Genomic DNA, 72,089 nt, shown 5'->3' on the forward strand with positions numbered 1-72,089 from the left:
TCTGTCTTCTCACTTTGCTTAACTTACTGTGTTTGGGGTCTCCTTTTTGTAGGCAGCAGGTTCGTAGTTCCTGTTGTTTTTGGTGTCTGCCCCAGTGGGTAAGGTTGGTTCAGTGGGTTGTGTAGGCTTCCTGGTAGAGGGGACTGGTGCCTGTGTTCTGATGGATGAGGCTGGATCTTGTCTTTCTGGTGGGCAGGACTGCGTCCTGTGGTGTGTTTTGGGGTGTCTGTGAAATTACTATGATTCTAGGCAGCCTCTCTGCTAATGTGTGGTGTTGTGTTCCTGTCTTGCTGGCTGTTTGGCATTGGATGTCCAGCACTGGAGCTTGCTGGCCGTTTAATGGAGCTGGGTCTTAGCGTTGAGATGGAGATCTGTGGGAGAGCTCTCACCATTTGATATTATGAGGGACCGGAAAGTCTCTGGTTGATGAATGTCCTGAACTCAGCTCTCCCACCTCAGAGGCTCAAGCCTGTCACCTGGCCAGAGCATCTAGACCCTGTCAGCCACAAGGCTGGGTCATCCTGGAGAAGATGGACTGAAGCCAGGAGAAAGCTAGAGGATGTCAGAAGATCCTAGAGGATGAAATCAGGCAAAGGATGGTGACATTCTGTACCCAGGCTCTACTTGCAAAGGGTAAAGGGGTGCCTCGGGAAGCCAAGTGTGTGCTTCTGTGGCCCCTATGTTCTTATTGATAAGCCCCTGGTAGGGACCCTGTGCAGCTGAGCTACTGAGTGCTTATCAGCAAAAACAGATGTGCATGGTGACATCCTGACACAGAGTTTCCCTTTTACTATATCAAAACGATAACTTCATTCTTTTTTTTTTAAATTTATTTATTTTATTTTATTTATTTATTTTTGGCTGCTTTGGGTCTTCATTGACTGCACATGGGCTTTCTCTAGTTGTAGTGAGCAGGGGCTGTTCTTCATTGTGGTGCACAGGCCTCTCATTGTGGTGGCTTTTCCTGTTGCAGAGCACAGGCTCCAGGTGCATGGGCTTCAGTAGTTGTGGCACACGGGCTCCATACTTGTGGCTCACAGGCTGTAGAGTGCAGGCTCAGTAGTTGTGGAGCACAGGCCTAGTTGCTCCACGGCGTGTATGATCCTCCTGGACCAGGATTCAAACCCGTGCCCCCTGCATTGGCAGGCGGATTCTTAACAACTGTGCCACCCGGGAAGTCCCAATAACTTCATTCTTGAAAACATCTTCACTGTTAAAAGAATCATCATTTTTGTCATAAACAAGTGCATTTGAAATCATATTAAACCACTACACAGCATTGTGGCTTATATAGGGAGAGCATAGCAGTGGCATCTGCTTGGGTCTTAACTGCCAGTATTTCCTTCCAGGAACTGAGGTCTGGATTGGAGAAGGGTGAGAATGTGGGAGAAGCATTGCCCTGGATAACTCAGAGGGCAAAATACCTGAGGATCAATGCATTCAATGACATATACCACATTGTTCCATACTTCTTTTTATATCCATTCCTGTTCTTTTGAGCATCTGTTCTCTAATAAATTAGAGGTTTCAGAATGAAAAGACATTATTTTAAGTATATATGGGCAGACCTTGGAGATATTGTGGGCTTGGTTCCAAATCACTGAAATAAAGGTAATATCACAATAAAGTGACTTACATATATTTTTTGGTTTTACAATATATATAAAAGTTATGTTTAAAATAGATAACTAATAAGGACCTACTGTATAGCACAGGGAACTCTACTCAATACTGTGTAATGGCCCATATGGGAAAAGAATCTAAAAAAAGAGTCGATATATGTATATGTAATATTGATATAACTGATTCACTTTGCTGTACACCTGAAACTAACACAACATTGTAAATCAACTATACTCCAATAAAAATGTTTAAAAAGTTATGTTTATACTATGTTGTGAAGTCTATTATGTGTGCAATAGCATTATGTCTAAAAACTATGTATGTACCTTAATTAAAAACTACTTTATTGCTAAAAAATGTCATCATCTGAGCCTTCAGTGAGTCATAGTAGTAACAACAAAGATCACTGATCACAGATCACTGTAAGTAGTATATTAACAAAAATTTGAAATATTGTTGGAATTACTAAAATGTGACACAGACATGAAGAGAGCAAATCCTGTTGGAAAAATGGCACTGATAGACTTGCTCAAGGACATGTGTTTGCTACAAACCTTCAGTTTGTTTAAAAAAATGCAAATGTTAAGCATAATAAAGTGAAGTGCAATAAAATGAGGTAGGCCTGTACAAAGATTTTGTAATATGAAAGACGTATACACATCATAGTAGAGAAAAAGGTACAGGTGGTCTTTGGTAGGTATATTAGTTTTCTAATGGTATGTGATAAACTACCACTAACTTAGTGGCTGAAAATAACACCTATTATCTCAGTTTCTGTAGGTTAGAATTCTGGGTTCCTTGTTCAAGGCTGAATTCAAGACCAAGGTCAGCCAGGATGCATCCTCATCTAGAGCTCAGGGTTTTCTTCCAAGCTTATGTGGTTGCTTTTGATTCTAAGACAGGTTCTCGCTTTCTTGTTGACTGTCAGCCAGTGGCTCTTCTCAACTCCTAGGCCCCCACAGTTCTTTGCCATGTTGTCCTCTCTATGGGCATTCCACATCATCACTGTCTGATTCTTCAGGAGTATCTCTCTGCTTGGAGTTCCTGACCCTTTTGAAAGGGCTCCCACTTGATTAATTTAGACTCACCCAGGATTATCTCCCTTTTGATGAATTCCCAATCAACTGTTTTGGGACCATAATTACATCTGCAAAATCCCTTCACCTTTACCATGTAATATAGCAATATCTCAGTAGTGGTGTCTCATTACTTTTGCTATATTTCTGTGGTTAGAAGCAATTTACAGATCCTGCGAACACTCAAGGGGAGAAGATTATACAAGGGTATGAATCACTATGGATCATCTTAGATTTCTGCCTATCAAGGAGGTAGACTTCAGCAGTAATGAGGTTGAATCCTAAGATCTCATTCAAAATTCTAAGGGGCATGGATTCTAACCTCAGTAATGTTGAGTTATTGTTAGATTTTGATCCAAGGAAGCATGGAATTTAATAGAATAAAAGATAATTCCTTTGGCTGTGTGAAGAATGGTTTGACAGTGGAGCTGGATGAGAGGTAGTTAGGAGTTGACTAAATACATCAGGAAGGGCCTCAAGGATACAACATTGGCAGTGGCCACAAAGACTGGCAGGAGGGACAAACACTAGAAATATTTAAAAGAGAGAATGGGATAGGAATTAATGAGTGATTGGATATGGTGGCCGATACCATAACTGTATTTAACTGTTCTTTCTGAAAATCAGGACCTGATTCTAGAGAGAGAAAAGTGATATGAAATACGGACTACAAAGGATATTGGTGTATGTTATGAAATAATATTATTAGATATTTTTTTAAATTGCGTTTAATTAGGGTGTCTTTATATAGTATTCTGTATTCCCAAAGCAATCTGTGACATAGGTAAGTAAAATACACATTATTAAGCTGTGAAAGTAAATAGATTTTTTGCAACCTTTTACATCATTAAAATGTGAAATGGCATAAGAGTTGTAAGCAAAGTACAAGAAACTTTTGTATGCCCTTTATTCAGATTCACCAATTTGCATTTTGCTGCACTTGCTTTATCACTATCTCTGTCCACATGGAGATAGAGGAGATGTGCATATATTTTTAAACCATTTGAGAGTAATTTGCAGACATCATGCCTGCTCACCTCTAAATACTTGAGTGTCCATTTCCTAAAAACAAGATTACAATTTGCTAATATGTTATGAAAGATATTCTTATCTATGATCATAAGAGATGCTTGTTTCTAATACTTGTTTCTTTAATGCCTTGGTTTGATTTTTGCATCAGTGTATACTGGCTTCATAAAATGAGCTGGGACATGTTCTTTCCCTTCTATTTCATAAACAAATTTATGTAAGATCAGTATCATTTTTTCCTTGAATGTTTGATAGTGTTCACCTATCACCTATACTATTTGGACCTAGAATTTCCTTTGAAGAAAGTTTTTAATAGTCAGTTTGATTTTTTTACTAGACAAAGGGCTCTTCAGATTTTTAGACTCTTCTGTGTATTTTATCAGTTAAAAATTTCAAGGAAAAAAAAAAAATTTCAAGGAATTTGTCCAGTGCATTTTTTCATTAAATTTATTAACATAATTTTTCTTATGTTCCTTTATTATCCTTTTTGAACTTTTTATTTTGAATTTCAGACTTAAATGACAGTCACAAAAATAATACAAATAATATCTGCATACCCTTTCATTATATTCCTTAAATGTTAACATTTTAATATATACGCTTTGTTTTCTCTTTTGCTCCCTTTTTATACATGTATATTTATAAAATGTAATAAATATATAATGTAACACAAATACAAATTTCTGAACTCATTACTGTGTACTGAGTAAATTACAGATGTAATAACCCTTTACCCCTAAACACATCAGTATGTATTTCCTAAAAACAAAGATATTCTTTTATAACCACAATACAATTTTCAAAATCAGGAAATTAACATTGGTACAATACTATTACCCAATATACAGACCTCATTCAAATTTTACCAATTGTGTCACTAAATATCCTTCCTAGCAAAAGGAAAAAAAATTAACAAAAAACAAAAGATCTCTGTTCCAATTTCCAATCCACATTTCATTTAATTGTCAAGTCTCTTCAGTCTTCTTTAATCTGATAGTTTCTCAGTCTTTTTCTCTCATAACCTTGAGGTTTTTGTAGAATGTCCTTCAGTTTCTGTCTTCATAAAAATGATTTTATTACGAGATTTGAGTTACGAGTTTCTGTCAAGAATATCTCAAAAACTGGACTTCCCTGGTAGTGCAGTGGTTAAGAATCTGCCTGCCAAGGCAGGGGACATGGGTTTGAGCCCTGGTCCGGGAAGATCCCACATGCTGTGGAGCAACTAAGCCTGTGCATCACAACTACTGAGCCTGTGCTGTAGAGCCCATGAGCCACAACTACTGAGACTGCGTGCAACAACTACTGAAGCCTGTGCACCTAGAGCCCATGCTCTGCAACAAGAGAAGCCACCACAAGGAGAAGCCCACACACCACAATGAAGAGTACTCCCTGCTCGCCACAACTAGAGAAAGCCCGCACACAACAACAAAGACCCAACACAGCCAAAGATAAAATAAAATAAATTAAAAAAAAAAGAATATCTCAGAAATGTTGTGTCCTTTCCAGTAAATCAAATCAGTAGGCATATGATATCTATTGGAATTTTTTATGGTGTTGTCAGGCTTTGCTGATGTCTACAAGTTTTTTCCACCATAAAGTTTCCACTTTGCCCTTCGTAATTGGAAAAGTATTAATACTTGGAGACTATTAAAATAACCAGTTTCTCATTAAACACTCACCTATTCGTTTTAGCATCAATCAATAGTTCTAGCCAGAAACAATTATTACTATGGTAATTAACAAATGGTGACTTTTTAATATTATCATTCCCTTCTACATTTTAGTTGGCATTATCCTGTAGGAAGGGTTTTTGCATATCTCCCATTTAATTTTCTCATTTATGTAATGGTCTCTTGGATTCTTATTTATTGGACAAAATCTGTTGATATAATTTATTTTTGCTAAAATATTCCTAGTGTTGGCCATGCGGACTCACTTTCAACTGTGTCTGTGTCCTTTGATGTATACTAATCTTTTTTTGAGCACTTTCTTACTGGAAGTCTCCAGATTTATATGTCGCTTGGTCTGCCCCAGCCCTGGAGTCAGTCTTTTTCCAAGGAACTGTTGAGAATCATATTTAGAAACCATGATCTGGACATGACATGTTACTGGGTGTCATTGCTTGTAAGTCCCCTAAGTAGACTGAGATAAGAACTACATAGATATGTGTATGTATGTACATAGACATATACACATCTATATCTAGAACTATGACTTCATACTGATACTTCCAATGTTATAAGTTTCTCTCTAGCCTTCCCCCTTTCCACATTTGTAATTCTCTTCTTTGACATTGAGAAACTTGAGTCTCATTATCCAAAATATACATACCTATTTCGTCAATCCTAGAGTATATATAATATTTGTATTTTGTAATGCTAAATTTGGTCAATTTAGTTTTGCTAAAACTGAAAAACGCATCTATTGCCTAGAGTTTAACCTTTGTTTACTGTTCTTGTTTTCAGCTTGAGGGTATAGAGCAAAAGTAAAGTATTCAAAAGTTAACTTGGAATGGTTCATTTGTTTTCTTCATTGTGATTATGGTATTCATTTGAATTAGTTATGTTCTTCTGTTTCTGTTTCTATTTCACTTTATTCTCCCCCCATCCTTGTTGATTTTATTTATATTTTTATGTATATTAAAAAAATATGTTTTAATAGCTCAGACTATACAAAATTTATACTTGAAAGTGTCAGTCCTCCTACCTCTGCCATTCCTTTTGTCCCGTTCCCATTTTGCCATCCCTTTCCCCCTAAACGTATACCATAGGTAACCAATCTCTTTTTAGTTTATCCTTTCTATGTTTCTTCTTGTGCAAATGAGGAGATTTCTACAAGTTTTATTTTCCCTTCTTTCTTAAGTAAAGGTAGCCTGTAGCTTCTTTTTTTTGCACTTGGATTTTTTTTCTCCACTTAACACTGTATTCTTATTATCCTTTCTAACAGCAATTGGATTTGTAGTGATGTTCCCTCTTTCATTCCTGATGTTGATAATTGTGCTTTATCGCTCTCTCTTTTATTTTTTTCATATCGTTTTTGTGAGGAGCTGATCATTTTTATTAATCTTTTCAAAGAAATGGCTTTGGGCTTTAATTTTATCTATTTGTTTTTTTATCTCACTTATTTCAGCTCTTATCTATAGCATTTCCTTCTACTTATGATGGATTTAATTTGCTTAGCTTCTTAGGATGGAAGCAGATTGTTGATTAAAAATATATCTCCCTTTCTAAAATAAGCATTTAAGGCTATACATTTCTCACTAACTACTGTTTTAACCACATTCAACATGTTTCTATGTGTTGTGTTTTCACTGTCACTCAGTTTGAAATACTTTTTAATATCCCTGTAATGTCTTTGATCCATGCATTCCTTCTATGTATACTGTTTAATTTCCAAATATATAGGGTTTTATAGATTTTTTAAATTGATTTCTGATTTAATTCCTCTGTGGGCAAAGAATACAGACCCTAATATAACAATCTTTTAAAACATTTTGAGAATTTTTTTAATGGCTCAGCATATAGTCTGTATTTTTTGAACATTCTATGTACACTTGAAAAGAATGTGTATTCTTATAATTGCTATTTGCTGAGTGTAGTGCTCTGTAAATGTTATCTAGGTCAAGGTGGTTAATAATGCTCCTATTTTCTATGTTCTTACTGATTTTTTTTTTTTTTTTTCTGGATCGTCTGTAAGTTACTCAGAGAGGAATGTTAAAGATGCTAACAAGTATTTTAGATTTGTCTGTTTCTCCCTTTAGGTCTTTCAATTTTGCTTGATGTTTTTCAAAGATCTCTTAATAGGCACATACATTTCTGATTGTTGTATTCCTGAAAAACTAACAGTTTTGTCATTATGAAATCTTCTTTATTATCTCTTATAATAATCCTTGCCTTAAATTCTATTTACTGTTAATATAAGTTGCTCCAGTTTTATTATGTTTATTATATATATGATAAATCATCTTTCATTCTTTTACTTTTAGGTTATCTTTACCTTAAATTTAAATGCCATCATTTTTAGAAAGCATATAGTTCTGGCTTTTTATTTGCAGTCCAGTCATCTTTCACTTTTAATTGAAGTATTCAATCCATTTTTGTATAATGTAGTTATTAATCTGTTAGCTTTAAGTCTATCATTTTTCTATTTGTTTTTATTCAGATTGGCTGGCTTGTTTATTTATTTGTGGTTTCCCTATATCTTCTTTCATGCCATATTTTAGTTTTATCACATAGTTTTAGTAGTCCATTTTATTGGCTTTTTAACTATACTTTGTTTTGTTGATTGTCCTAGAGATTATAATATGCATTTTTTCCCCTCATTCCCTAGTATCTTTATTTATTTTTATTTTATTGAGGTATAGTTGATGTACAATATTATATGTTACAGGGTACAATATAGAAATTCACAATTTTAAAGGTTGTACTCCATTTATAGTTATTATAAAATATTGGCTATATCCCCTGTGTTGTACAATATAGCCTTGTAGCTTATTTTAAACATAATAGTTCATACCTCTTAATCCCCTACCCCTATGTTGCCCCTCCCCTCTTCCTTCTCCCCACTGGTAACCACTAGTTTGTTTTCTGTGAGTCTGTTTCTTTTTTGTTATATTCACTAGTTTGTGGTAATTTTTAGATTGCACATATAAATCATATCATACAGTATTTGTCTTTCTCTGTCTGACTTATTTTACTTAGCATAATGCCCTCTAGGTATTTACCCATTATATTTATGACTTTCTATGCTCTGCATTAGCTTATAGAATCCCAATCTATCATCATTTTCTTTAAGTTTGAATAACATGCTTTAGCATTTCGTAAAGTGCTGGTCTGCTGCCAATGAATTCTTGCACTTATTATTTACCTGAAAATGTATTTGTTTTGCCCTCATTTTAAGGTTATTTTCACCGGACATAGGATTCTGGGTAAAAGAGTTTTTCTTTTAGCAGTTTAATCATCATTCCGTAGTCTTCTAGCCTCTTTTGTTTTCAGTATCAGTTGTCATTTTTATTGACAGGAGACTATAATGTTCCCTATATGTAGTTTTTTTCCTCTGTCTGGTTTCATGATCTGCTTATTTTTGGTTTTCAGAAATTGGACTATAATATGCCTAAGTTTGTTTTTCTTGGTAATTATCGTAACTGGGATTTGATGAGCTTCTTGGATCTGCACATTTGTTTCCCCCCCACCAAGTTTAAGGAATATTCGACTACTTCCACTCCCCCTCTTTCTTTTTTTCTGTCTTGTTTTATCTCTTCTCTCTCTACCATATATATTATATTGCTTTATAATATTAAAATATATATTTATATTATTGTCTTCATACTGAAACAAAAGATGAAGCTAGAAGTAGATCGCTTGTCCCTTTCTCTCATCTCCTCCCAGCTCACAATGCTTGCATCTCTTAATAGCGCACATTATCTTGGATCTGCAGTCTCAGTGCATTCAAGTCTCAGCACAATCTCCTTTGGAGTTCTAGACTTTTTCTAGAAAATCTTAGCCCACCACAGTCACTCTGCTTCCTGTCATAATGTCATTTGCCCTGGGCATGTACAGAATCCTTGCCCTTCTTCTACTATGTCATTTTGTGGAGGTGGTGTTTGCCATGTGACTTTCAAAAAAGCCAGCGGGTTTTAGGAATGTTCACAAATGTTTTAGTTGTGTTATCTGTATGGATGCCATTACATATATTTCATATCACTTGATATTTTCACTTGAGTCTTAGAAGTTCTGTTCATTTAGTTTTAATCTTTATTTTCTCCATTCTTCACATTGGATAACATATTGATATTCTATCCTCAGAAGATAATATTTAGAAGATAATCTATCTTCAATTTCGCATATCCATCCTTTCTGCTATCTCCAGTCTGTTTCTAGAGACTTTTCAAGGAAATTTTTATTTCAAATATTTTACTTTTCAGTTCTAAAATTTTTATTTTATTCTTTCATTCAGTTTTCATTTTTCTGCCTAGTTTTACTTTCTTTTCATTCATTATGATATATTATCCTTTATAGTCTGAAACATAGATTTAATAGATGTTTTCAAGTCCTTGCCTGCTAATTCCAACATCTTGAATATTTCAGGCTCAGTAACAATTGACTGCTTTTTCTCTTGACTCAGGATTAAATTTTCTTGTTTCTTTGTGAGTCTACTAATTTATTATTTTATGCTGCATATTCTGAGTGAAACATTGTTACAGCTAATGTTTCATACTGTGAATCTTGGTATTTCCCAGGCAGTTGTTCACAAGTAAGCCAAGGATTTGATTGGTATTTTTTTTTTGATTGGTATTTTTATGCAGATTTAAGGATTTCCTCCTTTCCTAGATTTTCCCCTTCACTTTCTAGCTGCTCTGGCAGCCCTAAACTCCATCATCTGATTTCTTAATTCATTATGACTATGATAATTCTGCTCATATTTTCTCCATCCAATTCCCTGCACATTAGAAAATGCCCACAGGTACGAAGTTTAATAAATGTGAATCTTATCCAGGGAAGTTTCCTTCTGTCAAGGACCAACTTCCCTCCTTTTTTGTTTTTTCTTTCCCTGCTTTTTGTTGCCCTCCAGACCTATTTTGTCCAGTGTTTACAAATGTTAGATGTGACAGAGTTAGTAACATATAAGCATCACTACCATTACAGGAAGTAGCATTTGAATAGGTAGATATTTTCAACTTGCAAGATCAGTACTGTTCTGTAGAAATATAATATTAACTACCTTCATAATTAAAATTTTTCTAGTAGTCACATAAAAAAAGTAAAAAGAAATAGGGAAATATAATTTTAGTACTCTATTTTATTTAACCCAACATATCCAAACATTACCATTTCAGCAAATAATCAACATAAAATTAATAGTAAGATATTTTCTATTTTTCTTTACTAAGTCTTTGAAATCTGGTGCGTTTATACTTTCAGTACAGCTCCATACAAATGCTAAATTTATGAGAGTTAAAGAGGAATGTAGTATTACTGAAATCATAAAGTTAGGTTAAATGGAAAATATTTTACATTGCTTTAGTTTATAAATTGACAGCAATAAAATGAAATTGTGCACTGTTGGTGGGAATGTACATTGGCGCAGCCCCTGTGGAAAATGGTATGGAGGTTCCTCAAAAAACTAAAAATAGAACTACCATATGACCCAGCAATCCCACTCCTGGGCATATATCTGAAAAAAACAAAAACACCAATTTGAAAAGATACATGCACCTCAATGTTCATAGCAGCATTATTTACAATTGCCAAGATCTGGAAGCAGTCTAAGTGTCCATCGACAGAGGAATGGATAAAAAAGATGTGGAATACCTCTCAGCCATAAAAAAGAATGAGATTTTGCCATTTACAGCAACATGGATGGACTTGAGGGCATTATGCTAAGTGAAATAAGTCAGACAGAAAGACAAATACTGTATGATATCACTTATAAGTTGAATCAAAAAAACAACAAAGTAATGAATATAACAAAATAGAAGCAGACCCACAAATATGGAGAACAGACTAGTGGTTACCAGTCGGGGTGGGGAGGGGCAATACAGGGATGGGGGAGTCAGAGGTACAAACTATTGTGTATAAGATAGGCTACAGGGATGTATTATACAGTACAGGGAATATAGCCAATATTTTGTAATAACTAAATGGAAAGTAACCTTTAAAATTATATTAGAAAGTTTGAAAATTAAATATAAACTACTATGTGTAAAATAGATAAACCATGAGGATATATTGCATAGCACAGGGAATTATAGTCACTATCTCATAATAACTTTTAATTGAGTAGAATGTGTAAAAATACTAAATCAGTATGCTGTGCACCTGAAACTAATATAATATTGTAAATCAACTATAAAAAACCCAACCAAACAAACAAAAAAAATAAAATTCAAAATTCAGTTCCTTGGTTTTGCTAGCCACATGTCAAGTGCCCAGTGGTTACAAATGACTAATGGCTGTTACACTGAGTAGCATACATAGGTCAAGATGATAAGAAAGTATTTCTGTATTTTCACTAAAGGAATTGGCCTTAATGTTAGCTATCAGTACAAGTACAATTTTATAGGAACTAAAAATAATATATACAATTTCAATTCTATTTTGGAAAAAATAAAAGAAATAGACTTTGTCAATATTTTCAATGATATAAAACAAATTCTGAAGTTTAGCAAAAAGATTTTGGAAACAGCAAAGCCAAATTAGTTTGCATAATGTCCATTATTTATGTGCAGAATTTGTCAACAAATTGCTATTTTTTAGTAGAACACATTGTTCATTCGTCTATGAAATTATCTTTTTGGGATTCATATTTAATAATATCCTGGCTATAAAAGTCTCCTACTTTGAAAGTGTCCCTTTTTGTTGGCCAAATAATTATAATGATGATGTTGATTATTTAAAAAGTAATCTTTTGGTATTATGGTTATAACTGTCTTGATTCCCAAGGCAGAAATGTGTCTAAATTGGCTTGTGTAAAATTCCAGCTCTGTAAACCAGCATAAAAATCTCATAGTGATTGGCGGGTAGAAAATATATCTACAAACTGAGTGTACTAAGAACAGAGGTGATAGTATCTAGAGAGCCTATGTCCTAATTCTAAAGACTTATCAAATTTCTTATAGGTTTTTAGTACATATCTGGTTGATATGACCTCTGCTAAATTCTATCAGTATCCAAATAAAATGAAGAATCTACTTAACCACCCCCCATCCCCGCAAAACAAATCAAGATCCTAAAATTCCATGATCATAAGACAGGAAACTTTGAATATGACCAAGAACATTGATGTCAGTTTGCACTCGTTTGGGGCCCAGTGGCCATGCATATGCAATAAATATGGTTAAACTACATAAAGTGAGATGTCGAAGAAAAGAGGTAGGATAAGAACAGTGCTACTGTCTTTCTTGTTGATCTACTGGTCAAAAGAGAGATCGAGTAATTGGAGAAGAGGGTCAGGAAGTTTTCTTCATGCTGGACAGCTCAGCAGACCTTTGGGCATGTGGCATCATTTATATGAAATTTTCTTAAGCACTTATTATGTACCATATAAGGACTATCTTCTGAATATATTGTGGAATAAGATAACCATAGTCCCTACCCTCAAACAGGTATGAGTCCAGTGGGTAAATTGCCAGGCAAAGTGCTAAGAATTTTATAATTATTACTCATTTAATTGTCAATGATAAAAAAATGGAAACAATGGGATGGGGTTTTTTTCAAGGAAAGAATGTGAGGCCTGGAAATGACTCCTTCAAAGTAACCAAAAATGTGTGTAGCATGGCTTGGATTTAAACTCAGGTTTGAGTCACTCTAGATGCCATAGTCTTAACCACTCTCCATAGTACCCAGTAGAGATCATCTGGCATCTCTTGGTTCTGTATGAACACAGCCTTGTCCCCACCCTAGAATATAACTCTTCTGAGATTTAAAGGCCCTGATAACTTACTCATGGCTGCATTGCTTTTGTGAAAAGAGATTATTTCTATCTGCACACAAAACTTTACTATCCATGTCAAATGACAGTGTTATACATTCTGAATTCCTCAGGATATTATTCTAGATCCTATACCCTGGGCTTCAGTAGCTTTGGAACTTGTAGGAGTGATCCAGGCTTCTAATGAGAGGGTTGTTTTACTTCTTTGAATTAAAATAATAGGATTCTGAACCTGGAAGGATCCTTAGCTTATCTTTCCCAGCCCCCTTGTCTTTTAGACATGGATACAAATTCTAAAGAGGTACCAATGTGTTCAAGATCTGAAAGTCAGAGAGTGTCAGTCATTAGACCAGAACTCACCTATCTTGACTTGCAAGTATTAGTTATTTCCTCTGTGTCACAGATACTTCTTGCCTCACAGATACCCCTTACTCTCTCAAAGTTTTGGACCAGATAATAGTCTAAATAGGAAAACTTTTCTGGCAGAACTTCTGGGTTGTCCAGGAGTTACAATGCTCCCATCCAACAAGGATGCTTCAGTGTTCTGAGCTTCCTGTGGGTGTGGAATGGGAGGTGGGAGTGAGTGAGGGCCACTCAATTTAATTATTCATGAAACATCTGGTACTCACAGAGGGAGAAATGATTTGCTTACTTTATTTGTTAGCCAAGCTTTTTCATTAAGCAACATGCTTATACGCTGCTGAAAGGGAAATAAATATTTCAGAATCACAGAATTGCAGGACTGTTTATCATGACCATTCTTCACTCTTTCTAATGATTAAACCCTACTTTAATATGCCCACCAAATAGGGTTATCTAGCATCTTCACTGGACAGTCACATGTATTTTCTCTTTTGTTATTTACAACCCTGTTAGATAAATATTAAGAGTAACCCCATTTTGCAAATGAAGACTTAGCTCATAAATATTAAGAAACAACAATGGATAATTATCAGAGCAAGAATTAGGACTTAGTTCAGTCAGAATCCTCAACTTGTATTCTATATTTTCCCACGTCAAGTTTTCCTTGCGTACCTCCAGTGACAGGGGACTCATTAGTACCCAGGGTATTTCTGCTTGTCTTTTGGTTATTGTGATTATGAGAAAGCTCATCCTTTAATGAGGCTGAAATTTGTTCCTGTTGGGCTTCTGCAAAGTAACTTTATTTATTGATATTTACATGTAAATATGTGGGAACAAGTGTGATAATTTTCTTACATGATGATCCTTAAAGAATATGAAGAGAAATCCCACTGGTATCTCCTTTTCTTTTCTTCCTCAAGTTATGTATTCCCATGTCTTTCAAATAGTCTCTCTTGGGACATGATTTCCAGTTACCTTGCTGTCCCGTTCCTCTCTTCTGAACTCATTTCATTTTAAATCAGCCTTAAAGTGAGGCTCCTAATTGACCGAAATCTGGAGCTGGAAAAGGGGATCATCCAATACAGTGGCTTAGATAAAACGGAAGTTTCCTTCTATAGCACGTAAAAGTTCAGAGGTGAGTGGTCTGAGGCTAGTAACATTGCTCTATGGTCTTGAGCACAGGCTTCCAGGATTTCTACAATCCTCATATCCCAGCCAGCAGTGTGGGGAATGAAGAACATGCAGGGAAAGCAGCTTTATCTCTAAGAACATGATTGGAGGTTTTGCATATCACTTCCAAAATTATTGAGTGCTACACCTAGCTATCAGGGAGATGGGAAATATCACCTCAGTCTGGGCAGCCATATTTCTGGTGAAAATTCAGGATGTTCTATTACTAGAAGGAGGAAAGGAAAAATGGACCCTGGAGGACCATTGCAGATTCTTCCACCTAGAGTAAGGTGAAAATAAAAAGGAAAGGAAAAGACGATGTATCTTGTTGGCCAGAGCATGGAAATAGGAACCAAGAAGTTTTAGTTTTCTGATTTATCTGACCTCTACCAAGTCACTTAATTGTTAACTTTACCTTTAGTTCTAAAAAAAATTAATTATATTCCATTTTTTCTATTTCACAAAAATATTGTGATTTAGTTATAAAAGTGATTTTGCTTGCTGAATTAAATGATTTTATAATGGAATTATAGCCAATGTGACTATTCTTTAAGTGATCTCTTTGGAATGAACACATTATTAGGACCCAACAAGGTGGAATTATAGGAGACAGAAGATTCCCAAATTTGAGAAATGGCAAGGAAGTTTTTTAGAAAAAGTTTTTATATGTTAAGGCTCTTCAGCAATTATTTTCCTTAAGGTTTAATATACCTTTGGGGGAAAAAAAAAAGTTTGGAATTAACATTTTTGTTTTGTATGGTTCAGCAGAACTTTAATGTGATTATTTCCCCCATTGAGTGATTTGGAAGATGTAAACTGGTTCTGATAATTCTTTCAGAGATTTCACTGATATGATAATTGGTTGTTACACAGATGAATCTAAACATTTAGAAGTTGCACCATAAATGAACTATAAGCTCTATGGAGCTCTGGGCATTTTTGTTAAGCCTTGGTACTGCAACTTCTACTCATAGACTAGAGCATATAACCAGAGAGGGAGAAAATGTGTCTTCTAAAGGAAGGATTCAGGATCAAAAAATGTCCACCCACTCTGTATCCCCCAGGGTTCTCTAAAGATTTGGATATGTGAACATGTGAATAGGCCCCAGACTGCCCCTGAATAACTTGTGTATTGTTACTACTTTACTTCAAAGAAGCATAGATATATCTATGCTTCTTCACATACTTCTTGCTCAGTTTTGCCTCTGGTGAGGTGGTCTATGAGAGATTCCTGTTTTAGAAGGTTTGGATCCCCTTTTCAAGCCCAGCTGTAATAGTCAGGACCTGTAGCAGAGACTGCTAGAATCTCTGCCCTTCCTTCTTCCTTTCTAACAGACTTTGATCCTGGGTGTGCCATCGTGCCCAGCCAAACTTCAGCATTTCCCAGTGTCTCTTACAGACAGGGGTCGGGGCGGCCACTGGCATGGACAAAAGTCACTGGATAGTCCCTCCATGAGAGCATTGAGTCAGGACTAAGCACGGTGAGGTGTACTATTATGCTGGTATCCCTTCTTTTTCTCTTCTCCCTGCAATGTGGATGTGATGGCAGTAGCCATGAGCTGACGATGAAAGGGGAGAAGACAGAAGGAGCCTGAGTCTCTGATGACTTGGGAGCTGCCGTACCAGCCTGGGACTGCCTGTTCCCTGATTTCATCTATATAAGACCCCACTCCCCCAAATTGTTTATACTACTACTGTGTCTCAGGATGAGTTTTATAGAAACAGAGCTTCAGACAGGGATTCAGGGGCAAACTTATGAGGGAGGGAGTGAAGCAGGATAAGGAAAGGTGAAGAAGAAGAGCGACAATGTGCTCTCAGATAAAGTCTAATCTCTGCTCTATGGGGATGAGGGGAATCTCTGGAACATAAACTGCCCTGTAGAGTTGTCCCACTTTAAGGCAAAGGGGACAGCCTTTGGTACCACATGTAAGGTAGTCACTGGCTGTGAGCTACCCCCAGAAGGGGGTGTGTGCATAATTTCCTGGACAAGGTCACGTTTGTCAATGGAGAACAGTTCTCCAGGAAAGAGGGACAGAGTGAACCATCAGCTGCTGCCTCAGAGAGTCTGGGGTCTGGGTCCTGGACAGCCCAGGAAAGCGGTCCAGGCAGAGCATTGCAATGTCTTGTATAGTCTACTTCTTGCCTTGCTCATAACCACTTGCTTCTCACATGTTCATTCCATCCAACCACATCTTCTCCAGGATTCTAGGTTCAAATTTCCTGGGGAAATTTTCAAGAGGAGGGTTAGTGGGATGAACTCCAGAGCTGCTGCTTTCAGTCCTGAGGCTGTGACTGATTCTCATCATCTCCCTTCTCTACAGCCCATTCTAGACAATTCTCTTTCAGCCAGTACTTCTCAGGTGTTGGATGATCCAGACCCTCATCCCTAAGAGGTCTGAGCCCCCTGGTTAATAAGCCCTTATCAGGCAGTGATTACTCTACTTTCCCATTTAGAGTTAAAATTGAACATGAGACTATCAAGAGATGCCCCAGTAGACTATCTGGGTGTCAGATTCCTTCCTGCCTCCCTTAACCCATCAGGATTAATTCTTCCTGACAGTATGAAAACTTTTTTTCTGTGGCTGTTGGTCAATTGACACAGAACCTTAAAGTAATCAAGTGGCACCTTTGCTTTAAATTTAATGGCTTTCTTACTATGTCTACTGCTGGAAGTGTCCCCCTCTGAGAATCAGCACCTCTAGAACCACAGAGCCTAAAGTTGTGGATATAGGAAGCACATATTCTCCTACTGGTCCCTGAGAGTGAGAGTGAGAAGGCTCACTTCTAATTTCATTCCTTGGTTGCTAGAATATTTACTGCTTTCTTTTTTCCCTCTTTCACAGAAAAACTGTGATTCCGAATTCTGCTATAGCTATAAAAGTGCTTTTTAACCTGTTGAACAGAATGGTATTTTAATGTTAATTTAGTCGACGTTGTTATTCCTCAAGTGATCTGTTTGGAATGAGCCTACATAAAATGACTATTGGTTTAAGAGTAGAATGCCTCCTCAAGGAAGGCACCCCATCCTCAGGGTGTCATCTCTACTTGGCTTTCTGTTCATTGGACACACCAGGCCAGTTCCTGTCCCAAGGCATTTATACTTGCCATTTCCTCTGTCTAGAGTGTTCTTCCCCTAGACGTCTGCATGGCTCACTCTCTGTCCTTTCAGGTCTTTCCTCAACCATCACCATCTCAGTAATGCCTTCCTTGGCCTTCTATGTAAAATTTTAATCCTCTTTAGAGCACTCTTCATTTGCTCTCTATGCTCTATTTTGTGTCCTTAGCACCCAACATTATCTATTTATTGCACATTTTACTTCTGTATCTTACTTTATATCTGTCTCATAAACTAGAATAACAAAAGCTCTATCAGGACAAAACAGTGTCTGGTTCTACGTGCTCAGTAATTATTAGAATTAATGAAAAGAAATCTATTCCATAATTGTTGGTTACTTCTCCACTTTAACCTAGGAATTTCTTGGTTTATGTTGTGAATATGACAAAATGGGAATTTTCTTCCTAAGAGCCCCCAAAAAGAGAGTGCATCACTGAAAGTTAAAGAAGATTGAAATTATAATCAAACCTCAGGCTTCAGCAATCAGGATGCAAAGGCTTCAATGGGTCTTGAATGTAACTTGGTCACTCTTGTATTTTACCAATGAGGAAATTGAGCTTCAGAGCTAAGAAGCAACTTGCCTCGGATCACGCAAAGCAAGTGGTGTGTGTTGATGGAGAACTCAGTCTCCTCAGTTGCAGTGCAGTGCTCTGTCAATCACGCCTTTCTTGGTCTATTGTTTACAAACTAACATATTCTAATAACTTTTGAACTGAGATGTTCTTAAAATAATAATTGTTATTTTTGAGAAGAAAAATATTTCAGATGTTAGCAAAACCTAGCTTAGCTTTTAATACGTAATTGTTTATACCCAGTAAATGACTGTTAAAATATTCATATATATTAATATACATATTTTTACTACATATAAACATAATAAACTATGTTCAGTTTTGGCACTGTGCTCATGTTCTAAGAACCCTGAAAGGCAAAGAGTTGTTATTGTATTCATTCATTTATTTAACAAGTCTCTATTGAATACCTACTGTGTGCCAGAAATTATCCTAGGTACTGAAACTTGAGGAATTAATAACACATATGAAGCCCTTGTAGAGGAGACAGATGGTAAACAATTAACAAAAATAATTTCAGATAATATTATGTACTTTGAAGAAAATAAAATAGGGGCATGAAGTAGAGATTGGACAAGGAAAATTTTCTAAGAAACTGACATCTTGAAGAGACTGAAGGGAAAGAACTGATCAGCCACTGATGATGTGGGGACAGAGGGGTGTAGACAGACACCAGCAAGGGCAGAGGTCCTTATGCTAGAATAGGTTTCTCATGTTCAAGGAGGAAAAAAAAGGACAAGTTGATTGTGGCATTGCAAACAAAAGGAAGGTTGGTAGAATATGAGGTCAGAAAAGAAGCAGGAGTTTGATCATCGAATCTCATAGTCCTGGTGAAGATCTTGGGAAGCCGTAGTGAGAAGTGGTTTAAAGGAGGGTAAGATTTTTAGAATTCCACAATGGTTAATTAGTAGAGAACATGTCTCAGAGGAACAAAAGTAGAAGAAGGAAAGCCAGTAAGATTACAGAAAAAAAATCAGTCAAGAGATGAAGGTGGCTTGGAGAAAGGAGGTTACCATGGAGATGGAGAGATCACATCATATATCTATAGGTACCATACCAACCATTGCTTAAGCAACCAGATGGTATGAAGTGTTTGGGTACATGCAAACTCTTCCTGGTATGACAAGGTTAAAATGGCTGATAGATTGTGAGGATTCCATCAAAAGAGAATACATGTGTTGCAAATCTAGTTCACTTCATGGATTACTGGTTTAAGAAGATGTTATTTTAAAAAAAAGCTGCAGGGAGGATTGTTCTGTGGTCAAAGAAGTGTAGAGAACAAACCCAATATACTCCTATTTAGAGATTTACAGTGCACAGTAGCATATTAAAAATTCTGAGGAGTCTAGCAGTAAAGAAAAACATTTAACTTTGTCCTTCCCACACTTCCTTAGATCCACTGATCAAGAAACCCTGCCTTTTTTGCTTTCTTACAGAACGCTCACTTGTAAGCTTAGGGGACATGGTTTTTGAAAAATCTGATACAGTGGAAAGAGAACCAGAATAAGAGATCATTATGCTCTACTGCCATCAGTGCCTTTGTTTTGTGTGCTATTGGACATAACACTTTTCTTGTTGGAACCTTAGTTTCCTCATCAGTCAAATACAAGATCACAATAACTGGTCACTAACTTCTCTTTCTTTTATCCAGTTGTTTTGTGTAAACCTGTTTTTATATAAATCCTCAAAGGCCAGTTGCTTTACGTGAAGCTGCCAACTCAACTGAAATGATAGTTTGGTGGTACTGCTTCAACCCCTTCTCTGTCTCTCTCAGCTGATGACTTTCTCTCTTTATACTATCTGAGCATTTTTACCATCTTCACTTGGAAATAAGACAATTAGTAGCTGGATTAGAATTGCTGCTGGCCCAAGGTCTGAATCTCCTAGGAGAAGAGTTATAATACTGGGAAGGTGGGACAGAGACCAATCGGATTTAGAGTAGAGCTGGTATACTCACTTAGTGGTTACTAGGCAACTGCACAGGGCGGGATGGAATGAATGTTGATACCCAGACTGTGTCTTGTAAGCTATTTGTTTCACATCTCAAGGGCTACGTTTCTTAGCAAAAAAGGTTGAGTGTTGAGAAAACATTCTCTTGTTGTTCAGAACATTTTCTGGAAACAATGAAAATACAAGCCATGTTTCTGCATGTTGAAGGCTCTGTTAACTCTATTGACCAAAAGATCTATCCTCCCTTCTTCCCTCCCTTCCTCTCTTCCTCCCTCCCTCCCTCCCTCCCTCCCTCCCTCTCTTCCTTCCTTGCTTTTCTTTTTCCTTTCTCATTTTGAGAAATGGGTAATCATTCTCTATTTCTCAGGGCCTTGAACATTCCTTAGCTGTGCCTTTGGGAACCACCAGCAAGTCTGAGAAATAGGCAGAACAAAGGAAGACTATCAGGAGGCTGGTAGAGGAAATGGGGTTAAAAAGCCATGAAAGTGTAGAGGTAGAAGAGAGAATGAGAGAAAGGTTAAGAGAAAAACTGATGGAGAAGTCCTTAATTTGTAGAAGGTAAGTTGGGAAGAAGAAGCAGTTTCAAACTGGTGTTAATGCTTTCAGTTCGAAGAGATATAACGGCTGCTAAGCCAAGTCCATTGGGGTCTCTATCCCTTTCCTTGTTACTGGATATGGTAGTAATAGAAGAAAATGTATTAAACAATCTATCTCCATACGAGAGAACTTTGTCTTTGGTAGCTCATGGTGTGAGCTTTTCCTCAGATCCTGGTAATCCATTTTGGGGAGGGAGGTGGATATAGCATGAGAAGCAGGAGAGGGTAGAGTGAATTGGAGAGGGAGAACCTCACCCAGGATAGGAGAAACTAATAGGTTGGAGATGCAAGGATGGTGCAAAAAGAATAGAGAGTCATGAGGGAAGTTAATGATGGCAAGAATTTTAGTGAGGTTGAGAGTGAATTGGGACAGAAAAAGTCTTTGGAGCAGGTGTGGGGTGACTACAGGGGAAAGATGATTTGAAAGAATATTTCTATGGACTGTGAATTGGAGCTTCTTGGCTGTTATTGAGGAACATAAGTAAAGATTGTCATTGCTTGTAATTGCTTCTGATTGCTGTCTATTTAACATGACACAGAGCAAAGACTAGGTGACCTGCAGTCACAGTTTATATGAAGATTACACAAAAGATGGCAAGCAGTGGAAAAGCTGAATGGGGAAAATGGGAAGAGTATATATATATAGAAGTAAGTGCATAGTAAAGGAACTGTGAAATGTTTACTATTTTCACCAAAGACAAAATTCTAAGCAAGAAAATTTAGATCTACATGCAGTTCTGGATTGTAGAAGTGTACTATGAAAATATTTTGACATTCACATAACCTGACAAATCCAATTCCTCATTTTTAAGAACATGTTGACCGTGGAACCTTTCTGGCTTACTGTAAGAACACATCTCCTGAGGGAGAAGAATAAATGGAGCAGATTTCCTGGTCTTGGCATTTGTGATTTAATGATTCAGTACCTTTGAAACAAATTTTAAAGTAGTTGATACCAATTATCCACCCTTATCCCAACACACTGTTGTCACTGGCTTTGCCCTCCTGACATTTACTTTCCGTCAATGTTTTTCACATTGCTTGCTGTCTTACTTCCTAGGCTGCATCCAAAGAGGCTGGACATAATGAAATCATTACCTTATTTCTGTTTACATCAATGTCCTCCAGGGCTTTGCACTGCCAGCAATAATTACCCCAGAACTCTGGTGAAAGTTCAGTACTGTTTGAAGAAAAGTATCGGTATAGGGAATTGTTTCACACATGTGTTCCATAGGACACCGAGCCTGCAAAATACTGTTCGGTAAAAAGATTCCGTAGTCACATCTATTTGATACACACTTGAAGCAATGCTGGTATAAGATAAAAAACATTGGGTTAAGCATGAAGGGACTTGATTTCTAGTACTAGTCATGCATTTAGCCCTCTGTATGTCCTTGGCAAGCCACTGCCTCTCTGTAGGACTGTAAAATGGAGGTCACATTATTTGTCTTCCCTGTGAGAGAGGGTTGTAGCCTACCATTTGGTTATAGTTTCTAGGTTAAAGTCCTGGCTCTATGGTCAGAGGGCCTTTATTGGTATTCCGGCTCTACTTCCTAAAGCTATGTGACTAGGTCAAGTTACTAAATTTACCTGAGCTTTAGTTAATCCTTAGGTGTGAATAATATATTTATCTCAGAGGGTTGTTAGACTTATATATAAAAGAATTAATTATCATCATAGTACTACTTAAATACTTATTAGAACAGTCATAATTAATAGCAATACTATAATTAGCAGCAAGAATGATTATAATTATTAAATTTATTATTTAAAGAAAAAACACTGGTAATAGTAGCAGTAACAACAGAGTAGCTATGGTTTATTGAGCACTTTTTTTTCCAGGGACTATTCTAAGAGCTTTACTTCATTATCTTATTTAATTCTCAGAAAATCCTGTAAGGTAGGTATCTAATTATCCGCATTTTATGGAGAAGGATGCTGTGGTTCATAAAAGTTAAAGTTGCTCAGGGTCTCAGTCAGTAAGCAGCAGAGGGAGATATGCAGCTGTTCTGTCCAGTGCCAGAGGCTTTAAACCTAACCTCTCCCCAGGTTCAATGTCCTTTTAACCTGCCCCTTGGTGCTCTTAGCCTCTCTGCCCTCCACCTAGGTAAGGGCTCTGAAGGGAGCAAACTTGCAGTTCTCTTTAGAGTTCATTAGCAAATCATTACAAACGAAAATTAAAGACGTGTGGACAGGATAAGAATTGCTAGAAGTACTTAGATTTCCCTACTGATTTTTTTGTTTCTTTCTCAATGGCAATATTTATTTAAATGTCTAACTGTAATTGAGAAGATAGTGCCATAACTTGAATGTGAAGAGAGAATTTAAGTACTGATTACTGATTTTTTTTAAAAAAAATAAAGTGGATAGCGCTGAGTTCTCAGAGAGGTTATTGCAGTGTGAAGTCCGTGAAGGCAGGAGCTGAGACCTCTTTGACGCGTAGTTCGTGTTTTGGAAATGTTGGAAAGAGGGTTTGAAGCTTTGTAGGTCTTGGAAGAAAAATGGGCAAGATTGCCATCTAGTGGACTCTGAGTCAACTTCAGCTCAAAAAATACTAGTGTTTGAGTGAAATTTATCTAAAGTGGTAAGTAACACTAAGGGGTAATTTATTTAGATATACAACAGAGAACTATTACCTGGGTCAGACCAATACTCACGCTGAATTGTGAGTTGGCAAAATCAGAGGACTAAGGGGCATTTTAGCGGTTCAGATTCATAGGACGTTAGCGCAAAAGAGAATCTGAGATTAACGTCTTTAATCTCCTCCTTTTACCGCCCGGGGAAGGACAGCAACTCATTTAGGTTCACCCGAGCGTGATAACTAGTCAGCAGGCTTCTTAATTTCATGTCCAGTGCTTAGACTTTTATATCCATCCCAAATTTGTAAGTTCTCCCAGTTAGCCACTATAGATTCAGTTACAAAAGAAGATAGATGGGATAGGTGGTAAATTCTCCCAACTCTTTTGGAAACATCTCTGTGCATACCATGAAAGCACTACTTATGGCATAGTATTGAAACATACCAGTATCTTACTGAGGGGTCAGAACTGTTTGTCTGTATCTGCTGTTTAGGGATTTGCTAAGTACACACATCTGAAGAGTATATTATGGGACTGTAGTGATTTTGTTGACTTTCATTCTATCCCCATACAGCCATTAACTTTTGACTCTTGTGCCTATGTTTTTCATAGAGAGAAGCTGGAGGGGATAGAAATGACAAAAAGAGTGTTACCACATGTAAATGTCATATTTAAGGTACAGAGGAGGAATGTAACCCCTATTTTGAATCATGGCTGTGTTCCTTCCAGGCTGTATTATATGGAGTTGGTTTCTTTGTTTCTCCATCTCCAGAATGGAGATAGTGATAATGTGTACTTCAGCTCAGGGTCCTCTTGAGATTTAAGAGATGAAGCACAATACTCTGTCATAATTCCCAATCAGTTGATCTCTCTGTTTCTCTCTGTTTGTCTCTCTGTGTGACAAACCCTCCCTGTGAAAAGAAAGTTTTCATTTTTAAAATTGTATTTCTTGCCTTTTCTCCTTAAATTCCAAACCTGTAGAACAGTTGAAAGAATAGTTTATACCCAAATACCCTTCTCCTAGGTTCACCAGTTGTTAATATTTGAAAGTTGTATATATTACACCTTCCACTCGTAAGTTCTTCTGCATGCATCACCTAAAAATAAGGACATTTTTCAATATAACCATAATACCATTAGCATAACTAAAAAGTTGCTAATAATTATGTAATATTGTCTAATAATATTTATATTCAAATTCCTTTAATTGTCCCATGAATGTTTTTACATCATTATTTTTCAATCCAGGATCCAACCAAGGATACTGTATTACATTTGGTTCTTATGTCTCTTCGGTTTCTTATAATCTAGTATGGTACCCCTCAAACTAAATGTTTTGTTTTCCATGATGTTGACTTTTTGAAGATTCAGGAGGCAGATTATAACTCCTGGTGATACTAAATTTGATCACTTGATTCAGTTGGAAACTGCAAGTTACGTCTGTTGTAAAGGTATATTCTTCTGGTTATATTAAATATATATGGGGTGATACTTCGGGCCCGTGTGAACATTCTGTTTTCACATATATTTTGACCTCAAAGTTTTATGCACACATTGATGAACTGTAGCTGAATCATTATTACAAAGGAGGTGGAAAATGGAAAATGGTAATTTTCTTCTGTTTTTCTACATTGATTATCTGGCATTCTTTTTAAAAGACGAACTTTTTTCCCCCTTCTCTCCCTCGGATACAGCTATGGACTCATTTTTTTTAATCCAAAGTGTTTTAATACATTGCCACTATTTTCCTTTTTATTAGGGCTCACAATGTTGCAAATTTGGTCAATGAGAGCTTCTTGAAGCTGACTCCTCTGTTCTTTCAGGTACTTGATTACCTCCTTACTTCTGGCACAAACTGTTCCAGACTCATCTTGTACTTTCCCTAACCCAACCTGGAATTAGCACTAAAAAGAACGGAGAATATATTTAGAAACTGAGGTCTGAATACTAGATGAAGCACTATGCAAATATTTTTAAAACACTGGTATTAATATAAGATGTAGAGAAAAATGCAGCCAACTTTGTGAACTTTGTCAGATGACCCCTCTGCCTGGTTGAATCATCCCTCAACTTATTTTAATTATTATTTCCTCAGAAAGTACCAGAAAAGTCTGAGGTCTGTCTGGATTAGGGTCATTTCCCTGTAACAAACAAGCCTTTGGAGCCCTAAACTTCTCAATATTCGTCACACCTCAAAATATTCAAAGTCTATCTCATCTGAAAACTCAACTAGGGAGGAATCTTCTTCTAAGCTTCTGTGGTGATTGACCACGTCCAATGCCTCACAGGCTGCCAGACCGAGGGCCTCAGTTTCTTGCTGGCTGTTGGCCAGAGTCTACCCTCAGTTCCTTGACATGTGGCACTCTCCAAAGAGCATCTTAACACATGGCAGCTTGCTTCTTCAAAGTCTGCAAGGAAGAGAGGGTATACATTATAATATGCAAGGGGTACATTAGAATATGTTATGTCATCAAGAAATTGACATCTAACTATCTTTGCTGTATTCTAATAGGGATATGTGCAACTCACATTCAAGGGGAGGGGATTTAAAAAGAAAAGTCTTCTTTTGAAAAGACTACCAGATAATCAATGTAGAAAACAGAAGAAAATTACCATTTTTCCATCTCCACTGTAATAAAGATTTAGCTACAGTTCATCAATGGGTGCATAAAACTTTGATGTCAAAATATATCTGAAAACAGAGTGTTCACACAGACTCAAAGTATCAACCCACAAATATTTAATGGTACCAGAAAACATACCTTTACAACAGAAATACCTAGTGGTTACCAACTTAATCAAGTGATCAAACTTAGTATCACCAATAGTTATAATCTGCCTCCTGAAATCTTCAAAAAGTCAACATCATGGAAAACAAAACATTTAGTTTGAGGGGTACCATGCTAGATTGTAAGAAACCAAAGAGTTCTCCCTCTTGCGAGAGCACTGGAATCACAACTAACTGCTGAACAATCATCGACAGGAAGACCCTGGAACTCACCAAAAAGTTACCACACATCCAAAGACAAAGGAGAAGCCACAATGAGACGGTAGGAGGGGCGCAATCACAGTAAAATCAAATCCCATAACTGCTGGGTGGGTGACTCACAAACCAGAGAACAGTTACACCACAGAAGTGCACCAACTGGAGTGAAGGTTCTGAGCCCCACATCAGGCTTCCCAACCTGGGGGTCTGGCAACGGAAGGAGGACTTCTCAGAGAATCAGACTTTGAAGACTAGCAGGATTTGATTGCAGGACTTTGACAGGACTGGGGGAAACAGAGACTCCACTCTTGGAGGGTACACACAAAGTAGTGTGCACATCAGGACCCAGGGGGAAGGAACAGTGACCCCATAGGAGACTGAACCACACCTACCTGCTAGTGTTGGAAGGTCTCCTGCAGAGGCAGGGGGCGACTGTGGTGCACCGTGGCGACAAGGACACTGGCAGCAGAAGTTCTGGGAAGTACTCCTTGGCGTGAGCCCTCCCAGAGTCTGCCATTAGCCCCAACAAAGAGCCCGGGTAGGCTCCAGTGTTGGGTCGCCTCAAGCCAAACAACCAATAGGGAGGGAACTCAGCCCCAACCATCAACAGAGAAGTGGATTAAAGTTTTACTGACAATCCAAAACCTATGGGATGCAGCAAAAGTAGTTCTAAGTGGGAAGTTTATAGCCATACAATCCTACCTCAAGAAACAAGAAAAATCTCAAACAATCTAACCTTACACCTAAAGGAACTAGAGAAAGAAGAACAAACAAAACCCAAAATTAGTAGAAGGAAAGAAATCATAAAGATCAGAGCAGAAATAAGTGAAATAGAAACAAAGAAAACAATAGCAAAGATCAATAAAACTAAAAGCTGGTTCTTTGAGAAGATAAACAAAATTGATAAACCTTTAGCCAGACTCATCAAGAAAAAAAGGGAGAAGATTCAAATCAATATAATTAGAGATGAAAAAGGAGAAGTTACAACAGACACCACAGAAATACAAAGCATCCTAAGAGACTACTACATGCAACTCTATGCCAACAAAATGGACAACCTGGAAGAAATGGACAAATTCTTAGAAAGGTATAACCTTCCAAGACTGAACCAGGAAGAAATAGAAAACATAAACAGACTGATCACAAGTAATGAAATTGAAACTGTGATTAAAAATCTTCCAACAAACAAAAGTCCAGGACCAGATGGCTTCACAGGTGAATTCTATCAACCATTTAGAGAAGAGCTAACACCCGTCCTTCTCAAACTCTTCCAAAAAATTGCAGAGGAAGGAACACTCCCAAACTCATTCTATGATGCCACCATCACCCTGATACCAAAACAAGGCAAAGATACTACAAAAAAAAAAGAAAATTACAGACCAATATCACTGATGAACATAGATGCAAAAATCCTCAACAAAATACTAGCAAACAGAATCCAACAACACATTAAAAGGATCATACACCATGATCAAGTGGGATTTATCCCAGGGTTGCAAGGATTCTTCAGTATATGCAAATCAATCAATGTGATACACCATATTAACAAACTGAAGAATAACCATATGATCATCTCAACAGATGCAGAAAAATCTTTTGACAGTATTCAACACCAATTTTTGATAAAAAATCTCTCCACAAAGTGGGCATAGAGGGAACCTACCTCAACATAATAAAGGCCATATACAACAAACCCACAGCAAACATTCTCAATGGTGAAAAACTGAAAGCATTTCCTCTAAGATCAGGAGCAGGACGAAGATGTCCATGCTCACCACTCTTATTCAACATAGTTTTGGAAGTTTTAGCCACAGCAATCAGAGAAGAAAAAGAAATAAAAGGAATACAAATTGGAAAAGAAGAAGTAAAACTGTCATTGTTTGCAGATGACATGATACTATACATAGAGAATCCTAAAGATGCCACCAGAAAACTACTAGAGCTAATCAATGAATTTGGTAAAGTTGCAGGGTACAAAATTAATGCACAGAAATCTCTTGCATTCCTATACACTAATGACAAAAGATCAGAAAGAGAAATTAAGGAAACAATCCCATTCACCATTGCAACAAAAAGAATAAAATACCTAGGAGTAAACCTACCTAAGGAGGTAAAAGACCTGTACTCAGAAAACTATAAGACACTGATGAAAGAAATCAAAGATGAAACAAACAGATAGAGAGTTATACCATGTTATTGTATTAGAAGAATCAATATTGTGAAAATGACTGTATTACCCAAAGCAATCTACAGATAAATGCAGTCCCTATCAAATTACCAATGACAGTTTTTACGGAACTAGAACAAAAACTCTTAAAATTTGTATGGAGACACAAAAGACCCCGAATAGCCGAAGCAATCTTGAGGGAAGAAAACGAAGCTGGAGGAATCAGACTCCCGACTTCAGACTGTACTACAAAGCTACAGTAATTAAGGCAATATGGTACTGGCACAAAAACAGAAATATAGATCACTGGAACAGGATAGAAAGCCCAGAGATAAACCCACACACCTAAGGTCAACTAACCTATGACAAAGGAGGCAAGGATATACAATGGAGAAAAGACAGTCTCTTCAAGAAGTGGTGCTGGGAAAACTGGACAGCTACATGTAAAAAAATGAAATTAGAACACTTCCTAACATCACACACAAAAATAAACTCAAAATGGATTAAAGACCTAAATGTACGACTGGACACTGTAAAACTCTTAGAGGAAAATATAGGAAGAACACTCTTTGACATAAATCACAGCAAGATCTTTTTTGCTGCACCTCCTAGAGTAATGGAAATAAAAACAAAAATAAACAAATGGGACCTAATGAAAGTTAAAACTTTTGCACAGCAAGGGAAACCATAAACAAGACGAAAAGACAACCCTCAGAATGGGAGAAAATATTTGCAAATGAAGCAACTGACAAAGGATTAATCTCCAAAATTTACAAGCAGCTCATGCAGCTCAATATCAAAACAACAAACAACCCAATTAAAAAATGGGCAGAAGACCTAAATAGACATTTCTCCAAAGAAGACATACAGATGGCAAAGAGGCAAATGAAAAGCTGCTCAACATCACTAATAGTTAAAGAAATGCAAATCAATACAATGAGGTATCACCTCACACCAGTTAGAATGGGCGTAATCAGAAAATCTACAAGCAACAAAAATGCTGGAGAGGGTGTGGAGAAAAGGGAACCCTCTTGCACTGTAGGTGGGAATGTAAATTGATACAGCCACTCTTGAGAACAATATGGAGGTTCCTTAAAAAACTAAAAATAGAATTACCATATGACCCAGCAATCCCACTACTGGGCATATACCCAGAGAAAACCATAATTCAAAAAGACAGATGCACCTCAGTGTTCATTGCAGCACTGTTTACAATAGTCAGGTCATGGAAGCAACCTAAATGCCCATCGACAGACAAATGGATAAAGAAGATGTGGTACATATATACAATGGAATATTACTCCACCATAAAAAGGAACAAAATTGGGTCATTTATAGAGACGTGGATGGACCTAGAGACTGTCATACAGACTGAAGTAAGTCAGAAAGAGAAAAAGAAATATTGTATATTAACGCATATATGTGGAATCTAGAAAAATGGTACAGACGAACCAGTCTGCAAGGCAGAAATAGAGACACAGATGTAGAGAACAAACATATGGACACCAAGTTGGGGAAAGCGGGGTAGGGGGGTGGTGGGATGAACTGGGAGATTGGGGTTGACATATATACACTAATATGTATAAAATAGATAACTAATAAAAAAAATGCTCAAAAAAAAAAAAAAAAACCAAAGAGAGTACCAGAAAGTGGGAATTATGACAGCCCCCTTAGAGTCTGTCCATCACACTGATGGATATAACATTCTACTGTGGGGAATGAGATGATACACATGTGAAGTACAATATCAGATGGTTATAAATCTACAAAGTGAACAGAGCAATAAGATGGAGAATCGTTGGATGGGGCACCTTACCTAGTGTAAAATGAGACCTCTGTGGTAAGGTAAAATTGGCTAAGACCTAAATCATGAGAAAGGTTAAGTCGTGTGAAGATGTGCAATGGGCAAAAGAGTGAATAAGTGCAAAGACCCTGTAGTAGAAATAAATTGGTCATAGAAGGAGGCCAGGAAGCCTAGGGGAACTACACAAATTGGTTTAGAGAGATAGGCAGTTACAAGACCGTATGGGACTTGTTGGACATAGACTAAAGAGTTTGGATTTTATTTAATTATAATTTGAAGCCAGTGGAGCAGCTCTACACTAGAGAGTGAGATGGTCTATTTTCTGCTCTTATGGAATTCATTCTGACTCCTGATTTTTTGAATGGACCAAAGAGGGAGAGTGGAAGTAAGGGGGACTAGTTTAGAGGCTGTTGTAACAACCCAGTTGAGAGATGATGATGATTTAGACCAGGATGAGGGTAATGGATTGAATGAGAGGTGGTCAGATTCGGAGTATATGGTTGAAGGCAGGGGCTGTGGGATTTCCTAATGGGTGAAATAAGTGACTGAGAGAAGTCGTGATGTAATCAATCGACTGGGCTGAGCATTTGGGTTGATAGTACTGGAGGGAGGATGGATACAAAGAATCAATGTCTTAGAGCATTTTCTTTTTACTAGACTATTTTTTAGAGGAAATTTTAGGTTCATAACAAAATTGAGAAGAAAATACAGAGAGTACCCATATATACCTCCCTAAACATATGCACAGATTCCCCTGCTATCAACATTTCACTGCAGTGGTAGATTGTTACGATCTATGGCACGTGATTATCACCCAAAGTCCATAGTTTACATTAGGGTTCACTCATGGTGTTACATAATCTGTGGGTTTTGACAAATAAAAATGACATGTATCCAGCTTCACAGTATCATACAGAATAGTTTCACTGCCCTAAAATTCTCTGTGCTCCACCCTATTCATCCTTCCTTCCCGCAACCCTTGGTAACCACTGACCTTTACTGTCTCCATAGTTTTTTTTTATTTTTTATTTTTTCAGAATGTCATATAATTGGAATCATACAATATGTGGCCTCTTAATACTTTTTTTTCTTTCAGTAATATGTGCTTAAAGTTCTTCCATGTCTTTTCATGGCTTGATATCTTCCTTTTAATGCTTAGTAGTATTCAATTGTCTGAATGTCCCATAGTTTGTTTATCCATCACCTACTGAAAGGCATCTTGGTGGCTTCCAAGTTTTGTCAATTGTGAATAAAGCTGCTGTAAACATCCATGTGCTGGTTTTTGTGTAGACATAAATTTCCAGCTCATTTGGGTAAAATCCAAGGAGCACGATCACTGGATTTTATGGTAAAACTATGTTTAGTCTTGTAAAAAACTTGGAGCATTTTTTATTGTATTAAATTCCACACACACATCCTCTTATTACCTCTTCTATGTCATATATATGCTACCACATCTAATTGGTTGTAGGCTACTGCCACTTCTATAACAAACCTTTTTTTCATTGCCTTACAAATTTTTTTTGGTTCTCCAAGATTAATGTAATGATGTGGGTGCCATCTAGTGGACATAAAATGTGTTTTTTGATAGAACAAGAACAACCACAAAGATTGATTAAAAATAACTAAATCGAAATCATATTCAGTTGTGCTAAATAAGAAAAACGTTTCAATGCTTTGGACATTGAACCCATGTTTGTATTACAATGGGGCCAAAACTTGGCAAGGCACGGTAGAGAAAAGATATAAGCAAAGATTAGTCAGCAAGTTAATATCCTGCATATCTGAATTTGTTCACCAAAATGATTTGGGGTCTGCATACATACACAGAGATTTTTCGTGTGTGTGTGTGTGTGTGTGTGTGTGTGTGTGTGAGAGGGAGAGGAAGAGGGAGAAGAGAGAATATTAAAGAATAAAACATGGCGATTGTCTTCAAGAAAAAATGCAAGATGCGATGATTCAGTATTTAAATTGTAAATTATAAATGGAAGGAGAGGGAAACCCAGAGGGCAGAGGGCTCAGGGAAGGTGTCATTAAAACACTGTGAACTGCCATGGGTCTTAAAATATGAAGAAGATATGAATAGGTAACAGGGAGAACATCATGAGGAGAGGATAAATTCAGAGCAGTAGAAAGCAAAGTTTGAATTCTAGAGATCCATCCAGAATACCAGTATCTATTTGTTTTAATCCATTTGGACTTAAAGAAGAGGTAGAAATGGTAAGTGAATTAATTCAACAATTTCTATAGGAGAGTTTAACGAAGAATAATTGTAATAGTAATAAAAGATGATACTAGTATTAACAACGATGGTGATAGTAAGAGCTAACCCTGATGTATTGCAGTTACCCATATATGTAGTCATTGTTCTAATTACTTTTACATATATTATCTCATTTAAACTTTGTAACAATCCTGTGAGGTAGGTATTATAATATTTCTCATTTTAATTTGAGGAAACTGAGACAGCAATTTTTTAAATAACTTTCACTAAACCACAAAGTTAATAAGTAGAGGAGTCTGGATTCAGACCCCAAAGTTGGCTTTCTAAGACTTATGATCACTTGAATTCTGCTAGATAGAGTGAAGCAATTGGGGTGGACAGATTTAGGAACCTGAACTGTGGGTCTTGTTCTGTGATTTACGTACCTTGGGAAAAGCCCATCCTGTTCCTGGGCATCAGTTTCCTCATCTACTTAGTAAGCATATCAAACCATGTTGCCTCTGACGTGTCGCTGAGTTCTAAAATATGTTGATTATATTTAACTGGGATGTTCAGTGTTTTGTTCTGATAGCTGAAAAAATCCCAACCCTTGAGAATTTATGTTCAAATATAGGGATAATATAATGTACTCCTAGTTGATCACACCTCTTTCCTGACTTTCTTGTGAGGTAGGGGTTTAGACTGCCCTACGTGGACAACTCTATTGTTATTTTTGGGGCGAGGGAGGTGCTGTGGATTGGAATAGTGTCGGAGAGTCGGCTCAACGAGAAGGGCAGCCATGGAAGGCTCTCCATCCTTGGCTCGCTTCTCCTTCACCACTCGAATCTATGGGGTCCTATTGACAGAACTCACAAAGCTCTCTTGAATCCATCTGAAGCTCTGTCGAATCTCTACAAACTTCTCTTGAGTCTGCTCAGAGCATTCCCTCTCTTTATCCTGACTCAGGACATCATCCTTGTCTCCTAATGCGTCTTCTGGCCTCCAGTATGGCTCCTTCCCATCCGTTTTTTTCACTCTATGGGCCAAGTTAGCCAACCGGATGATTCTTCCACTGACACCCCTCCAGTGGCTTTTCACAGTTCACTTGGGTTGAGTACCTAGAATTCTCATTTCTTACATGTGGTTTAGGAGGCATTTCCTGTTGGGAACACTGCTTGCATTCCAGCCCAGGCTACGCCACTCCCTGTTGAATTTTAACTTTTATCCATTTCTTTCCACGTATTCTTTGACCTCCAGGCTCCTACAACAGGCTGTTGTGGAATAGGCCCCCTCCACAGCCCTCACCCCAACACCACCCCGAGGCACTGCGTCTGGCACTAGGTTTCAGCTGAGATTCACCATCATTGAAAAGCTCCCCTAACTTCCATCCTTGCCGTAGCTGACCCTTCTGTATGTGGCCATGACATCCTGCAGTGCACTGGTCCTAGCACCTACCATATGAAGAGGCTGTCGCCTGAAGGACCATATGCTGTTACCCTCATTGCCTACTGGACTATAAGAACCGCAGAGGCAAGAAATGAACCTGCCTTGTTCACACCAGTGTTTCCCATTTGAGAACACTGCTTACTACAAAGCAGATGCCTAATGAGTGAATGAATGAGCGCGGGAAGGAACCAATCAAATGAAAAATCAACATTTAAATACCTCAAAGGTTTATGGAAGGCCAGGGTTACGTGGGGACTTCAGATCATATAGCTGAACTCCCATATAGAAACTGCCTGCTTTGCACACACTGTGCAAAGCACCCAGCGTCAGCTAGTCATAAACACGATAAACCCCAGAGCTACAGAAACCTTCAGCCTCTGCTGCTCTTTGGAATGTTCTGACCCAGAGACTCCCCACTGAGCTGCTGAGCAGCATCACCTAGACCTGTGAGCCCATTCTGATTCCCTCCACCAGGAATATCTTGCCTTCTTCCCCTGTGGTTGGTGGCCCCCTCTTGTGGTGCCCACTGGAAGGTCTCATGCTTTGAGGGACTTGCCTCCAATCCCTTCCCCTCATTTAAACTCTCAGAGCATCACCCAAATAAAGCTGGTGGTGCTACTGCCACCTTGTGGTCACTTTTTTCCCATCATTGGTGGCAAAATGCCTTGAACTCCTTACAGTCTTTAAAATGAGTTTGAGTCTTATCTTAAGAGTAACGGGAAGTAATTGAAGGGTTGTAATCATAGGGGTGACATGATCTTACATTCTAAAAGATGTCTCAGTTGGAGAGGACCAAGAGGGGAACAAGACCAGTTAAGAGGCTGCTGTTGCAAAGTAAAGGAGCTGTTACAGTGGAGGATTACTGGACTGAAGGTCAATATTATGACATAATATGTGTGTGTTTCGTGTTTGGTAATTGCAATCATTGTTGCTTTTTGTTGTGGTCATCCATTTACAATGCTTGGTGTCAGTTGATTTATCTCTTGTAAAAATAAAATACAGTGTGTGTGTGTGAGTTGTGGAAAAAAAAAAAAGGCTGCTGTTGTAATCTGGGTGAGTGGAGATGGGGCTAGGATTAGGACAGCACTAATGGAGATGGAGAGAAGGAGATGAAGACAAGATAAATTTCAGAGATGGAGTCAGGACTTCCTGATGGATTAGAAGAGGGAAAATAAAGAATCAAGGATAAATATTTGAGCAACTAGATGGATGTCATGCCCGTTTAAAAGGTGAACAAGATGAGGAGGAACAGATCTGTGGATTGAAGGGGAAGTAAATTAAAAAGCCAGTCTTTGATGTATTAAGCTTAAAAACATAATAGTGACACCCCCACCCCCTTTCTGTCTCTGGAAGCTTGTAGAATCTACTCTCAGCAGCGTCCTACAATGTCACTGTGTGAGGGTGCCTTGGAATGAGTTTGTTTCATCTGTCGTCCTGAGAATTTGATCTGTCACTACATGCCCTTTGAGTTTAAAACATTTTTTTTGGAATAATTTTATCAGTTTACTTCTCTAAATTTACTTTTTTTTTTTTTTTTTCCTTTCTAGAATTCTTTTTTTTTTTGGATTGGAATGCCTAGGCTGGTTCCGTAATTTAAAAAAAAAAAAAATTTTTTTTTTTGACCTAGAGAAGTGAATTTTGCCAAAGTGGTTTTATATATTTATTTATTTAAAAAAATTTTAATTTTATATCAGCATATAGTTGATTAACAATGTTGTGTTACTTTCAGGTGTACAGCAAAGTGATTCAGTTATACATATACATGTATCTATTCTTTTTCAGATTCTTTTCCCATTTAGGTTATTACAGAATATTGAGCAGAGTTCCCTGTGCTCTACAGTAGGTCCTTGTTGGTTATCTATTTTAAATATAGCAGTGTGTACATGTCACTACTTTCTATGTTCTCTCTCTGTCTCTTTGCTCTACTTTCTAGTTTCCCTAAACTTTATTTTCTAGTCCTTTTGTGAGACTGAAATTTCTGCTGATCTTTTTAATATGTAAGAACTCTGTTGGTTTTCAGAAACATACCAATTTTTGCATCCTATTCATGTTTTATTGATGAGAAATCTGCTGTTAATGCTCTGAAAGTTTTGGGGGATATCATCATGATTTTATTTAAGCTTCTTCTCATTTCTTGGCTTCCTATCAGTTGCATTTTATATTGGGGCCTTGATCTTTTCTAAAAATGATTTTGCAAGATATTTGTGTTCCTTGATGTTTTTTTCTTATTTAAGACCAGGATACTTGAAATCAAGTGGAATTTTGGGTGTGAGATTGGTGCTCCTCAGCAATGGGTTTTACTGAGGGTAATCTGGAGGGACCATTTTCTTGGCAGGGTACCCTCACAATGTGAATATCTTTAGGTTTTTCCTCTTACACTCATCAGATTTCCAGAGGAGATTCTCCTAATGTCCTGCCTGAAGGGATAGGCCAGGTTGCTAGTTTTCTGAGACCAAGAAGGAGCAGAAGATGCCAGGACTCAACATTCAATAGTAACTATTGGCAGTCTGGAAAAGAAGAAACATCCAAAAAGGAAAGAGAAAAAGAACCTAGTACCCCATCATTCATAAGCAAAAAGCAGTCAGCCTACAGTTGAATCGGGAAGGGGAAAGGAAGCTCACTTTGACATAAAGATTAAAGTGTTAACCAATACTTTTGACTGGAAACTGCTTGTTACTGAATTGAGACAAAGTTTCATATCTTAAGGATTGCCTGACTTTTTGTTATCTAAAAGTGACAAGAAAAGTCTTGGAGACTACAAGAATTTTCATTCAGGGATAGAGAAAGGTCACCCACTGAGCAGGATAAAAGAGGAAATTGCAACTTTTATGATAAATCTTCATGGTTCCTATTTATTTCAATGCCTCAGTAATGCATAATTAAAAATCTAAGGTTAACTAGCATATTAACCTTTTCTACTAAAATTACAGGGGATTTAGAGTATTTTATCTCTGACCACTCCCAATTTACATGCAATTTTTCTATAGTGTTTATCACTTTTTGAAGCCCACAATTGATACTTTTTTCATACAATGTTTATAGTTTCACATCTATCAACTTCTTTGCTCGCTTTTTAAAAATTTCAGAACTTCTATCTAGGTCATCTTTTAATTTTTCATAATCATGAAATACATCCTTTAGGAATTTCTGTAGGTTCTGCTGGTGGCAAACTCTCAGAATTTATTTGCTGAAAACATTATTTTTAGATAGCTTTATTGGGTTCCTGTTTCTAGATTGGCATTTACTCTGGCTTCCATTTGTGCTGTTAGGAAGCCTACTGTCAGTCAAATTGTTCTTTCTTGCAGGAAATCCATCTCTTCCCCCTGACTGATATTTATTTATTTATTTATTTATTATTTTATATTGGAGTATAGTTGATTTAAAATGTTGTAGTAGTTTCAGGTGTACAACAAAGTGATTCAGTTATACATATACATATATCCATTCTTTTTCAGATTATTTTCCCGTATAGGTTATTACAGAATACTGAGTAGAGTTCCCTGTGCTGTACAGTAGGTTCTTGTTGATTATCTCTTTTATATATAGTACTGTGTATATGTTATTCCCAAACTCCTTATTTATCTCTCCCCCCAACTTTTCCCCTTTGGTAACTATAAGCTTGTTTTCGAAGTCTATGGGTCTGTTTCTGTTTTGTAATTAAGTTCATTTGTATCATTTTTAAGATTCCACATATAAGTGATATCATAAGATATTTGTCTTTCTCTGACTTTATTTAGTATGATAATCTCTGGATCCATCCATGTTGCTGCAAATGGCGTTATTTCATTCTTTTTTGTGGCTGAGTAGTATTCCGTTGTATATATGTACCACAACTTCTTTATCCATTTATCTGTCGATGGACACTTAGGTTGCTTCAGTGTCCTGGCTGTTGTAAATAGAGCTGCAGTGAACATTGTGGTATGTGACTCTTTTTGAATGATGGTTTTCTCAGGGTATATGCCTAGAAGTGGGATTGCTGGGTCATATGGTAGTTCTATTTTTAGTTTTTTTAAGGAACCTCCATACTGTTCTCCAGAGTGGCTGTATCAATTTACATCCCCACCAACAGTGCAAGAGGGTTCCCTTTTCTCCACACCCTCTCCAGCATTTATTATTTGTAGACTTTTTGAAGATGGCCATTCTGACCGGTGTGAGGTGATACCTCATTGTAGTTTTGATTTGCATTTCTCTAATAATTAGCAATTTTGAGCATCTTTTCATGTGCTTTTTGGCCATCTGTACGTCTGACTGATTTTTTAAATCCTTTTCTTTGAGTTAATGCTTTGCAGTTACACTACTCGGTGCCTAGGTGTGCCATTTCTTGTGATTTTTCCTACTTTGACATACATCGTGCTTAATCTTCCTGTTTGGGTTGTGGTAGTGCTGCTTCTGACTGTGCCTGGTGTTTAGCAACCTTCTTTTTACCCTCCCAGGGGATAAACCTCTAATACTCTGGCAGAATAGAAGGAGGGGAGGAACACTTGCCTGAATTTGTGGAATAAGAAAGGGGATTGGTTTAATTGCTGGAGGCAACAGGCCCTGGGCCTTGAGTCGTGCCTAGGAAAGAGAAAGTGGTCTAGGTCTAATTGAAGTCCCCTCTGAGGATACAAAGGCATGAATCCTTGAGTCTAAACACAAAACCCATGATAGACATGGAAGCATGAAGTCATTCTTTTAAAAAGATGCTGCCCAAGAGGATAGCCTGGCAGGATACAGGAAGCCCAGCATTAAAAGCCTGTGGGGTGTATTTCTGGGAGTAGAAGATGAAAGTGGGGTTGGGAGCAGCCAGATGGAGAAGCCCTGATGCTACTGGAGAGGAGCTGGGATGGAGGGGCCAGCGTGGGAGCCTGGAGAACTCCAGGAAGTACATGCCCTCCTCTGTGTATGTGTTGTCACCTCTCCTGTTCTCTTTGTTCTTGTGGCTTGAGTCACACCTTTAAAAATATTTAAAAGATTTTATGAGGCTTTAGGAAGAAACAAAATGAAATGTATATCTGCACAAAGATTCTTAAATACTTTTAAGTATTTAAGTTGTATTTCATGCAGTATTTGAAATAAAGATTATTTGTAATATTGAACTGAGTTATGGTGCATAATAATAACCAAACACATGTGACCCCACTCCACAACCTAACAAAGGGAACAGTATCCATTTTGTCAAGGTGCCTGTGTGGACTCTTATGGCATCCTCTTCCCACTCTATTCTAAGAATCTTCCTCCTAAATTTGCATTTTCTTGTTCATTTTTACTTCATCTCATAGTTCTGAAAAATTACTATATTAAGATTTATCTTGTGTGTCGATTGGTAATTCCAATAATTAGATCCTCTGGGGTCAAAATCTGCTGACACTCATTTATGGTTTCTTTTCTTTTCTTTCTTCTTTCTTTCTTTCTTTCTTTCTTTCTTTCTTTCTTTCTTTCTTTCTTTCTTTCTCTCTCTCTCTTTCTTTCTTTCTCTCTTTCTCTCTCTCTCTCTCTCTTTCTCTCTCTTTCTCTTTCTCTCTTTCTCTCTCTCTCTTTCTCTCTCTCTCTTTCTTTCTCTCTCTCTTTCTCTCCCTCTCTCTTTCTTTCTCTCTCTCTCTCTCTGTTTTGTTTTTTTGTTTGTTTGTTTTTAACGAGCACATTTAGGGTTGAACTTGGTCATGGGATACCACAGGCCCTAAGTTAGGGAGGTTTTGGTTCATGTCATACTTGTATTTGCTTCTGCTAGACCCCAGGGAGTGCTGCCAAGTAGGGACTCCTTTATTTTCTTGGCTTGGGCTTTCCCTGACCAGACAGATGTTACCCATTTTGACTCCAGACACAGGTGAGAGCAGGCTAAGAGTGAACCATCTCAGAGATGCTGGATGTGAAGGCTTTTGCAGCCAGGGTTCCTGGAAGGTTCCCTTTGCTGGTAGGCAGACTCTTCCAGCATGTAGTCCCACTTAGAGGTTCCTGGCTTAATGTGGGAGTCCTATTCAGCTCCAAAGCTTTACAGGGGTCTAGAGTTTCCCATTACCCTCTGTCAGCATTTGCCTTGAGTGCTGCCCTGGCTCTTACATTAGCTTAGGACTCTGATTTCAGCTCACTGTTGCTGTTTATGTGCCCTTAATTTCTTGAATGCTTAGCAATGAACTAAAAAATATGTTGGTTATAATTTATCCAGGTCTTGTTAAAGAATTTTGTGCACCACATTGCTAGATGCAAAGTCTATACTTGAAGTTTTATTTCCTTTGTGATATAAGAGCTGTTAGGAGAGAGAGATTTGCATCTCTAAGTTGTTCAGTTATATTTTGTAAGCTGCCAGTGTTACTGCTGCTGTTTTTTCTGTTTGGCTTTTGCTTTTTATTATTTATATCTGGTTTTATTGCAGAGATTAAAAAATAAAGTTGGTATTTTTCCTGCTTTATAGCTTTTAAAAAAAGTTTTTCCTTGTGCCATATTAGGCAGTCAATTTTTTTTTAAAGTTATATTGGTGCTTTAAGGAGTATATTTTGTCTTATTTACTATATTGTTAAGATCCCCTTAATAATAATTTACTTTTACTCCCTTGAAATGTCAAGTTTTATGAGATAAGTAGTTTCCCACTGCTTTTTGTAGATTTCTCCTTCACTGTCTCCAGATGTTACTTTATATGTGTGAATACTATATCTTTGAGTGCTAAAAGATTGATCAATGGCAATTTATCTTTTTAGTAGATTATAACCTTTATCATTATAAAGAGATCCTCTTTCATTAACACATTTATGATATAAATTGCATGTTGACCACTTTGATAACAAAAGTTTGTTATATTTTGGTTTATCCTTTTTATTTCACACTTTCTTAATATATATTTCATTTAAATGTTATAGTTTATAATTATCGCTCTGTCTTAGCCATATTTCCATCATGTATGTTTCTATCTTTAAGCAATATATTGTTTAGTTTTACAAATTTTGAAATGTATAGAAATGAAGTGATATTCATTCACTCAGCAAATATGAATTGAGCACCTATCCTGAGCTAGGCTCTTGAAAGATTGAATACACAAATGGACAATGGCCTGACCATATATGAAACCAGAACTCTGACCCACCGTCTACAGCAATCTGTCCAGGAACTCAATCCCCTTGTCTACATTAACAGCCAAAAAGCCAGCCTCCTGTAAGTCAGACTTACAGGAAGTCAGACTGCTATCTCCAGGAAGCCAACAAAAACTTCTCTAAAAATTGGCCCCAAATGCCCAGGACTCGATTAATCACTGATAGTTTCCCTAGTATTTGTCCCCTCTTCCAGCTTGGGATCAACAGAGAAAGCCGAATATGTATTCCTAACCAATCACATAGATGCCCACTTCTAGTTAGCCTACTTTTAGCTTCCCCAGGCTGACAGCCTCCAATCAGGGTACGTCTCAAACCTTCTTTCTTTTCCACTATCAAGCTTCCCCACTCCTCTGCCTGCCTTTAAGTCTCTGTGAAAAGACAATGATGGTGGCTAAGACACTTGCTCTAGAAAGCTCAGAGTAAATAGCCTTTTCTTCTTCTCATTTAGTTGGTATTTATTTCCATTTCCTGCTGTATCATGAGTACCAGATCAGAGAAAGAGCAAAAACAAACAAAAATGCTGCCTTCATGGAACTTACATTCTAATGGGACAGTGATGGCAGGAGACAGAAAAACATGATAAATGTTATGTAGAATACGTGTAGGTTATAAGTGCTATAAAAACGAGCAAGGGAAGGGACATGGGAGGGCAAAGAGTGGAAAGGATTGAGGGAGTAAATCATACAGATGTAATGCAGCAGGACAAAGCCTTCCAGGCAGCAGGAACCTCAAGACAAAGGCTCTGATGCAGAAATGTGCCTGGCACTTTCTAGAAAAAGCAGGAACTTGGGGCTGAAGAAAAGGAGTAAGGAGAAAAGGAGGAGATGCAGTCAGAGGCCTCGGGGAGCTGGATCATGGAAAGCTCTGGGGGCCGTTGGAAGGACTGTGGCTTCTTCAACAAGGGAGCTGAGAAGTCTCTGAGCAGGGGAGTGACAGGGTCTGACTTTTGTTTTAAAAAGACTTCTTGGCTGCTGTGTTGAAATGAAATAGGGTGGCCACATGCCCTGGCTTGTGCAGGACAGTCTTAGTTTATGCCTGTTGTCCTGGCCCCTTTCACTTTCACAATGTCCTATGTTAGACAATGAAACATGGGATCACCCTAAGCACAGACAATAAGGGGGCAAGGATAAAAGCAGAGAGACGGTGGGAAGCTGTTCTAATAATTCTGGTAAGAAATGATAGTGCCATGGAAATGGTGACAGCAGTGGAGGTAGTAAGAAGTGTTTAATTTGGGCTGTGTTTTCAAAGTAGAGCCTGTGTGTTTTCCAAACACTCAGAGAGAGAGAGAGAGACGTGAGTGAGTGAGTGTGTGTGTGTGTGCATGCATGTGCGTGTGTGACATCTAAGGTAACGCCACTATTTTTGTCTGAGTAACTAGAAAATGCATTCTTCATTAACCTAAATGGAACAACTGGAACCTAGTTTTCAGGAGAAGATGGGAGTTTAGTTTTAAAAATTGTGCTTTTGAATTGTCTATTAGATAATCATGGAGAGATACAGGGTAGAAGTTGAATGAGTTTGGAATTCAGGAAAGAAGTGCAGGGTAAATATATAAATGTGTGTGTATTTATATACATATACACATATATATAAAATATATAAATATATAAAAATATATATTAAAAAATTTGCTGGGTGGAATATTCTATAAATACGTAGTTCCCTGTCCAAACTATGTTGGCATAGCTCTGTTAACTGCTTGCATGTAAACTGTGAAGTCAGGGCCTAATATATTGGCTTGGCCAAAAAGTATTAAGGTTTTTGAAAGATGTTGCAGGGAAACCCAAATGAACTTTTTGGCCAACCCAATTTTTTTTTTCCCCTGTTTCAATAGCCACTCCTTCTGTACCCCATTCTTGGAAGATACTTTTCATTTTGAAGTATAACAACTCAATCAGAATATGTTTGTGACAGTATTTATTAAAATTTCCTGGAAAACAGGAAACTCATTGGACCTTCAGATAAACTGCCTTCTCTCCTCAATTACCTTTCTTCAGTATATTTGAATGATTTTTTTCTGTTGCAATTATTTTTTTTCCCTTCTTCAGGGAGAGCAATTTTTAATATAATGGTCCTCTATGATCTCCCCCAAAATATATATTAGATTTTCTCTAAGCACCTTAGTCTTTTTTTTTTCACTTCAGCATTATGTGATTTTTCTCAAGCCTGCCCTCATGTCACCAACTCATTATGTTTCATGAATGCCAGTTCTGCTGTGGGTAACTCCTCATCCTTTTATAGGGTTCATGTAATACCTGCATTCCTTTACTCTGCTAGTTTTCCTTTCACTGTGTGTTATAGATTTATTTCCTGTTTCAGAGCATTTATGTTTAATTTCTTTGACAGAAGCAAGCAGCTAGAGTGTACCGTTTTCTTGTATTTCGTGTCTCTTCCATTCTTTCAGAGGTTTTGTGCTGGGTTGTTTCTTTTGCTTAGTTATCTTTCAAAATCAACAATTCTATTGAATCCAAAGAGGAAATATGGTTTAGTGAATGAATTGGATTGGGTAAACCTCCCTCAAACAGAAAACAGCTTTATTCTTTTTCACCATCGCTGTCTTTCTGTACTATGTCAAACCTCTTTTTGTTGTCCCTGACAATACCTTGGGCATGTTTTATAGCTTTTGCTGTCACTTTCAACAACAATAATAAATAGTCGAATTTTCCAGGCACAAAAAATCCATTCATTCTAATATCAGAGCATCAATATTCCTTCCAGTTTTAGATTTTACCCCTCTTCCAGTAAGCCTGATTCAGTCTTGGGTGCCTCCAGTGGAAAAGCTGGGAAATGGCGAGTCAGCTCTGCCACCTACTCCTCTGTCTTTCCATTCCTGGTCTTTCACTTACAAGGCTGCTTCTCGCTCCTGTGTGACTACAGAAGGGCTGCAGAGAATGGGAAGCACAGTCAAGCGAAGGCAGGCAGGGTTTGTAACCCAATGTTGATGCCCTCGGCTATGGTGCATGTCCCAGTCGGGGGGCTTTTGTGTGGTCCCCTCATCTTTCCCAGTGGCTCCTGGACCAGAATAGGCATTCTGTGACTGACTGTCTATTGGTGATGCCTTCTAACTGTCTACAGCCAATGGTATGAGGTAACACATAGAAAAATACTTAGCATGGCTTGTGTTAGCTTCTACTACTCTTAAAGAGTCTGAGTGGTACTATTCTTACTACTTTTATGAGTGTACTTTTAGCATCTTTATTTTGGTTCATTTTTTAAGGACTAATGTTAAGAGAAGTGGTATTTAAATAGGAGATCATAACGACCAGCTTTCCTTGGCCCTGGGAATTTAGGAGGATTTTATGTATGTATTTATTTATAGATGATACTCTATTTTGTAGACAGAAAAATACTTAGAGTTTAATCCCGATACTGGAAAAAAATAGGCAGCTGAGGCCCAGAGAGGGAATGAATCCTGCCTGTTCTGTAGGGGCAAACAGCCAGGACTGGAATATGGGACTTTACCTTCTGTCTTTTAATTTGGGCCTTAGGACCCAAGGTATCTCCTCTTGAGGGGAGGTGCTGCATGCTTTTATGACTGAGTATAGAGGGATTTCTGTTCACCTAATCTCACCTTATTCTTCCTGCTGTCCTGATGGGTAGCCCAGTAGTGACATATATTTTGATAGATGATGTACCTTTCTCTTAAGGAACAAACCTTGCCTATAAGGAACATTAAATATTTGTGACCTTTCGAGAAATAACCACCAGATGTCACTGTAGGCTATGTTTTGTCAAATGAGACTACCGTAGCTGTCGTTCTCAAATATGCTCAGAGGGAAAAACTGAGACCCAGTGTGTGCCATGCATCCTAATGTTTTGAGTCATAAGGAGTTTTCTGGGGCTATGAGTTACTCCCTTTTCTGGTCTCCCTGAGTGCAATACGCTGTTCCTTGTTTAGAGAGCTCCTCTTCGTATTATAATCTGTTCTGCCATCTGTCTCCCCAGTCAAAAGGCCTGTTTCTCATGGCAGAACCAAGAGGGGGCGGGGTCAGGGGATGTCATCTTTAAATTTCTTTCAACTCCACCAAATTTAGCCTTCAACAAATGATACCATCTAACAGTGATTTTGCTATGCAAAGTCAAATTCAAGGTAAGTCACTTAACTCCTCCCAGGTCCCCATTCATTCTGATTGTTCCCCTAATTGTCCTGTGTATAGAAATTCAGTAGCTGCCACTGACAACCCTTCAAGTCCTTTGACAAGGTGATTTGGTTTTTGTCCTCTACCAAAGTGCCTGTTATAGAGTAGACAGACTCTCATCTCACTCAACAAGAAGCAATCCTTCCCTACATGAAGGAGAAAAGAGCTGTTTGTGCCTGCTTTGTTTGTTTGTTGCTAGTATTTTTATCTGGGATAAAAGAGCCTGGGATCGTGTGAACTCTCGTTGTGTTACAGAGGTCTCTGCTGTTCAGGCTTTTATTCACGAACAGGAGCTAAGGGATAGAGTGGAAACCTGGCTGGGGAGTGTAGCATTTAATCCAAAATGTGAGTGGACATGGTTTTCCCAAACTGTATTCCTTGGGTCACTTGGATCAGTTATTCTAATACGTGTTTGGGCAATAGGTTTGGGGAGTAAAATACAGTCTCTTCCATTCTGAATGTCATGGAGCACAATTGAGCACATAGTAAAACCACCAAGATTCAGTAGTATAAAAAAGGAAAAAAAACTTAAACATGCTGGAAGGATGTTTTCCAAACTTATTGACAGTATGGAACACCTATTACTAGATGCCTTACAGGAGTACTGCTTCATGGAGCGCTGTGTAGGAAATGCTAGTTGAATTGAAAGAGCGTAAGTTTGGTATCTGGGAACTAGTTGCCAATCCTGACTTTGTAAACTACTTAGCTGCAGTCAACACTACTCAAAATAAGGGACTGCAAGTTCACAAACTTCTTACTGCTAGACCGCACTACATAAGGAATATGTAGAGTATCGGTCAATTACGTTACTAAGCATACTGTTTGGTTCAGCTGATTTTTTTTTTTTAAGATTTATTTTACTGATTAATTGATTGATTGATTGATTGATTGCTATGTTGGGTCTTCGTTTCTGTGCTAGGGCTTTCTCTAGTTGTGGCAAGCGGGGGCCACTCTTCATCGCGGTGCGCGGGCCTCTCACTATCGCGGCCTCTCTTGTTGCGGAGCACAGGCTCCAGACGCGCAGGCTCAGTAATTGTGGCTCACGGGCCCAGTTGCTCCGCGGCATGTGGGATCTTCCCAGACCAGGGCTCGAACCTGTGTCCCCTGCATTAGCAGGCAGACTCTCAACCACTGCGCCACCAGGGAAGCCCCTCAGCTGATTTTTATTTTTTGGTAGCAAAACTTGCTTGATGAAGGAAGCCGTATATGCTGATTTATATTCTATTACAAGTCTGACACTGAATAGTGTTAGCTGCAGTGATTATAAGTAAACCACTTGACCTTTCTGATCTCAATTTCACTTTCTCTCAAATTATCAGGTTGGAAAATAAACGGATTTCTATAATTTTAAACCTGGTAGTTTTCCAGGAGCCCAGGGTTTTGGAACAAGTTGAGTGTCTGTTGTAAACCTCTGACATAATCCACGAGAAACATAAGGATTTGACCTTCATCTCCAACTTGTAAAATACTAGAAGCATTTAATATTCTCTTACTTTGTCCTAATTGTATGACCAGTAATAACTGACCCCGTAGTTTTTCTCTTATTGTTTTTCAAAGTCCATAGATACTATGGAGAGATACAGAGGCTGATGGTCAGTGTTAGTAATGTTGACTAGCATTTGGATGGTGCCTGCAATAATGGTGTATCTTTCTCGGATGATGAACAGATTGCATTATAGACCTTTACGGCACACTCATCATCTGAAGTACAGAATGAAGATCATTGCAAGATGGATGAGGATTTGAAACACAGCATGGTGCTGTGGAAGGAGTATGGGCTTCTGAGTCATGTAGACCTGGATTTAAATTCCGTCTCCATTACGTCCTATCTCTGTGATCTTGGACAGTTTTATTAGTCTTTATGTGTATTCATTTTCTCATCTACAGACCTCATAGGTTTGTTAGGAGGATTAAATGAGATAATGCTTCTGATGTACCTCTTAATTTTGTAATTTTTAAAAAATTAGAAAAAATATGAGTGAGAAAAAAGAATACAAAATTAGGACATAATTATTCAGGAATAGCAATGTGAAGATCATAAAGTGATGGTTACAGAAATATTGGTTTAGATGCAAAGATGGAGCCCACTGAAATTGCTCAGATAAATCAGTGGAAGAGGAGCATAGTTAGAGGTTTGAGGAGTTTGGAGCCTGTGTTTACAGGCCAAGGATAGAGGCAACAGTGGAAACCTGGGCAGGAGTGAGGAGAATACCAGATTAATGGGATAGAAAGTTATAACATGAATAGGTTCTAATCTAGTAGAGGATCAAGACATACCAAAGGGGAGCTCATAAAGAGAGCTCTAACTGGCCTGGAGGGAGGCTTGAATAATGCTCAACAGGGTGACAAGGCTGAATACATCAGGTGAGTCAGCATAATAGTTCTCACCAGGGTTATCACCCTGTGTGGTAGAATTGAGTTTACTTAACCGTAATTGAAATTGATAGACTTTAAGGGGCCTGTAATTGCAAAAGATCTCTCGATGTTACAGAGTGAGCTCTGCAGAATTTTTTCTCTTAGTAATAACTCCAGTTCATAGCACTTGTATATTATATAGCACTTCTCAATATCCAAACCACTTTTACGTACATTATTCCAATAGGGCATCAGCACAGCTAACAGGTCTCTCCGTGACACAGGTGAAGAACCTGAAGCTCAGAAAGGTCAACTGATTAACACAAGGATGCACAGCCAATACTTAGAAGAAGAGGGATTGGTGCCCCAAATTTTTAACTGATATAACAGCTTTTCCCAGAATGAAACAGTGTCTCTCCCTAAGTGTGAAGGTTATCTGTTGACATCCATCCTTTTCACTTGTACTAGATGGAAATAGTGAAAGAGAAGGTTCCCTGGAAAGGACAGTGGAGGTACAGTTGATAGAAACAGCCAAAACAGCTTAAGGGTTATTTCTCAAAATAAGCCAATTAGTTATTTAGCTCAAAAATAATGTCCAAATGCCAGTGTGATAATTTCTTAGAGGGTATTTACAGGAGGTTGTGCAAGTTGAAAAATACAGCTGCAGGTTTTTATTAGTCATGAATGATTTAAATTAGAGTGGATACGTAAATTGCACTCAAACTACACTTTCCCTTTCCATGACCATGATGGACATCAATCTTCGATCATGACACCCTTTCCCACTGTATCCAGATGGGACTTCATCGTTCTTCTCAATTTGGCATCCCAAAAGGCACTGCTAAATATTCAGAACTGGCCTAAAATTCTGCCTTAACCTTTCAGTCCAAAGCCATATTTGAAACTCCATTTTCTTTTCTAGGTAATACTCAAAAAGAATTTGTCACTCCCTTTATTATGCCTGAAACCTACTAACAAGATAGCCTGCATTATTACAATTCATGCAAAATTATGTAAACATCCCAAACAACATGAGATTTGTACAGGAGCTGACAGATTCGGTACTGTGTTTGTTCTACATCTTTGAGGATATTGTCATTTCTGCTTGTGAGAAGAAAAAGGGGCCCTCCAGTAGTCACTGGTGAATTTCCTTCTTCAAAAGCATGATTGTTATGCACTTATTTCCTGCAATTCTAAAAATTAATTTTATTTCAGGGACCCAGAGAAGTCAATCGTTTCCTTTTAGGAAGGGATTTTTCTAGTACATTGTCCATTGTTACTAGCTCAGAAACCAGTTATTTGATTCATAAGACATAAGACAGTGCTTTAAATCAGTTTCACTTCTACACCATAATTGAGCCCTTGGCACTCAGTGTAACAAAGCAACGGAAGATTGTAGAGTTGTTTTAGAACTAAGGATGTGTCGATCACTGGAGGGCCTTTCTCAAAATACATTTGCCTATATTTTCACCTCCACTTTCCTTCTACATCCCGCACACACCCATTTTTTTCTTTATTCTGGTTTTCTTGGGGGCAGAAGTGTTGAGGGCAAATGTCTATTTTTGAAAAGTTCCTCCACCTAACATTCTCCCCCATTCTACCACCAAATGAGAACCTCTGATATAATAGAAAGAAAACTTAAAATTTAAGTTAAGAGACTTTGTTGGATTTGAGTCTTGGTCCTGCTACTTTTCCTAGGTAATCTGGGTTATTATTCAGGTCTTATTTGGCTGCAAGACCAAGTCAAACTGGTTTTAGCAAAAAAAAAAAAAAAAAAAAAAAAAGGTTGGGGGAACTTTTTTGGCTCACATGCTTAAAATGTGCCAGGTTGATTCTGGCTAGAATCCAAGCAGTATCATAAGGACCTATATTTCTCCATCTCTTTAGTTCCTCTTCCCTCTGCATTTTTGCTTCTCTCAGAGTTTGTGTGGTGGCCCTCAATCACTTTCCTATTACTTCACTCTGATCATTCAGCAAAACCCCAGAGAGGGAGAAAATTTCTTTCCCCAGTAAGTCCCATAAGGTCTCAGCTCCACTCTTTGGCTTGACTTTTCTCTTGTGACCATTCCTGAACCAGTCACCTGTCACTATAGCCAGTGGGAATGGAACAGCCTGATTTGTTTATTCCTAGGCATAGAAGATACTGCCCAATACTTATCTGGGCAGTTACGGTTGTCTGTGGCTGATATCTATGCTGTTCCAGATGTTAAATATTTTGTATATTCCCCCGTTCTTGGATTACAGTCCTGTTCTTAGTGTTGAGAAGAGATGTGATTTCTCTTGAGTCTCAAAAATCTGGAATTGTGAAAGTGATATGTTCCTCATAGGAAAATTACACTAGAAGAAAAGGAAATGAATAACCATTTTCTAGGAAAAGATGTCAGTGCTTTGGGTCACAACTTCCCCATATGTAAAATAGAAAAATTTAAATCAGTTGGTCTTATATGTTGCCTAATCATTTTAATTTTCTATGAAAAGAACGGTCTTTTGTAGCCTTTACTAGTACCTGTTACCCATTTTATATTGAATGTACCTATATAAAATAGATGTGTCTGCACCTCCATATATCCGTGTGTGTGTGTACATATAGTACTCATTTTGCATACAAGGCAACTGAGGAGAAGCCACCAGGGTTCCCCCAACAAATGTGACACAGCCAGTTCTATAACTATATTTCTTACTGGACAGCTTTTTTTTTTATTTGACTATATTCATATCTTAATCTTGGTGTGTTAACCATTTAAGAGGATTTTATAATTTGTGAGAGTCTCTTAGAAATAAAGAGTAAAAACTAAGAGGTATGTGCCTCAAATGCTGGAATTTTAGGTACTATAATCAGAAGTAGGTCATAACATTGAGGAGAAGGAACATTGGAGCAATGACAGGGTCTGTGCCATCATTTGGGGAAAGAGTAATTAGTTGAAAAAACATCTATGTGCCTTTGACTGCTTTCCTATCTGCCTTGCCATACTCTTGTTTTCATGAATGCCCTCTTCATCACATTCTTCACAATATCTTCATTCTAACCTATTATCAAACGATAAAAATGAGCCACTTTTCTAGAATGTGGCATCTCCTCCCTCCCTGGCTACTGCCCTTACAATGACATGTCAGTATGCATGAAAATTTGGATGAGAGTGGAGTGTTTGTTCATTTTAAAATCATAGCATTTTAGACCTTGTGTAGTCCATGTGAAGTTCCTTTGTTGCTGTTGTTATTGTCTGTTCATAGGGCTGAAAGGCTCTTTCTCTTCTCCACATCTTGCAAAGGTTTCAAACAGAAATTATTAGGTAACAATTTGAAATCCAAGCCACGGGCCCAGCACAAGACACTCCATCTCATTCATGTGAAAATCACTTATTGAATGCTTATTCTGTGTAAGGCTGGGTGATATGTAAAGATGAATGGCTGCCTTATAGAGATAAGACCTGGACATAAATCATTACAAAACAAGATAGATAGTAATATATGTCATCAGAGAGGAATAGATAAATTGCTATGAGAGGTGAGAGGATAAAGAAATTATTTTGTTGGAGAGGAGCTATGGAGTGCTGTACTTTGGCATTTTTTGGCTACGAGTAAATGACTTCCTTCAAATGTGCTCAGGCTAAAGGCAAAAGCATGTTCACATCTGATTCTGGAAGGAAGGGAAGTTTTCATGAAGGAGAAGAGTTCTAAGCTCAGCCCTTGAAAGACAGGTAAGATTCAGAATTAATTCAACTCCAAGAAATCCTGCTCAGGACTCCTATCACCTTGGAGAAGGAACATGTGGAACTATTTACAGCCATTAGATGCTTAGCTGGAGGGTGACAGCTATTTGTCAGAATTGAAAGTAGACACCCCAGTATGGATGCAGATGGAAAGAGGAAAGGCTGAGCACAAGCCACTGTCTGAAGATGCAGGTCACACTGAGGAGTGGAGAAAGACAGCTGGGGGTCAGGGAGGGAATCCTGCATCTGCTTCCAGGGAGGTATCGAACAGCTACCAAAAGCAGGGGGCGGGCTGTGGATTTAAAAAACAACAAGAGTTGACAAAATTGGGCAGGCATTATGAAGAGCAGTGATATAAGTGGGATATTTGGGGAATGGATGCAATTTCTCTAAAAATGAAATTGTCATTTCGTTTCTCTATGTGAAAATAAGTATATGAAAAGGGACTAGATGGTCTGTATTTTCTCACCACACATAGGCTCTGTTCTGGGTGTTGAGAATACAGCAGCAAAGAAGGAAAAGTCCCTGCCCCGAGGGAGCTTATATTCTAGTGTGGGTAGGGGATAAGTCAACAACAATTACATACGATGTGTGTTTTATGGCAAACTCTGTATCAGGCTGGGGTTGAATCATTTCCAAATAATCTACCCCAACTATCTATTCTGGTTCTTACTCTTAATTTAAGGTTTTTCTTACTAGTAGTCATTTAGTAATCCTTTTATTTATTTAGTTCATGCATTTATTCAACAAATATTTGAGCGCCTACCATGTTCCAGGCATCGTGATGGGCACCAGAGTGCAACAGCAAACAAGATGGATGGTGAACTCTGCCTTAAAGGAGCTTATATTCTTGAACAATATCATCTAACAGAATTTTCTGTTGTCCTATATCCACTGCCCACTGTGGTACCACCAGCTACTTATGGCTACTGAATGTTGTAGCGTGACTAGCATGACTAAGAAGCTGAATTTTTAATTTTATGTCATTTTAATTCATTTAAATTAATGTGGCTACTGAATTGCACAGCATAGTTCTAGGAGGTATGATAATCTATAAATAAATACATTTAAATAAGTAAATCAATAATACATTTTAAATAATTATGAATTATTTTGGGTGCTGTGAAAGAAATACATGCGATCCTAAGTTAAAGAAAAAATGGCAAAGGATGTATTGCAAAAGGTGATGTGATAAAACTTGTCACCACATTCAAGTTGAGACCTGAAGGATGGGAAAGAGCCACTTAGAGAAAGATTCTTGGGGAACAGAGAGGAGAAAAAGTCCACAAAGAGGGGAATTCCTTGGCATGTGGGAGGGACTGAAGAAGAATAGCTGGAGTTTGCTAAGTGAGAAGCAGTGTGGACAAGTGGAAACTGGAGGTTAGGGGGAGGCAAGAGCCGTATTATGCAGAAGTCAGGCAGTGTGTATGCCAGTTCCATAAAGGGTACCATGCTGTCTCCTGAGGGCTGCCTGGTCCCTGTTTTCCAGCCCAGTGGTCACTTCCTAATGAATACTTTTTAATAGAACCAAATTGCTGGAGCACCTCACAGTATCAACCCATTACCTTTGATCATCTGCCTATTCTGCTATGTGATTCACTAGGAAAATATCATTGCCTACCATGGAACAAAAGTTAGACAAGGCCCATACTTGCAAGAAGTATAAGAAACTAAATACTAATTAAGAAATGCTGTTTTAATAAGAGTAATTAATTATGAATGATTAGAAATAGGGTCAAGCTATTTTTTTTTCTTTTAATATTGCTAGAATGAAGCTAGCTGATGAGGTCTGAGGACACTTACTTCCTGAAAGCTTTTGGGAGGAAACATGGGGGAGGTAAAGAAGAGGACAGGAAATTGACTTAAAAATAACTTATTTTTAAAGCTATCAATCCTTGATTTGGATTTCCTTCTCTCAATGTATAGATATTCAGGCTTTAGAGATAAGTGATTTATGCAGGAGATACAGTCATTATGCAGATGAAATGCCCGTGGGAGGGGTGCTGGCAAATAGCTGTGTTTTTCAGCTGTCACTCTGTCAGCTTCATTGATTTTAAAAATTGTCAGGAAGTTGCATTTTAGAATGTAGATTCCTCTGGGGGCAATGTTTATATATATTTTTTCTCTGTACAATCATGGTACATTGGCAGGGTTCTAGAGCCCAGGGAATCACCTCTGATGAAGAAAAAATGTAAAATGTCATCATATGCTTTGTTCTGCAAAAATAGAACTTTTCATTAAAATAGCAGTATGCGTTATAGATGTGCTAAATTTTAATCTCATGACTAACATTGACTTAAATGACTTTAACTTTTTCAACTTGCCTAGTCCAGCACCAAACTTATACATGTACTCTATATTGGCATGTTGTTTTTCATAACTCATTGTGATACTGAAAGCCTATAAATAAGAGCACATCTTTTGACCTAATAATCATACCAGATAGTTCTATCAGGCTTTAGACTTGCCAGAATTCTTTCACAAGCATGGGATAATTTCATACTCTCAACAGCCCCATGAGAAGGTACAGCATGGGACATTATCTGTCCTTTACTTACAGGAACCCAGAGGTCAATTCTTTTGTGACTTGAGAGATTGAATCAAGTGTGGACAGAATTTGAAGTCAGGATACAAGCTTTTTTACCATTTGCCCCTCTTCTTGATGGAGGGAAGAGTAGTACAGATTCTTCTCTACCTCTGTTTTAACATTTGGTGTCATGTGCTAGTAAAACCATGGACTAGGTTTGAGAAAAGCCTTTGGATTTAGAGAAAGAAAAGTCTAGGTATCAGTTAGGAATCTTTGTATTACAAGCAACCAAACTGTAAAGGTCAATGGAGTTTATTGACTCTTATAGCTAAGATGTCCAGAGAGGGCTGGCTTCGGGGCTCAAATAATGAAGTGATGACCTGTTGCTCCTCTCCTTGTTTTCTTGATTGGCTCCATCGTCGGATAAGCCCTCTCCTCATTTAGTTACTCAATTCATATTTACAAAAGAGCATTCCATATTTTAAAGATGAAGTAACACACAGTGGAAAGGGCACAGGGGTGGCAGTCAGGAAATCTGGATTCTAGTCTTAATTCTGCTACTGGCTCCATGAACTTCACCTGTCAGGGTAGTTGGAGAAGTGCAAGTAGGCTCCTAGAACTACATCTTTCCAGATGGAGATCTAGAGTGAGGCATGTGTGGGGGAGGTAGGGAGGACGGTTGGAGGGGAGAGCACCTTGGCCACAGAATTTCCAGAAAAGAGATTTTCTCTGTTTGGACTCTCATGTTCCTCGTGCCCACCCAGAACCACTTACCGGGGCTTGAGCAATGAAGTGCCACCTGTGTGCCTGTGTTACCTGAACCGTGGAACAGGTAGAGGAGATGGCAGCTTGAAAGAGAGGAGTGTTTGGTGCTGGAAGTACGGTGAATGCATTCTGGGTGGTCCTGTAGCCAAAAAAATACACACCATGCAGCATTACATTCACTGATCCCCTAAAAATCAAACCTCTGATCTCAACCTTTTTAGTCCAGTGAGCTAATCCCCTTGGCTAGCTGTTCACAGAACCAGAATTCGTCTCTCTGTTTTCCTCTCAGAAGGACTCCCCAGTCACAAGATGCTCCAAGGGAAACTGGGCTATTCCAGATCCAGATGGCTTCGATCCATGCCAGTGCTCTTCATTATGTAAACTTTCCTTCTGACAGCTCACGCGGAACATGTCACATCTTGAAAGAGGAGTTTTCATTAACTACTTTGCTGCTGCCAAATGGAATCAGTGTATTATATGGCCCCCTGCCAGAATGTCAGAGAGAGAGATGGCTCCTCTGTCGGCAGCACCAGCCTGGCTCCCATCACCAAGCAGAAACCTCCTATTTTTCAGAGATCAGTGTATTTCCTACCTCATGTAGCAGGGGAAGGTTACACAGCCAATGGCAGAATTGAGAATAGAATCCATGTGGCCTGACACTGTGCTGTGCTCTTCCCACTGTACACTGCTAAATCTTTAAAATCTGAAGTGTCATTTTTAAAATAGGAATTGAGTGAAGTTTGATAAAGGTTGTGTGTTTGTTACAAAAAGAAATTTGGCCACCATCTCTAGTTCCCTCTCCCACTTCTCTGCCATATGTAGTCAGTGAGTACATTCTACTTATTTTATCTTTTAAGTACTTCTAACTATCTTGACTTTTTTGGATCTTCACTCTCTAGGCCACCGTCATCTTTCTCTTGGGCTGCTGGTCAATATCTGTAGTGGATTCTCTGCTCATGGCAACAGACAAAGTCATATAAAATAAAAATCTTGTCCTGGCAGTCCCCTATAGAAAACTTTTCAATGGCTCCCACTGTCTTTGCCTCAACTTTAACTCTTTGGCGAGGTTTCCCTCACTGCTTCTCTTGCCCAGTCCTCAGACCCATTCCCCATCATGGCAGTTACCTTCTCTATTTCTTTGAAACAGCCAACTCTCCTCTTTTTCACCTCAAGGGCATTGCCCTTACTTGGAGTGATATATTTCTTCCCATCTCCACTCCCTCCTATTAAATGTCTGCTCATTCTTTAGGTCTCAGTTTAGAAGTCTCTCATTCTGACAGTCTTCCTCATCTCTCAGTCTGGCTTAACTGCCTCTAATACTTGCCTCCACAACATCCTATAGTGTTTTAGACCTACTCATGTGCTTTCTGTCACATTAGTCTCTTTGCACCTCCCCCCATCCCTTTATGTACACATACACACATATGCACACACCACATACACACCCTTCACTGTAAGTGTTTTGTGAGTTTGGTGCATTAACTGAAGACTTAGAAGCCATGGGGAAGGCAGAACAGGGTGCTTTACCTCTCACAGGCCCTGCTTTTCATTTCTCCTTGATATCATGGTTTACCAAAATGAAGAGCCTTCTCCATAACAAACCCAAAATCTGCCAAAGGCAATTGTAATGATCAATCACACTTTTTTTCTCACTCACTCACTAAGTGAGTGCTCGGTGAATGTCAGCTGTGCTGCTTTTTTTTTTTTAACTTTTTATTTTATATTGGAGCACAGTTGATTAACAATGTTGTGTTAGTTTCAGGTGTACAGCAAAGTGATTCAGGTATACATATACATATATCTATTCTTTTTCAAATTATTTTCCCATTTAGGTTGTTACATAATATTGAGTAATCACTTTTTCTTTAGCTTCCACATAAAAGGAAGTGTTTCTCTTAGAACACATGTAGAGCAAGTCCTGTCCCCTTTATCTATAGCAGCAGTTTTCTCAGTTTCTTCATTCAAATGTATATGTAAGTGACAATTATCTGTAGATTTCAGGTCCTCGGGGTAATTCACATCTAAACTGGAATTGAATTCTTAAGAAAATGTATTTACATCTGGTGCTAAAGTTTCAGGAAGCATCCTAAGATTGCCTAAGCTGTTGGGGGTAAGCCAGGCTCTTGAGTCCCCTAGAATCTCACCTTGCAGGTATCTGTGCAAGGTCCTGGAGCCTCAGGGTTAGAAAGAAACTTCATATTTATGACCCCATGACTAGTTCTTCCTCAGATGTCTTTTTATACTCCAGTCATTCGTGTGTGTGTGTGTGTGTGTGTGTGTACACACCCTGACCTAAGTGACTGTTAATTCTCTACTGGATCAAGTGAATAACCTCTTAAACAAGTTCATTACCTTAACCCTTGTTCTTCTATAATTGGTTCTCAACATAGTATCTGGAATGATATTTTGGAAAAAGTAGTCCTATCAGTCCTCTGTTCAAGCTTCCAAAGGCTGCTTATTTTACTGGGTAAAAGCCAAAGTGCTTAGGTCTAAAGGCCTCCAGGATCTGTCCCCTGTTACCATGCTGATTTGTCTTCCTGCTGTTGCCCTCTCATCCATTCCACTCTGGCCATGCTGTTCTCTGTGTTCCTCACACAGGCCAGGCCTGCTCCCGCTTCATGACTTTTTCAAGAGCGATTTTCTTGGCTAGACACACTGCACTCTCCTACACAATTTCCACATGGTTCCCTCCTTCGTTTCCTTCAAATCTGTGCTCACATGCCCCTTTTCTCAATCAGGTCTGCCTTGATCACCCTATTTAAAATGATCACTTCCCCACAGCTCTTTCGATCTATCGCTGTTCTGTTTTTTACATAGCTCTTACCTAAAATTCACCTACTTATTAGACTTATTATCTCTCTCCCCCAGATAGAATGCAGTTTTCAAAAACACAGGGTTGTTTGGCTGTGTTTTTCGCTGATGTATCTTTATCATCTAGAACAGGTGCTCAATAAATATTGCTTGAATAAATTAATGGAACATTGCCTACTTTACACTTTCACCAACTTATCTATCAGCTTTTTGAGAGTTTATAAAACCCTTTAAGCCAAATTGTAAACTTCCAGTTAGTCCCAGCTAAGGAGGTAACAGTTATTCTTGCATTATTCACAACATGGTTAGAATTATTTCAAAAACACATCTCACAGAGAAAGTTCTCAGCTACCTTGTAAATCCTCCTACACTCCTTTGATATTTACCATCGTCCTACTCACCCCCTTTATCCCTTTATGTTCGTTCCTAACGTGAACTTTGTGATGTCATTAACTAGTCTCATCTTCCCATCTTGCCTCATACTATGTTCAGCCCTACCTTTGAATCTTTTCCTTAGATACCTTTTGAGAAAAGACTTCCCTCCACTTTTTAATAGCTCCTCATTCACCTAGCAACGTCACCTTTAGAGAGTATGGTCGTAACTAGAAAGAGCAGAAAATGCGTTTTCTGATCATTCTAAATAGACATCAGATTCTATTACTAAATATGATACATTTAATTTATAGGGTGAGCCAAATATATACTTAGAGCTTCTTCATTCTCATTATATATGATCTCAAAATATTTCTTACTGCCCAAAACTTAGTGACTTAAGTCAACAAGAATTAGTTTTCATGAATCTGAGGTTTCGTGAGCTCAACTGGGTGGATCCACTTCATGTCAGCTTAGGTCACATAATGTGGCTGCAGTGTCCTGGAGGACCTCCCACCTTCCAGGGCCTCGCTCTGCTCTTGGCCTCTCATTATCGGGGGGTCTGTTCTGAGTTTCTGTACAGCATGGAGGCTAGCTTCCTAGAGTGAAAGTGAAACTGTCAGGCCTGGGGTCCGAACCAGCATAGTATCACCTCTGGAGAATTCCTGTTCGTCAGAGCCGAATAGGGCTAACCCAGGTTCCAATAGATCTGCCTATTGATGGGAGGAGTTGTAGGCAGCCACAGTTGCAGATGAACTACCACACCTTGTTCTCAGAACTTAAAAGATAAGGAGTGCAATTTAGAATGTGCAGCTAAAGGCAGAGACTCAAACAGTTGCAGAGACTTTGGCCAATTAAATAGTATATGTGTTGGTGTGAGTGTGTATGTGGAGGTGGGTGGTGGTAGTGGTGGAAAACATGTAAATACATAAAAGGCTCAAGATTTCCAAAATCATAGCATTTTGTGGGACATTTAAAATGAAGGCAAAATCCTTTTGGATCCCTAAGAGCATTCACGTGTCATAGCATTGTTTAGTAATTGATGTGCCTGACTCTAAGTTATCAAGTAGTGGGATTATCTAATTAAATGTATACTCTGTTCCAGTAGATGAAGAAGTGTTTAATTCATTATAGAAATTTTGTAGGAAAAAAAGGGGCTACTTTTTTTTTTAACTTTTGGGAGTTAAAGGGATAAGTTTCAATTATGGGAAATTCACTTATGAGTAATAGTTTATTTCCCAACCATATCAGGGAAAAAAATGAGTCTTCTCTGTAATTTTTAAAGTTTATTCTTTTAAGCACAGGCCTGCACATATAGTAGGTGCTGGGTAAATGACTGCTTATTAAAATCAGGCCATGAGCAGAAGCTAGGGGCATGTGGATGTTCTCATTCTATCGAAAGGCAAATTTCCTATTCCATAAACGTTAATCTTACAGCTTCTAAAATTATAAACAATAGCTTTTTTCACAGAAGTAATGGTACCTGGGTGGATTAATTATTTTTTTGTTCTCATTACCTAGTGGCAGATATGCAGGGCCCATAGCACAGAGCCGAGAAAGTGATATTAGTCACGGTTTCATTGCAGATCATGGGGGAGAAAATTGGGTTAATGAGAGGACATGGGGATTGAGCACCGTAAGCCATGGTGGAGCTCACCAAATAAAGAAGATTAGACAGTGAGTAATAGGATGAGGAAAAGCAAATGCACATTCTGAAAAACCAAGGGATCGTTACGCAATTTCCCACCAAGTAGACAGAAGGTAAATTCATGCTGGAAGAGAGACAGTCTTCTTGTTGGAGAACCTCACTCATCTTTGACTGCTTAACACCTCAGATGTTAAGGAATACCCTGGTAGTAAAGTTCAGCTGCCATTTAAACCACTGACTATGTCTGTAGAATCTGTTTTCTCTAAGAATACCCTTAGAAGTCTCCATAGGTTGGCTCCAACCTTAAAGAGAAATGTCACACTCACTGTTCATGACACTTGTTTCTCCATCTTCTTGAACATGTCCAATGATAGGGAACACTCTCATATTTCGGTTTAGTTAATTAAGAATGAAGTTTCTGAAATCAGAAAAGCTTACTTGAATCCTGGACTCATAATTTATCAGTAGTGCTTTCCTTGAGTAAGTGACTTAATGTCTCTAAACCTCAGTCTGAAAAACACTGAGGGTGGGGAGGAGATAGTATCTACATCATAAAGCTGATAGGGGGATTAGATGTGGTAAGGCAAGGAAAACATTTATCAGAGTCCCTGGCCCATATTTTAGTCCTCAGTAAAAATTATTAATTTTTCAGTTCAATCCTACAGATGGTCAACATTATCTTTCCATTGAAATAGCATGGTTGAAAGTATTTTACATCCTTATCTCCTTAGATATTTGCAATAGTTCTGGTAGGAATCATCATGGTTGTTAGTCTTCCAATGAGAAGCCAGTGTCTCTGTTTGCTTTCTCTTTCTCTTACAGACAAGAAATGAAATTTTATCTTGGTAGCAAGCCTTACTAGACAGAGCTGGTCTTGGACAAAATAGTGCATGCATCACCTGTTTCTTGTCCCCTTGCTCCTATTTATGGCACCTCCATCCTTAGATGTCAAGTATTTGCAAGACATTTTCAACATCTTCACCTGCTAAAGGGAAGACTCTGCCATCAGACATTGCACCTTGGGAAGACGGCCTTTGAGTCCCCTGTCCTAGGGGTGTTAATACTTTGACTCTGAGGGCACTAAGACTTTTCTCACCAAAATGAATTCCAGGCATCAGGGAGCAGGTACAAGTAGAATCTAGGGCCGCTAAAGCTTACAATATGTGGGCAGCTAATATATTTTACAGACATTGGCTGATATCCCCTTTTCCTAGGTATCTGGAGGCAAGGGGAAAATTCTGGTTCCTCAGCAGCTACAATTTTACTAGGGAAGAAGCCTAGGATATTTAGACATAAACAGATTTTCATGGAAAGTGGAAAGTTCATATCTTAGAATCAAGGACTATTAGCACTGGGAGGGAATCATTCTAATCTTCTCATTCTTCCAGAAGGGATAGGATAGGGTAGGGATTTAACCTGAGGTCCAGAGGCCCAGAGGTAAAATACATTGTGCTCAAATTCAGAGAGACTGAATGTCAGAACCTGCTCTAGGATCCAGGATTCCTAGTCTAAGAACCTGGGATTCCAGACCTGCAGGTCAACATCACTGATCAAAAACCCCAACTTCCCTTTAGAATGGTTTAAATTTCCTGAGCCTGTGAGTAGCATGCTGGTGTCTTTTTCTGAAACTACTTCCTAATGCTTAGGTATCATTCCCTCCAAAGGTGGTCCTGTATCACACACAAGTTGAGTGGTTTTCTTTCATAAAGAGTGCTGAAAGTTAGCCCTAACCCTGCTCAGCGCCAGGAGGCTGCTTGGGCTGGATGCTGGCCAAGGAAGAGTCACTCTCTCTGTTTGCAGGTTGTTCAGGCCACCCTTCCTTCCGTACAGAAGCAAAAGGCAAAGGAAATGTGGATGTGTTCGTAGATTCATTTCACATAATCAAAGCAAGGTTGGAGTCAACAACCTGAATTTAATTACCATCCTGACAGTTAGGAAGCAATCCTTCTCTCACTCCCCCTTCCTCTGCCCAACTTCAAAGAGTGTCATATCTTTTCCCTCCTCCCTCTGGTACTAATTAGAAACATGCTGTAGGGTGAAAGGTAACCAGTGTGAAGCTAGCACAGTGTCACCAAAGCCCCTTTGTTAGGAGAGAGAGCTCACAGTTAAAGGAGGCTGATCCCCAACACAGGAACATCTGTTTCTGGGAAGAAGAGCTGGATGTGGAGCTGACCCCAAAGTCTGATGCTTCCCTGCACCCACCTGCTCCACAACTTGAGCAAGTTCTTGACATCTCTGTGTATGTCTCCACATCTTGGAGTCAAGGACTCCCAACTTTTAATAGAAAAGTTGTCTATGAGACAACTGTTCCAGTGTCTATGAGAGAATAAAATAAAAGTGAACGTACTTGGAGTAGTAAAAGCATCATCCCAGTGTATGAGATGGAGACCTGATATCTTTATCAGCTTGGCTGCCATAGCAAAATACCACAGGCTGGGTGGCTTAAACAACAGGCATTTATTTTTCACAGTTCTGGAGGCTGGAAGTCCAAGATCAAGGTCTTGGCTGCCTTCTCCATATGTCCTTACAGGCCCTTTCTCTGTGTGTGCATGTTGATATAGAGGGAGATTTCTCTCTTTCTCTTCTTAGAAAGCTACACAAGTTCTTTTATTGGATTAGAACCTCACCCTTATGACCTCATTAACTTTAATTACCTCCTAAAAACCCTATCTCCAAATACAGTCATACTGAAGCTTTAATATATGAATTTTGGAGGAACACAATTTGGTTCATAACACCTGAAAAAAGGCTTTCTTTAAATAAAGCCATGAACTAGGACCCAGAAATATAGAGGATGCTGACTTCTTAAGCAATGTATTTAAAAATGTGAGGGTAAGTTTTTATACACGGTTCTCTCTTGTCAAATTGTCCCCTTCCTTCCACATCTGTCTAGCAGTAATGGCGGGCTCCGCTTTAGCCCTGGGGCCAGATTCTTGACAGAAGTGAAGAGAGATTCCAATACCCAAGGTCAAGGGCCAAGAGCCCAGTGCTACCTCCTTCATGGATCCCTCCAATGTGGGATTGAGCGTCTGTGATTCGTCCTAAGTTCCTGATTCCTAGATATTTGTTTTAATCATTAAAAAAAGAAAAAGTTGAACAACTTTGGAATTGAGGGTGGGGGAGATTAATCACCCCAGGGGAACTGTAGAAGGAAAGTGACTTTTCCAAGTCACTGGCTAGTTAGATCTCAAAATGGGGCTATAACCAAAACTTACTCAATACCAGTAGGAATTTTAGATTGGTAATGAAGTTCCTCCATAATTCCTTTCTCCTAAAGGAATTTGGGGCTTATGGCCCCAGATCTCATTACATTAACTGGATAACTCTTTCCAGATGTAAACAACTTGTAGAGGCACAAAAAATAAGAATAATTCAGCTTAAATACATCCTCCTTTTCTCCAAATGCTTTCTATCTATCTGGGTGGCATTTCTTACCCAAACCAGCATGCTGTTTTATTTTTTTCTTCCCCCCCTGCCCCCACCGAACTTATCATTTGATTTCTGGAAAACCATAAGGGCCAACCATAGATGAGAAGTTCTCTGCTTGTATCATCAGGTTGAGACTTTTCCCAAATGCCAGATGTAGCAAGATGTGTGTGAGAGAAAAGATAGCATATGAGAAATATATCACTAGTACCCTTGTAATTTGAGGTGCAGATTACACTGTTCACTCCTCCTGTCTTTACTGTTGACAAACCACACGGTCTTTGAAGAGTCTCTTCTCCATTCTGGTCTTCAAGTTTCTCCCTTTAAAATGTGGGAACCCAACTAGGTCAGAGTGGCAAATGGGAAGTCTTCAGGCTGAATCCTCCTCTTTAAACTGCTTTTTTTGGCCTACAAAGTGTTTTGAAAAAATGTGACATATTATGTAAATTCTGGAGTTCTGGCTTCTCTTAGAAAATGTGCAGATCTGGAAAGAATGGGTCCACACTCTTTCATAAAAACAATTGGCCTTTTCTGAGTTGCGGCTGTTCTCTCAAGACAGGGCATTCATTGCTCCCTGGTTGATCAAGTCCCCCAGCCCTCACCATGACAGTTCACTCATGTGTCCTAATGAGGGACCCCTGGAACAGGGGATCCTCAGGCTACTTTCAACTCTGATTCCATGATTTGATGACTTGTCTCTCTATCACCATGGAAACACCCCCCCCTTAAAAACTAAGAAGGAATATGAGACTGCACATCTGTGGTGGCCCCGATTCTACTATTCATTGTAACCTGGCAGTTTTACTTCTGTTTTGTGTCCTGACTCCATAAGGCATCAATTTCTTAGGGACAGTGTCCAAAATGATACAAACATAATATGCTTTGAAGTAAGCTCATAGATTTTTGGGCTACTGTTTTTTACCTGAGGGCCATTTTAGACAGATCTACTCAAAGTAGGAGCAGTAATAATAGTAATTAAAACATTATTAATTATTAATAACAAAATAATTATTGTCTATAATATTATTAAAGCATGAATGATTTTTTTTAACACTTATTGAATCCAATTATGAGTAAGTCACCTTAAGGACAACATCAGTGTCACATGGCTGGCATCCTCATGTGCTCTTTCCTAATGACCTGGCATAACATCTAAATATATTCCCATGAGATGTGAAAGGAGGGAAAGATATGATCATTTGGAGTGTGCCAAACATTTCAAAAGAACACAAATGTACAATGCAAAACGAAAGTCACAGTTCTGTTTGCTCTGCAACAGTGTGAAAATCACATTTTTTTTTCCTCCAGATAAAAATGAAAAGCAGAGGTACCAGGAACAGTCATTTATGGAACAACTCTCTGTTGCCACCTCTGAATGATTACCCCCTTCACCTCCCTAAAATACCCCTGCCAGTTGCTTGGCTGGGCACTTTACTTCTTGATCCTTTTAATTTCTCTACAAACCTACAAATCAATTTTATGATCTCCATTAAACAGAGGAAGGTATGGAGATTCAGAAGGGAGATTCAGATTCCTGTGGCTCACACAGGTCATAGATCCAGAACGTGGATCCTTGACATTGGAACCCAAAGTCCATACTCTTGATCACAACCCTATTTTGCCACCACTACACGTAAAATGGTTTACTGAATGGTCTTTTGAACCCCTTCCAACATAGATAGTCTATGATTTAGAATGGCAGAATGGCATAGTGGCAAGACCATGCCTTCTTGTGTTCTTTTCCATGTCCGGAGGGAGAATTCAGTATGAACCTGGCACTCTTCTTTGTATTCGGAAAACTCAGGTCATGATCATTATTAATGTATTTACTCCCAGTACTCACAAAACAGCGAGCATAGTGACAGCAGAGATTATTTTTTCCCATAGATATCCCCAATAACCAGAAAAAATTCTTTACTCTTAGTAGGCAATAAATATTTATTGAAAAAATGCTGATAAGCCAATGAAAGATTTAGTAACATAGAAGATTGTTCCATGTCTAAATGGAGCAATGTATGTTTTGGGGATTTTTACGTTGTCATACAAATTCACTGCTGCAAGTTACTGCAATTGCCACATGAGCAAGGAAAACATGGCTTCATAAATCAGCATCACCAATCATGCCGAATGTGCTACATTGAACCCCATTTCCAAGGCTCCCTGGGTGTTGCGTCTGTTGTGGACACTCGCTTGTGTCCTCTTGTGATCACAAGGGGGCAGTGCATGTTCACTCAAGCTGGAAGCTGAATTTGTTATGAATAATACCATCTGACTGTCTTTGTGGGGTCTTATTCCTCTGAGATGACTTCATGGTGCTTACAAGTGTGGAACAAGATTGCTTTCTAACTCTGTGCACTGCAAACAAATTGTGTGGTTGTTATTGTTTAATATTTAAATAGCAAGGGTAAGAAGCAGGTTCAGCGCTTTTGTAGGGCTGACTCTGATACAACACCATGTGGTAGAAAGCCAGTGAGTGACTTGCCTTACCCATTTTACAACTCCTCTAGTCTTACTGGGGTGAATTCCATCTGTATATGAAGAGCTGACTCAGGCCTTATTCCATGGCTAGCACATCAGCAGCACCCAGTTCTAGGAGTTATGACTTCTATTATTTTTTAAATAGAAAATAGAAGGCTAGAATCTCAGGGCTATGAAAGAACTTTGGTGTCTGTCTAATTTCATGGTCCTGCAACAGCTCTTCTAGCAACTGAACTCAAAATGCTTCACTGTCGTTCCTGGGCTCTGCCATTGCCCATTTCGTGGGCTTTTGCGGTATGGTGGAGGAGAAGCCTCCTCCCTTGCTGGTGAAGGATTGGCTATCCATTTTGAAGTTGACATTTAGTCACCTTGGAGTTATTTCCGTTCTTTCCAAAAAGAGAATAATTCCACTTATGAGACAAAAGTGTTTGGGGAATTGACTTTCATAGGTGGGATTTTGAAGTGATGCTAAATATTAGCCTCCGGATGAGATCATTAGACCTGATGGAGCAAGACTTGGCTTACGGTTGCTAGTGTATATGATGAATTGCTATCTCTGGCTGCTGGAGCCTACTTAGTTTGACTTATCTGCCCTGTCTCTGTAGAAATCTCTCTGTGTTTCCTAATTTTTCTTACTGTTCTGAAAATGTTTTTACTTTTGTTCCAGTCTTTTTCCGGTAGCCTGGAAACCCAATCATTTTGGGAATTAGGGCTGGCATATCGTGTAATTTCATTCATATTGCCTCCTGTGTAAGTGCCATCCCTTGAAGCACTGTTCCAGCTAGAAGTAACTCGATTCCAGTGATGGTCCAGAGATGAGGCCTTATTATCTTGCAAGATCTAACCAAATGCATCTAAAACTGGGTCCCAGAAAATACTCATTTTAACAAGTATACCAGATCATTTTGAAGCAAGTGATCAATGGACCACTCTTTGGGAAATATTGTCTTTCCTAGAACATCCCTTTCAATAAGGCAGGGGAATAAAAATAGTAGACTGGGCAGAAGTACACCAGTAATTATTTAGTACTGATTCTGCCTCAGGTACTGAGCTAAGTGTGTGTGGTCTTGTTATTGAACTTGATTGAATTTCATCCAGTGTCTCTCTGTTCAACTTTCAGGAGAAGAACTAGAACCCCACTGATTATGAAATAACTCTTCTATAATCCAGTGGTCTCAAAGCTCAAAAATGCCTGGAATAACAGCCAGCCAGGTACCAAAACTGTACTGGCTATCTGGGGATATTACCTCTCTCTAGAGAATATGTGCACATCCATGGGACTAAATTCCAGCTGACTTTTGGCTTGTACAAACACTCGTTGTCTGTTGTCTGTCTGGAGTTTTCAAATGAAGCCAGAAAGGTACACATTTTTTTACTGTGGAATTTCTTGGTTTGTTAAAAATGCTTCCTTTGAGTTCAGATTTATCAGAAATATGATGTGGGATGAACAAAACCCCTCTGTGGGCCAGATCCAGATAATGGGTTTCCATCTGCAATCCTGGTCTAGTCCTTGACAGGTATTGTTGGTTTTGAGATGGAAGAGGACTTTGATTCTGGTAGATTAAGGGAAATGATACCAACTTCATGGTCAGGGAGACATGGTTTTAGTTTCAGTTCTGCAGTTCATTAGCTATGAAACTTTGAGTTGTTAGCCTCATCTCTCTGAGTATCAATATTTTATCTGAAAGGAGAGATGAGATTAATGGTAACTTCTTCACAGAATTTCTGTAAATCAAAAGTGAAATACTGTGTGTCAGCATTTTCCAAACTTGAGTAATTCACGAACAACTTTCACAATTTTTGCCACATCCAAGTAACACCTCTACTATTATTTACTAAAAATTTTTCTTTTGGTTCATTTTTTAAAAATCTAAGGTATCTATATTGCTCTTAGTTAAAGCAATAATATCTGTAGAAACATGAGTTTAAGTCACAGGTTCTCCCCCAATCATATGATAAATTAAATATGAAACAATTTAAAAAGAGTTTGGCTTTGTGCCACTTTACATTTTTACAATCGTCGGGGCTTTCATAAGACTAATACATTTGTTATAAAATACAATTAAATAAAATAGATTAGTGGGTTTAATAGCTCCAACATAACTCTACAGTAAATTTTGACCATTACTTTTAATGAGGAAAAAATAAATTTCGTATTTATGAAGTAGCTGTTTAAACTAGGAGAGCTTGGTTTCATTTTTTTCCTTTTAACTTGGGGTTTGTAATTCTTCTTCTATCTTTAATAAAAAGCAACATAGAGTCTGTAAGATCCAACAACTTAGGATGTGTGTAATATCGTGGCTTTCGTTCCATATTGATGTGTGCATTAATAAACATTTCAGTTTTTTAGCATCTCATTTTAGTGTTAAGTCAATGAACAGCAATATCTTAAAATGGATTTTTGTATTACATGGTTGGTGGGTGTATTACATTTCATTTCCTAATGCTGACTCTGGTGGTATTTATTCAACAAAACTGTACTGAGTATATATAATGGGAATTGAAGATACAGTGGAGAACAAAGCACAGTGTTAGTGTTTATGAAGCTTCAGGCTGGTAGGGGGAAACAGGTAATTGAAAATAATTTATTTACTCTATCAAATGGTGATAAATGCAATGAAATAAAAAGCAAGATAGGAAGAGAGTGATAGTAGGGACTGGTTACTCTTTCAGAGGTATTAATCTGGGACGTGTTAATCTTAGTACATTGCTATTTTATTAGAACCTGAATAAGGTGAACTAGCAAGCCATGATGTTACTTGGGAGAAAAGCAACCCAGCAAGACAGAAAGGTACAAAAGTCTTGAGATGGGTGCTTGGTATGTTTGTGGAAGAGCAAAGAAGCCAGAATAGCTGCAAAAGGCTGAGCAAGAAGGAGAGAACTTAGTTATGGGGTCAGGTCATAGAGGCTTTTTAAAAAAAACTATGAGTGAATGGGAAGACTTTGGGGGAATCTGAACAAAGGAGTGACATGATCTTATTTGATTTTGAACCATCTGTCTAGCTTTTATATGGAAAAGAGATTGAAGGGGGGAAAAGAGTAGAAAAGGGAGACCAGTTGAGACACCACTGTCATGGTCCACTGAGAGATGATAGTGGCTTGGACTAAAGGGATAGCTTTAGAGGTCAGATTCTGGACACATTGTAAAAGTACAGCAGATGGTGTTAAGAGAGAAAGTAAAGAGTCAAGGATAATTCCAAGCTTTTCAGGAATGGGAAGAGCATGAGGAATAATAAAGCTTCAATTTACTGAAATTTTCATCGTTGTTAAGTCTTTCATACTTTCCCTATATGCAGGGCTTCTTCCGTAGAGCACCCTCATATAATTTACTTCTCCAAGTGGCAAAGGTCAGTTAAAATTCATGTCTCCTTATGCAAATGTTTTTGGACAGTGACTGACCACTTTTGTTCCAATGGCAAAATCATCCATTAAAGAGCTCAAAATAAGCAGGGGATAATGCTTACCTTTGACCATTGTTCTTCTCTACTTGGTCTTTAGCTGTAATGATGTACAACCTGTGCCCACAAGGAAGGGACATTTCCCAAAAAGGTTGAATATCAAGTAAAATAATTCAACTCTGATTGAATTATTTCTCTTTTTCTTGCCCACTTTTTATTCCCATAAACCTAATCATCCACTATATCCTGGCACAATTCCTGGATATCAGTCAGAACTCTACCTTCTCTTCCTCTAAATACTATGTGTTTTCACACTTTAAATATTATTAACAAGCTTACTAATATGTTCACATCAACCCTAAGTTAGTCATGTTACATCCTCTTACAGTTGAGGAAACAGAGGTTCAGAGACTTTCATTGAATTAATCAAGGTCCCAAATCTCAAAAATGGTAGTGCTGATATTTGAAGTTGGGAGTACTTGACTGCTAGTTCCAGCTCTTAAATGCTTTTGCTGTTCTGCTTTTGCTGTATCACATCAGCAATAATCACTTTCTTCCCACTCTACTGCTTCCGTTAGCTTCCATTAAGACATTATCTTGAAGAAAAATGGATGTTTCTACAGTGGGAGGAATGCCTCCACTCTTCAGCCTTCCTGGAATGCCTCAGCATTTCTCTGAGTCTTATTTTTTCTTGAAATACTGATACTCAAGTATTATCACTAATCTACCTAAAATATCATCTCCTTTGTGAAGCCTTCCATGACTACTTCATCAGAGTTTCTCTCTCCTACCTTTTCCCTCTCATGGTGTATAACCATTTCTGTGTTAGTACTAGCACTGTAGTACTGGTAGTACTGTAGTTTGTTATTAGCATCTGCTTTCTTATTAGATGTGAGCTCCTTGAGGCTGAGTCCTTCTCTTTCTATTCCTCATAGCCAACATTGGTCTTTAATATATTTAATTATTTGAGCATAAGGATATGATGTGTCTTATATTGGCTTTCCAGTGCCTAGCATAAGTCTAGATACAAAGTGGACATTAAATATATCTTAAATGAACGAAAACAAAAAAGAGAGTTGCCATTTTTCACATTTCCTTCTAACATATGGGTGGTCAGCTTCTCCAGCCTTTGCAGCCTCATGAATTTTCCTTCATATTGAAGGTTTAGATATTTGTCAAATGAGTTTTTCCAAGATGCACATAAGGCTTGCTGAGGTTCAGCTTTCTCTTTCATGCAGCAAAGGCCAAGTCAGCAGGAAGACTCCTGCCACCCACCCCCAGCCTACTCCAAATTTCATGCAATTTTTAGTTGCCTTCTTCTGGCCAGCCATCCCAATCCTAAGCTTACATAAAATTCAACCCTCTGGCATTTGATGAATAAAATAACTCCTTGGCCAGGATATACTTTGGCAGGGGAAGGACTCAGAAGACACTGAGCTGTCCGTGTACTCAGATCTCCTTCTCGGTGGGGCACCATTCCATTTCAGTGCCCATCAGTAATTAGGCCTATGCCATTTGCTCACCTGGAGAGTCTTTGCAGTGGGAGGCAGCGAGGTAGGACAACAGTAATACCAGACTTGAAATCAGGAGATGTGGTTGAATATTTACTAACTTTGCAGTCTCTGAATATTTCTGCCTCTGCCAAATGGGAATAAAAATCGCTTCAATAAATAACCCCTGGGTTGTTTCCAGAATCAAATGAGAGAGGGTGCATGAGAATATTCCCTAACCATAAGATGTTATTCACAAAAGAATCCTGAAATGATCTCATTTTGCAAACTGGCTGTTAATAAAATGAAGTGGAGAAGAGGGGCACAGGTAAGGAAATGGAGGACACAGCGTGTAGAAAGCACTTAGCAAAGTCCCCAGTTCACGGCAAATGCTCCGTGCAGCTGAAGTAGTTACTACTGTTATTGTTTTGGTTGTTGTAGCCTATTTTCTTGACTTTATCCCTACCCTGCAGATATCATTTGTAGAGTTAATAATTATTATCATGTTTGAGTGCTTTGGATAGATTACTCATTTAATGCTTTTAGTAACACCTTCTTTCTCCTCATCTTCCTCTTCTTTTTCTTTTCCTTTTTATTTTACAATTGAGGGAATTTATACTAAGAGAGGTTATAAATAACTTCCTTAAACTACCATAACTTATAAGTAGTGATGATGAGTTTTAAACCCAGACAGTCTAACTCAAGAGTACCTATACTTCTTGGCTATGAAGTATTGGCTCTTTTTTTTTTTTTTAACATCTTTAATGGAGTATAATTGCTTCACAATGGTGTGTTGGTTTCTGCTTTATAACAAAGTGAATCAGATATATATATATATATATATATATATATATATATATATATATATATCTCCCCATATCCCTTCCCTCTTGCATCTCCCTCCCTCCCCCCAGCCTCCCTATCCCACCCCTCTAGGTGGTCACATAGCACCAAGCTGATCTCCCTGTGCTATGCGGTTGCTTCCCACTAGCTATCTATTTCACATTTAGTAGTATATATAAGTCAATGTCACTCTCTCACTTCGTCCCAGCTTACCCTTCCCCCTCCCCATGTCCTCAAGTCCATTTTCTAGTAGGTCTGCATCTTTATTCCCGTCCTGCCCCTAGGTTCTTCATGACCATTTGTTTTTCCTTCGATTCAATATATATGTGTTAGCATACAGTATTTGTTTTTCTCTTTCTGACTTACTTCACTCTGTATGACAGACTCTAGGTCCATCCACCTCACTATAAATAACTCAATTTCATTTCTTTATATGGCTGAGTAATATTCCATTGTATATATGTGCCACATCATCTTTATCCATTCATCTGTCAATGGACACTTAGGTTGCTTCCATGTCCTGGCTATTGTAAATAGAGCTGCAGTGAACATTGTGGTACATGACTCTTTTTTTTTTTTTTTTTTATAAAGTATTTTTAAATTAAGGTATGTACATTGTTCTTTTATTTATTTATTTATTTTTATGCCTGTGTTGGGTCTTCGTTTCTGTGCGAGGGCTTTCTCTAGTTGTGACAAGTGGGGGCCACTCTTCATCGTGGTGCGCGGGCCTCTCACTATGGCGGCCTCTCCCGTTGTGGAGCACAGGCTCCAGACGCGCAGGCTCAGTAATTGTGGCTCATGGGCCTAGTTGCTCCGTGGCATGTGGGATCTTCCCAGACCAGGGCTCAAACCTGTGTCCCCTGCATTGGCAGGCAGATTCTCAACCACTGTGCCACCAGGGAAGCCCCCATGACTCTTTTTGAATTATGGTTTTCTCAGGGTATATGCCCAGTAG

At 38.3% G+C, this 72,089-nt stretch overlaps 1 pseudogene; it reads right to left on the bottom strand.

The window, feature by feature from the left end:
• Positions 1–9,073: 9,073 nt before the first annotated feature.
• LOC118892546 lies at positions 9,074–57,241 on the bottom strand (annotated as a pseudogene).
• Positions 57,242–72,089: the final 14,848 nt, after the last annotated feature.

Source organism: Balaenoptera musculus, chromosome 3, assembly GCF_009873245.2.
Source record: "Balaenoptera musculus isolate JJ_BM4_2016_0621 chromosome 3, mBalMus1.pri.v3, whole genome shotgun sequence".
Taxonomy (NCBI): domain Eukaryota; kingdom Metazoa; phylum Chordata; class Mammalia; order Artiodactyla; family Balaenopteridae; genus Balaenoptera; species Balaenoptera musculus.